The sequence below is a fragment of the Peromyscus leucopus genome, chromosome 11 (assembly GCF_004664715.2).
Source record: "Peromyscus leucopus breed LL Stock chromosome 11, UCI_PerLeu_2.1, whole genome shotgun sequence".
Taxonomy (NCBI): domain Eukaryota; kingdom Metazoa; phylum Chordata; class Mammalia; order Rodentia; family Cricetidae; genus Peromyscus; species Peromyscus leucopus.
In genome coordinates this window covers 47,646,554-47,718,642 of record NC_051072.1, presented here as the reverse complement: position 1 = coordinate 47,718,642, position 72,089 = coordinate 47,646,554, and positions in this window count along the sequence as shown.

Sequence of the window (72,089 nt, the reverse complement as noted above, 5' to 3'; positions counted from 1 at the left end):
GTGACATTTTCATATGTGTATAAAATAGACTTTGATAATATTGATCTCTCCTTCCCCTTGTTGTTCCGTCTTCCCCCCAAATAGTCATTCCTCTAACTTGGCCTTTTTTTTGTGATTTTATTAGTGTGTGTTTGTAATGGATAATAGGTTTCATTACATTTTCAAATACATACTATACTTTGATCATATTTACTTCCTGATACCCTCTCTTCTCTTCCTCCCACTCCATCAGTTGTCTTTTTCTTCCCATGTGTCTTCCTAATTCTTTTATCCCTTTGGGTCTGTGTTTTTATTTAAACTTTTTTCATCCAATATATTTTAATTATATCCTTTTCCTTCTCCCAACTCTTTCCAGCTCCCCAGCCAATTTCATGTTTCTTTCCCCCTCTCCTATCTCTAAAAAAACCCAATACAAAAAACCGACAATCTAAACAGTTGTTTATTTTTATATGACCCAGATAGTTAACTTAGGATTACTTACAGGAGTGTGGGTGAGGCATTGTTCACAGTAGCATAGGAACCTTATCAGTGGCCACACTAGCTGGAGAAGCTATCTCTCCTCTCAGCTTCCAGTAACTGCATATAAATCCTCCTCCTATATGGCAGGGTATTGGAGATGCCCAATATTGTGCAGATGACCACAGTTCAAGAGGGTAACTGGTATGATTTTTCAGCCACAGTTTTACGTCATGCCCTGCCCTCTGCTCCTTCCTTTGGCTATTACATTCTTTCTTTCTCTGTGATGTTCCTTGAGCCTTGGAGTGGGTAATAGAGATATCCAGTTAGTGGCTGAGCATTTGGCTGCCACTTATTCCTATCACATTGACCAGTTATGAGTCTCTACAGTTACCATTGCCCACTGCAAAAAGAAGGTTCACCGATCAAAGCTGATAGTGACAGTAATCTATGGGTATAAATATATTTAGGTAGCAGTGTGATGGATGCATCATATCTACTTAGCAAAATAACAGCTGTATCTTCCCCATGAGGATCCATGACATCCCCAGACATAGGTGTTTGATAACTTTTACAGTACCAGATGAAGATTGCCTCCTATGGAGTGGACCTCAAATCCAATCAGAGTTCAGTTACCCTTATACCTTGTAGCATACTTACCATTATTATATTAGTGGAAACATCTTGCCTAGCTTGTCAGTAGTGTGCTATGGATTATGCTTATTGTTAATAATAAAGCTGATTGGCTGATAGCTGGGCAGGAAGAGATTGAGCACAAGAGCTAGACTAGGAAAATTCTGGGAAGAGGAAGGGTAGTGTCAGAGAGTTGCCATCTAGACACAGAGAGAGCAGGAGATGAATGTGTCCATGCTAATAAGGTACTGCCACATGGCTAAACATAAATAGAAATACGGGTTAATTTAAATGTAAGAGTTAGCTAGTAACAAGCCTGAGCTATTGGTTGAACATTTATAAGTAATGTTAAACCTCTGAGTCTGTTATTTGGGACTGGGGGGTTGGGACAAAAAACATCCAATTACATATGGCACCCAGACATTCGGCAAAAATTTGCACATAAAGACTGAAAAACCTTTAAAAAGGATTTTAAATACATAAAAATGGAGTTAAACTTGACTTCTTGGTAGCTACTTTTTCTTGGGTAGGCTCTGTTTGCTAGTGGCAAGCAGAGGTGCAGCTCCTTTGAGAGAAGGTTTCCTGACTCAGTGCTAGTGGCAAAAACCACACGGCTCCTTTAAGAGGCCCTGATACTAAACACTTAAATAGGGTTTATGAGCAGTGGGTGGGCACTCAGGGAACAAAGGAATGGTGTGGAGCCAGCTGCCAAAGCCTCACATTGGTCCTAGCCAAGCTGCTTAGCAGTTTAAAGACTCATGTGGTCAGAAAAAGATAGAGATATTCAGTAAAGACAGATTCAGATTAAAAAAAAAAAAACAACCTCTCAACAATTTACAGTGTGTTAAAAAATATATATGTGGGCTTGGGAGAGAAAAGAAAAAAGGTAGAAAAAGTCCTTAAAAAAGGAATAGAGTAATAAAAAATATAATAAGCCACATAAAGATGGAAAATACACAGAGTCTGGATTATGTGGAAACTGCTATATTAAACCAACCTATATATTTTAAAAATACTTTGACTCAAAATTTAAGTCAGAAGATATGTTACTTTGGGGGAGAGGTTATGCTTTTGTTTCCGCAGGAAAAGAGAGGCTGTGGATTCATTCTGGGTTAAGAAAAATCAGGTTTGATTGAAGAAGATCCCCTGGAAAATCTCTGATGGGAGCAGATATCCCAGATGAGCCAACATCTCAGAGCATCTCTGCTGCAGTTTCCTCTGGGTTCTGTATCCAGAACAACATCAAGGCAACTAACTGGCTGAGATGATGCAGTCTCACAGAATTCTCCAGTCAGGACTTGACCATAATCCTATATATTCTCAGAGTCCACCAAAGATTACCAGCACCCACCAATCAGCAGGAAGCAATTTAGAAAACTACACCCACATTCCTAAAATATTGGTTATAAATGTTTGTTTTCATTTAAGGGGGGTTGGTTACAAATTGTTACTGGTCATAGTAAAAAAAAAGCTAAACAAGAGACTTACATTCAAAGATCTCTTTCTAAAGGAAAAAAGGGAGATATGATATAGAAATGATAAAATAAAAGGATAGATTATTGAATTTACTTTAATCCAAAAAACAAATATTAATCTTAAATATTTTACATTGGTATTGAATTTGGTATATTGATACAAATTTAAAGCTATTTTTGTTATACTCTATGTATATTTCTACTCTTATTTAAAGTATTGTGTTTATGAAGCTCAATTAAAAATGTAATGTATAATTAAGAAATACAAATTAATAGTTATTTATAATAGTCAAACTTATAGTTATGTTAGTTAGGTTTTCAAGGTATACAAAGATACATTTCAGATAGATAGGTAATCTTCAAACACTTCAAAGACCTACAGAATATAGCATTTAAAATGTTTTAATAAAAGACTTTTCATGACAGTGAGACATGTCTGCTCCTGGCAGTACCAATTTACTTTAAAAAGGATGATGGGCATCTAAGAAACTCCATATGGAGTTTGCTTTCTTTATAACAAATCTAGCCATGTGGGCAAAGAAACTGCCCTTGCCTCAATTGCTGACAGTTACTGTCCAAACTGGACCATCAGGATTCAAGAAAGGCAACTGCCAAACTTGGCCAAGACAAGGTAGGACAGATCTTCAAAATTCCCTGCTTCACAGAAAAGTCTGTCAGACATACTACAGGTCAGAGTTGGATGCCCCAGTGTTACAGAGAAATTTTGGGTGACTGTGTAGGCAGCCTGATGTCCTTGTCAGTAGGTAACATTTCATCCTTCTGGGGTTTTTGATGGAATTAAAGACTAGATAGTTATAATTTTAATTTTCCTTAGTTATGATAAAAGATAAATTAGATACAAAAGTTTGGACTCACAAAGATAAGATAAATGATAGAGTATTTTCTTTAATTTTGCCAAACACAAATAGACATTGTAACTGTAATTCCTACTTGATAACTGTTTTTTGTTGTATATAATTTTACTATGTTAACGTTTAAACCTTCTTTTTTAATTAGACAAAAGGGGAAATGCTATGGTTTATGCTCATTGTTAATAATAAGGCTGATTGACTGATAGCCAGGCAGGAAAAGATTGAGCACAAGAACTGGACTAGGAAAATTCTGGAAAGAGGAAGGGCAGAGTCAGAGAGTTGCCATCCAGATGCAGAGGGAGCAGGAGATGAATGTGTCCATGCTAATAAGGTACTGCCACATGGCTAAACATAAATAGAAATTTGGGTTAATTTAAATGTAAGAGTTAGCTTGTAACAAGCCTGAGCTATTAGCCTAGCATTTATAAGTAATATTAAGCCTTTGAGTCGGTTATTTGGGACTGGCCAGTCAGGACAAAAAATGTCCAATTACAGTAATGCTGTACACAGAATCCACAGTTGGATAAGAGAGTGGAAGACAATTTTCCCTTCATTGTTATTGGTGTTTTTTTGGGGGGGGGCTCTTTTAATAAATTACACACAGAGGCTTATTCTTACTTATAAATGCCCAGTCTTAGCTTGGCTTAGTTCCTAGCCAGCTTTTCTTAAGCTTATTCCATCTACATTTTGCCTCTGGGTTTTTCCTGTTCTCTTGCTTCTGTAAATTTTACTCTTACTCTGTGGCTTGCTGTGTAGCTGTGTAGCTGGCCCCTGATGTCCTCCTCCTTCTCTGGCTCCTTCTTCCCCTCCTCCCAGATTTCTCCTTCTATATTTCTCCTGCCAGCCCCACCTATTCTTTCTCTTGCCTTGCCATTGGCCATTTAGTTCTTTACTAGACCATCAGGTGTTTTAGACAGGCACAGTAACACAGCTTCACAGAGTTAAACAAATGCAGCATAAACAAAAGTAACACACCTTAAAATAATATTCTCCAACACTCCATGTCCTAATAGTACCTTTTGGCAATGGGAGGCTATCCTGCAAGGAGGAAGCCACTAACCCAGTTCCAGCTTTCTGTATATCCTGCAGAGTTGTGTCTTCCACAATGGGATTTTGTTCTGCTGGACAACCAACAGCAATACCAATTGCTAGTATAGATTTGTAAGTGCCAGGAGCCTTCCTGACCAACAAATGTAGGGAAAGAGCCCATGCCTGATACTGGAGTTTTTATTTAATAACATGGTTTCTGAGAGCATGTTTATTCACTTATACAGTGTACCTACATCCAAAATCTTGTGTGTGTGTGTGCACACTTGTGCTTACGCATGCATTCATACATGGGCACATGTATGCCTGGGTACATTAGCCTATCAGTGTACATGTGGAGGCCAGAAATTGACTTCAGGTAGCTTCTTTGTCACTATTATTTTTTCTGAGACAAGACCTTTCACTGAACCCAGAGCTTGCCATTTTAGCTAGACTGGTTGACCAGTAAGCTCCCAGGATCCACTTTTCTCTATCTTTGCAGTTGCAGGCATGCACTGTCAGGCTTGACTTGGACATGGGTGCTAGGAATCCAGATCCAGGGACTTTGCAGGTTCATGTGTTTGCATAGCAAACACTTTCCCCACAGAACCACCCTTAGCCCTTTATAATTAGTTCCTCAGGGATCAGCTTTCCAAGTTTTTTTTCATACATAGTTTACCCTCCCACTCACGTGTCTCTCCTCTCTGTCTACTTTCTCTAATCTTTCCACTCAGCCCTTCCTGTAGCACAAATTGTTAGAAGGTCTTGCCAATTCCTCAGCTGATCTGTTTCCTCAGACTGGAAGCTTTTGAGTTTTCATCCAAATGGATCTCAGCTGAATTGTGCTGCTCAAAGCCTAGAAGCTTAACCAGGGCTAGTTTCTGGTCCTCACATCTTATATACCTTTCTGCTTTCTGCCATCACTTCCTGAAATTAAAGGTGTGAGACCATGTATGGCTGTTTCCAGTGTGGCTTTGAACTCTGGATCCAGACAGATCTCTGCCTCTGGAATGCTAGGATTAAAGGTGTGTGTGCCACCATTTTCTGGCCTCTGTATCTAGTGGCTGTTCTGTTCTCTGATCCCAGATATGTTTATTAGGGTGCACAATATTTTGGGGAACACAATACCACATTTCCCCATTTTTGTTTAAGGTTGTTGTTTACAATTATAAAAGAAGGTTACAGTCAAGAATTACATTAACAATGTGTAGTCCATTATTAACACCTTCCTTTTACACTTTCATATCATTTACTTAACTCTACCTCTCAAAGCTTTTTTCCCTCTCTGATGGGCCCCTCTGTAGTTTCCTAGACTCCACACACACCCGTTCCCACATAAGTACCCATCTATTAAAATCTGAAGCTAGAATGAGAGAAAAATATGCTGTTTGTCTTTCTTAACCTAGGATATCTAACCTAATATAGTATCTTCCAGTTCCATACATTTTCCTGCAAATTTTGTAACTTAATTTTTTCTTTAGCATGAAATAAAATTCCATTGTGTATTTGTACCACATTCCATTACCCTTTGATTAGTTGATGGGTATGTGGGCTGATTCTGTTCCTTTGCTGTCATGAAGAGTGACAATAAAGATGGGTGAGTAACTATCTCTGCAGTAGGATAGGGAGTCCTTTGGGTATATGTCCAGAGGCAGTGTAGCTGGTTATATGATTAATCAAGTCTTAGTTTGTAAGAAGCTTCCACCCTAAAGTCCACAGTGGTTGTACCAGTCTACAGCTTACCTACAGTGAATAAGCGTTCCCTCTATCTCCACATCCTGGCCAGCATTTATTATCATTTGGTTTCTAGCTGAAAGCCATTGTGATTGGGGTGAGCTGGTATCTCAAGGTAGTTGTAATAAGCATTTCTCTGATAAAAACATTGAACACTTGAAATTTAGCCATGTATTTCTTCTTTTAAGAATCCTGTTTGACTCCTTAGCTCCTTTATTTTTATTTATTTTTTTTAAATTACACTCATGATATTCATTAATTGCACTCATGATATTAATCACATTTGTGGTATTCATAGATTACATTTGCAGTATGTATATATTTTTTTATATATATATATATATATAATTTTAAATGCCTAATGTCATTTATTGAAGGAGGGAGGAGGTCTTAAATACAGGCTTACAGCACAATGGGAGAACCCCGGAGGGCAGAAGTTCACTACTGATGTTTTATAATCTTGCATCTAAGCTGTTAACTCTCATTATGCAGGATACATAGACAAGGAACTTCCCTTAAGCATTCAGGAGGGTGGAACCTGGCAGGGAATTAGCATTGGGAGGATATCAAGGTCAAGGTCTGCAAGCAAGGCAACAGTTACCCAAAACGGGGGCCAGGGACCTACAGGTCCCCCTTTTATTAAAAAATGAATTTCTGACTTGAGTTGCGTGGGATGTCAGCAGGTCACCTTACCCGTCATGGAGACACCTGCCCAGGCCACACAGTTGCTCTGTCTTAGGTTGGTGGGTGCCCCTCAGGCATTGCCCGTCTCTGAATACTCATTATCATACAGGCTCAATCGTGTGTGAGCTGCAGAGTTAACTGCTGCCAAAGATCTCAAAGTGGCACTGGGCTTGCAATCTGTGTGTTCAACACAGAAAAGACCCACAGAGGTCCTATCTCACCCATAGCCAGTAGGCTAAAGGCAACTGTCCTTAGCTTATTTTTTGATGGGGTTGTTTTCTTGTTTAGTTTTTTTGTGTATTCTGGTTATTAATCCTCTATCAGATGGCAAAGGTTTTCTCCCATTCTATAGGCTGTTTCTTTACTCACTTAACAGTTTACTTTGTGGTATAGAGGCCTTTAAATTTCATGAGGTCCTGTTTGTCAATTGTTGACCTTATTTCCAGAGTGGCTGGAGTCCTATTCAGAAAGTCCTTATGTATGCCTATACATTGTAGTGCTTTTCTCTGTTTTCTTTTTTCTCTAGCCATTTCAGAGTTTCACAGCTTACATTAAGGTCTTTGATATATGTGGATTTGATTTTTGTTCAGGTAAGAGATACAGTTCTGGAAGATAATGTTTTTCTCCAGCACCACTTGCTGAGGATACTGTCTTTTCTCCGGTGTGTACTTTTGGCATCTTTATAAAAAACCACATAGTTGTACTTATATAGACGTATACCTTGTCTTCTATTCTAGTGCACCAATTGACATGTGCCGATGCCATGTTGCTGTTATTACCATGGCTCTGCAGAGAACCTCAGAGTCAGGTGTAGTCATATCTCTAGCAGTATTCTTTGCTCAGGATTGCTTTGGTTATCTGGACTCTTTTGTGTTTCCACAGACATTTTAAGACTTCAAAATAATTGTATTCCTTGAAGAATGGTGTTAGATTTTTGATGGAAATTTTTCTTTTTGTTAAAAAAGAATTGTTTCAGTAGATTTCCAGTCTTCCTTTAAAAAAATTTTAATGTTTTTAATTGAAATAGAATTACATCATTAAAAAATTTTTTTTGAGATAGTATCTCACTATATAGTCTTGGCTGGCCTGGAACTAGCTATGTAGATCAGGCTGTCCTCAAACTATATATATTCTCCTGCCTCTGCCTCTGAGTGCTGGGATTAAAGGAATGCGCCAATATGCCCAGCCTCAGAATTTATTTAATGGGAATTGGAGTATAATGTCTGCAGTCAGAAGAAAGTCTGGCATGATAAAAGGATTATATGGACATTCTCACTTAGGCAAGACTTGGTGGGGATGTCTGAAATATGAATGTTTCATATTTGTTGTGTAGAAGCTCTTTGTTCTGGGACAAAGACAGTAGGAAGTCAGTGGCCAGATACACACAGTCCCCTTCCACTCTGAGCTTGCCTTTATCTTCTCCAGCCAACCAGATTCTGCTATTTTTTGAGAGAAAAAAAAAATCAGGATTCAATATTAGGATTCAGCATTAGAATTTGTTCTCTTAAGAGCTTTTCTTTGTGTGTGTATTTGAAAACTACTAGACTAGATCAATGAAAGTGATCAATAATGAGAGCCTTCCTCAGAACCAGGAGTAAAAATGTCAAACAGAAATGTGCTCTTTGCCAACTAGAAGGGGGTTAGCATCTTTCCTAGCATCAGGTCCTGCCAAGGCGACAAATTAGAGTTAGCAAATATTGCCTGGGACACACACTAAAGTTTTATTTGATCCTAACCTGAAATTCAAATTTAACTGGATAACCTATTTTTTTTTGGGGGGGGCGGCGGGTTTTGAGACAGGGTTTCTTCATGTTGTTTTGGTGCCTGCCCTGGATCTCACTCTCTAGACCAGGCTGACCTCGAACTCACACAGATCTGCCTGGCTCTGCCTCCTGAGTGCTGTAATTAAAGGCGTGTGCCACTGCTACCCAGCTGTGCTTTTATTTGCTATATCTGAAAACCCCAAACATACATAATTTATAACAAAATTGCCAATGGATTCTCCAATATAGTGATTTTCCCCCCTAAACATTGAGAAAAAATTTTCACATGTTGGTTACATATATTAAACATGTGAATCTTTTTTTTTTTTTTTTAAATCCCTACACAACTTTCACCTCAGCTCACCACCCATTCTTGCTGCCACCTATAACAGGAACAGGCTGGAAGGGCCTGATTCCCCCTCAGGACACTGAGGACAAATCAGTATAACTTCTGTCATTAAGCTAACTTCTCCAGTTCTTTTTGAGACAAGGTCTCATGAGTCTTCTTCTCTTTTGCTTTTTATTATCATGGTGTCAATAGTTCCCAGAGCCTCACAGTGAGATATTGGAGAGAGAGCTGCAGGGACTCGAAATGTGTTGATTTACTGTCATCACTCAGGACATCCAAGAGAGACCTGGAGAGGCTGGACACTCCATGTGTCACCTCTACTCACATATGATCTGCTGCGTCTCCTCACTTCACTGTATTCAGCAGAAAGTGATTTTCTGCACTAAGTGTGAAAAGAAGATAATGAGATGAAAAGATAGTAATGAAATCTTGCTCTAGTATAGTACTTCTTAAAAAAGCCTATTAATCTTTACTTGTTTCTCTATTTTATTTTTCCTCTATTTTGGTGTGTGGTGTATGTGCTTCTCTGTCTCTGTCTCTCTCTCCATGTGTGCAGAGGCCAGAGGTTGACAATGGGTATCTTCCTCAGTGGCTGTCCACCTTATTTTTAAGACAGGGTCTTTTGTTGAATTTGGAGCTAGCTTATCTGGCTAGACTGTGTAGCTGGTAAGCCCCAGAGACCCTCCTTTCTCTCCCTCCTAATGCTGGGGTTACAGGCACACAGTGTTATGCTGGACTTTGTACATGGGTGGTGCAAAGTATGTTACAGACTGAGCCATCCTCCTGGTTCATCCATTACCTATCCAACCAGACAGTAAACTCCATGAAGGCAGGCACTTGTCTGCTCATCTCCTCGTAGTATCTCTTCCACTTAGAATACTGTCAAGTCCTGATAAGTACTGTGTGAATAAATGAGTGAGCGAATACATGAATGAGTCTGGCAAGCAGAACAAGGCTGGTGTCTAGAAGATCATAAGACACGGTACAACCCGAGGAGCAACTGTACAACTTTAAGTCAGCTTTATCCCTGTGTCCTGTGTGGTTTCCAGTGAAGTCTTCCAGTGACCCAACAAAGAAACCCAGCCCCCAGTTAGATTTTGACTGAAGTTTGCACAAAACGCTGTTATCAAATATGTCCTGGAGTGCTTCAGCAGTATTCTGTATGGGGTGAGCATCCATTATCTGAAGTGTTTGAGGCTAAACCAAAATCAACTTAGGGGAGGAAAGGATTTATTTCAGCATATTCTTTCAGGTTAAAGTCCTGTGGGAAGCCAGAGCAGAACTCAAGCGGAAGCTGATGCAGAAACCATGGAGGAACACGGATTTCTGCCTCCCTCCTTTTTTATTCTCAGATAGCAGCTGTCTTCTACAGCAAGAGACTACCTTCTCCAGGAGGATAATCACCAGCACTGGGTTGGACACAGCTGGGCACAACCCTGTTCATCAACAATTGAAATAATTCCTCACAGACTTTGTCCCAGGCCAGTCTGATCCAAGTAATCCTCCAATTGAGACTGCCTTGGATGACTCTGGGCTATGTCAAGGGGACACAGGATACTTGTCTTTACCATTGGAATTCAATAATGATAAATACCATTATGAGAAAGGTTTCTAGACAGTTAAAATTAAATCTGCATCTTGGATAGTTTATTACATGAAAGGTTAAGTTTAGCCAGGTGGTGATGATGCATGCCTTTAATCCCAGCACTCAGAAGGCAGAGCCAAGCGGATCTCTGAGAGTTCAAGGCCAGCCTGGTCTACAGAGTGAGGACAGGCACCAAAGCTACACAGAGAAACTCTGTCTCAAAAAAAAAAAAAAAGGTAGAGGTTAACAATAATAGTCCCCTGCCGGGTGGTGGTGGCGGCGGCGGCGGCGGCGGCGGCGGCGGCGGCGGCGCACGCCTTTAATCCCAGCACTCGGGAGGCAGAGCCAGGTGGATCTCTGTGAGTTCGAGGCCAGCCTGGGCTACCAAGTGAGTTCCAGGAAAGGCGCAAAGCTACACAGAGAAACCCTGTCTCGAAAAACCAAAAAAAAAAAAAAAAAAAAACAAAAACAAAAAAACAAAAAAAAACCAAAACAATAATAGTCCCCTTGAACTATATGCTCAGTGCTGTACATTTATATTCACCACACTCAATCCTCAGAACCCTAATAACATTAGAGCTTCATTTTCTGGAGGATACAACAAACAAGTCAACAAAACACTGAAAAACAGAACAGTAGCAAAAAACAGAAAGGCAAAGTACCTTGCCTAGGGTGACGCAGCTGGAAGTGTGTAGAGCTGGGACAGACAGCTCTCTTGCATTTCACAATGATCACTTACAGTGACCATAGCAACCACATAATCTACAGTGCTCTGGGAGAAAGGCAATTTTGATCAGGTTTCAATCCATTATATACAATAATAAACTGGTATATTCACTCTGTAGCCATCAGTCACTCTAATAATAGAATAAATTGTGTGCTTTTACAATTATGGGCAAGAGTTTTTCTGATAATTTTTTTTATTATACATAGTTTTCCTTCAGTCAGTTAAAAATAATTAGTTAAAATTTGAAATTATAATGTATTTACATCATTTCTCTTCCCCCCAATCTTTCCCATTCACCTTCATTCTCTCTCTCTCTCTCTCTCTCTCTCTCTCTCTCTCTCTCTCTCTCTCTCTCACTCACACACACACACACACACACACACACACACACACACACACACCTACCTTAATATATAAATCTGTTCGGTCTTTATAATGTTACCTGTGTGAATGTTTCAGGGCTGAGCCCTTGGTATATGGTAACCAATTAGGGGAGGCTATTCTCTGGGAAAGATCATGTCTACCACTCCGCATTCCCCAGTTATTCCTAGCTCTTTCTCTAGGGTTGAGGTCCCACATCCTTCAGTAACTCTTATTCTTCAGTTAGAAGAGCTACCACATAAGTTCATGCCATCTCATATTTCAACTACCTAATTTGAAAAAATGAAACAACAAAAACAAAATCAAACACTCTTAGTGAAGGTCCTGCATCCAGTGAGAGGAAGGGGTGATGTATGCATTTACTTATGCATGACCTTTATTTTTTCCTGCTGGGCTTCATTCTTTTTTACTTGCAGACTCATTAAACACAAGCTGGATGTTGGCTTGCATTCTTCCCCAGATCTCCATTTTAAAACGTGGTTTCTAGCTATGTGTTAATTTTAGTACCATTTTTACTTCATTAAAATAATTGGCAACTTCCCTGAGTTCATCATAATGGGAGTTTACCTATTTTTAACTGTCTAAAGCTCAAGGTAGTGGTGCTATTTTTACTTGGAAAATAATTCATCCGTTATTTCTGAACAATTCCCCCTATAAAGGTGGGTACTTACATCACTTCCATTTTATGGTAGAGAAAAGCCAGGGTTCCAAGAAGTTAAGCAACCTGTGAGGGGTTTCCGAACATCAGCCCCAGCTCCTGCCTCAGATCAGTGTCAGGACCTGCTGCCCTTACTCTGTCCTTGGCCACAAAAATGAGTCAACCTTATGATGTCTGTGAACCCTTTGCCCTACCTCCTATTTATAGCCAGCCCTCATCCTCCATAGCATTTAAAAACTTAAAATTCACAGCATTCACTGGTACCTGGGGTTGTGTTCAGACTCTCTCTCATCAAAAAAGAGTTGTGCCTTTCATCAGTGTTTGCGTAAGTATGACTGGGTTGCCTTCTGCTTCGATCATGGCCCATTCTGTTGGAGAGTGGCTTTCAAAGTGATGCCTGGAAAGGGCCCATGAGGTGTTACATCTCTTTTCTCGTGAACATCCAGGAAGGTGCAATATTCCTTATCCCATCTCCCTGCATCCTCAGCACCCCTGGGTCGGGGGCGTGCTGCTTTGGCTCCTTCATGGCTTTCTGTTGGCTTGGCTTTTTTTTGAAAGCTCCCCCTAATGCTTACTAAAGGGCACTAAACAGACCCCAAAGAAGTAGATAGGAAGGCAAGCCTTATTGACACACTAGCAGCCAACTGTCCATCTGATGTTGAAGGAGAGTCAGGAGCACTATTCTTGTGGTTTTCTATTCAGAAAGTCCAAGTTCAAGTGCAAATAGAAAGCTTCTGAGGACAATGCTGTGTGGTATTTGAGCTCAGGCCTGGGCCTCTCCTTTGTTGACCCCCTTATCCTGTCACGTGTCTTGAAATATTTTCTTTGTACAAATTCCTCCTCTTCTGAGGTTCCTTTGTGTGCAGTTTGCATAGGCAGTTCTCCTTAGCATGTTCAATGCACACTTGACCTTCCTCCCCAAACTGCCCTTTTCTCATTCCCCTCTCTCTCTGGGCACCTGCTCCAGCCCTTCAGTTAACTCAGGTTAGATACTCAGGCCTCGCCTGTCACTCCCTCATTTTGCCCACAGCTCACATCTAATCAGTCCTCACATCTGTCAGTGATGTTTTCATAATATGTTCAGAAATCAGACCACTCTCCAAAGTTTCATGCCCATCATCCTCGTCAAAAATGCCTGCCTATCACCTGAGTCTCTCTAAGAGTGCAATTCTTTCTTCCCCACTTACTACAGCTATTCTCTTCTTCATAGACCAGCCAGTGAGATTTAAAGATTGCATAATTATGGTTCTCCTCTGAAGGAAACCATTCATGATTTCTCATTTCATTTGGGGAAGAATCTAAAATCTTACATGGTCTGGCTTAGCTCTCTGACCTTTGATCTTACCTCCAGCCACCCTCTCCTGGCTCCCCTCCAGTCCAGCCATAGTGGCCTTCTCACATGGAACTTGCCAGGCACAATTGCTTTGGTTCTTCATCTCTCCAGGACACCACCCTCCATGGCTCCCTCTCTGCTTTACCTCTTTGCCTCACCTGCTGTGGGATGTCCTGTATGTTGTGAATAAATAAAATGCTGATTGGACAGTGGCCAGGCAGGAAGTATGGGATAGGTGGGACAAAGAGAGAGGAGAGACTGGGAGGTGGAAGTCTGGAGGAGACTCCAGCCTGCCTCTCCAGGGAGCATCATGTAAAGGCAGCAGGTAAAGCCACAGAACACATGGCCACATATAGATTAACAGAAATGGGCTGAGTATAAGAGTAAGAGCTAGACAATGGTAGCCCTGAGCTAATGGCCGAGCAGTTTAAATAATATAAGCATCTGTATGTTTATTTTATAAGTGGGCTACCGGACTGCCTAGGCTTGGCGGGACCTGGAGGGAAAAACCACTAGCTACACTCACCTGCCATGGATACCAAAATCTACAGATGTTCAAATTACTTACATAAAGCTGTTTGGTGTTTGCATATAACTTATACATACCCTCCATACATTTCCAAACACCTACAGATTATTTATAATACATAATATACAGTGTAAGCTGTTATGCTGTATTACTTAGGGATTTACAAAAGAGCAAATCTATACAAGCTCAGTAAAGATGCATTCTTTATAATCTTTGTTCTGAAATAAGTCCTCACCATGTAACTCAGACTAGCCTTGAACTCCTGATCCTCCTGCCTCAGACTCCTGAGTGCTGAGTATAGGCACATAATCCCATGTTTTTTTTTTTCTGAATAATTTTGACCCAAGTTTGATTGAGTCAATGAATATAAAACCTGTACATAAGAGAGAGCCGGCTATAAGTTTTTTCATCAATTTGAAGTTATAATTCTGCCATAGAGGGTAATGAGACTCCTTCTGTTTGCTGGACCTACCTACCTTTTTTTATTCTCTTTGGGGCTCCCATTCTAGGCTGTAGAAAAAAGCCTCATTGTTGTCTTTGACAGTTACTCAATGACAAATGTCAGCTCTAGTACAGTTCAGATGACTAGAGCTCTCACTGCCAGGCTGGGTGGCAAGGTGGGTAGCAACTGGTTATTCCTAGCATTATGCTTGATTAGGAATTAGGGTCACAGGAAAGTCCTTGAGAAGATAATCTCAGTGCCTTCAGAGTCCCTCATTGTCATCCAAAGAATTAAAGCATGGCTAGGCCCCAGGAAGAGACTGTAAAAGTCTAATAGAATCCGAGGGGACGAGGATGATACAGAGCCTTACAGAGAAAGGGCGAGAACCCTTCAGACTGGCCTCGTGAGCAAGGGGCACGGGTGAATCAGGGCAGCAGCTGTTGCACAAAGCAAATGAAAGGTTTGAGCCACATTGCCAGGGCACGCGTGTGTTTGAAAAACTGGATTTACTTAGAGTGCTACATTTTCTTTATAAACCTTTCATCAGCTAAAAATGAGAAGAGATGCTTCAAAGCAGCAGACCACCCCAGCAGCCAGGGCTGTGCCTGGAAACTGCTCCTCCTCATTTGGCTCTGGGTTTTTGGCTTGGATGCAGTGCTTCAGATTAGCTAGCCAATTCCTGAGCTGATACTCTATCTGCCCCCCTAGGGGTTTTCCTTTAGATGCTCATAGAAACATTTTGTTTTCCCTGGAAGAACAGTTTGGTCAGCCTTTGGAGAACCACCTTTGTAGTCTGTGCCAGAGTGTGGTTTGATTTCTACCGCGTGGACAAGCCCGTTTTTCCTTGCTCTCCTAGTACAGGGTGTTCCCGATGGCGATTTATGGGGAACACTTTCATGCCCTCCAACCTGGTGTTCATAATATCTGTTCTGGAAAACAAAGGTGTTTCTCAAAGTGGTTACCTCTTCGTGCACATTCATCAGTGGGTGTATGTGTATTTTTACTTTGTGGAAGAGCAGGGAGCTATTATGGTTTTTTCTTTCTTTTTTGAGAAAACTCTTTTAGGAAGAAGTAATGTTCTTAGGACATTAGAAGCCCCTAGCGTTTGGGGCTTATTTATTACTTCTGATTCAGATTGACACCTTGCTGAGCTGGACTTTCATGTGTGCAGCCGAGACAATGGCAAATTCCATCAGAGATGAATTATGCCTCCCAGTCTGACAGCTGCCGTAGGTGAAAGGTTGTGGTTGAGATCATAGGCCCAGTGCTTGGCCCTTCTTATGAGTGACTGTCTCAGGGGTTAGATAGGTGGGTGCATGATCTCAGTTCAACTCTGCAGGATTTGTGAGGTCTTACCAAGTGAGAGGTAAAGTATGAACCAAGACCACAATGAACCTCTGCTGCCACCTTTGCTGTCCCCACGGCCACCCACTTTCTGTACTGATACTGCCTTGGTGGTGGGGACTGTTGTTGTATTTTCCTTTTGCGTTGCTCTGTGCTTCTGAACCCTTCGTTGAGATGATCCTGCTAACAAACCATGTGGTGTCTTCTTCAAGTCCAGTGAAAGGGTTAGTCATCAAATTCATTCAAGTCCTCAACAGCTTTTTGCTTCCTTCTTGGTCAGGATAGAAACCCTCCCTGACTGGTTTTGTTCAAATAAAAAGAACTCAAAGAGCACTCAACACAGTTCACTTAGGACGATCTTTAGCTTATCAGGAACATGTTCTCTTTAGCCATTACCTATGTTCACCTCCCCTTACTAGATTTGGAAATGTTTGCAGTTGTGACCAAAGCAATGACTAGTGTTCCACAGAAGAGCGGGGATCACAGGAGTAGGAGATGCCGTGATACTAAGAGCTGTATTAGTTGTGTTTTGTTGTAGTGATAAAAAAGTTTTACTCTGGCCAAAAACATCTGGAGGAAGAAAGGGTTTGTTCTGGCTTTCAGTTCCAGAGGGCTAGAGTCTATGATGACAGAGAACGCAATGCAGCGGTGTTGGCCAATCACATACTAACAGTATACAGGAAGCAGAGAGAACAAGCAGGAAGTGGTATGAGCATATAAACCCTGAATCCCACCCCCAGAGACAAACTTCTTCAGCAAGGCTGCAGCTTTCAAGGTTCCATAACCTCCCCAAACAGCACTATCAACTGCAGACCAACAGCAGACCAGCTACATGAGCCTATGGTGGACTTTCTCATCCACACAGTGACAAAGCCCTGATGCTCCATGTGAATGATCTCTGATCCACCTCATTTATTGATCCATCAATTCTGCTGTTCATCCATCCTGACAACATTTATGAAATATCTGCAATATGCTGTTTAGTGCTAGATAATTGTGATGGATGACACTCTCCCGTTTTGGCTAATGATTTAATAGCACAACCAGAAAACCATGGAGACACAAATACAAATTCTTAAGAATAAATTAGTTTTTGTAAGATGGCTGGATCAATAATAATTTAAAGTGAAAAGCTTTTTTTCCCTCTCTATATACTAAAAATTATACCTAGAAATGGAAATGGAGGGCAGTGTTTTATTCAACATAATAACATGATAAACAATTATACAGAACTATGAAATATTTGTTAGTAAGGAAGATTAATCTCCTTATGAGGAGTATGAAATAATTTCAGACACATAGAGGCTCATGCCAAAGTTCTAGCCAGAGAGTCATCTAAACATCTAGAATTGCCTAAAGTCATTTTATAAGTCTATCATAACACCAATAGATTCCAACTATTCTTACTTGGATAAAATCATATGAAATCCATGTAAACATAAATGCCTTCTGGAAACAGTAAGAAAAAGTATGAAGAAAAAAAGATACTTTTATTATTAGATATAAATATACTCTATAAAGCCACTATAAAAAATCTCATAATATGGTATTGACACAGAATAAACAAATCGGAAAAATATATTTTAGCATATATAAGCAATTATTATGTAGCAAAAGTGGTACTTCAGTGTAGTTGGGAATGAGTGAGGTAATTATTAAGCCAGTATACTATCCTTCTGTAAAAAGTTGAAATATTTCATGAAAAATATGACTATAAATGAGAAGATGCTTGAAAATTTAAATATAAACAGTATGTTAATATTATAGAAGAAAATCTAAGTGATTATAAATAACCAAAGGTTAGGAGAGAATGGGCCATTATAACCAGCCCAAGAAAGCCTGAAACCACTATAAATTATAAATGATCTAATTATGACAACCACACAAGTTAGGGGATGGAGGAGCTAGAAAAGAAAATTCCACAGCATGGCAAGGGGTGACTATTTATAATATACAAGCAAGAGTGAGAATTCAAGAGAATAGAATGGCTTGCCCCTCACATGAGGTCGGGAATGGGAAGAGGTGACATACTGAAGAACAAAATCTAGTAGTTAGGGAAATGAAAATCAGGGTCAACAGTCAGGTATTGAGTATACGCTCTAGACCTGAAAGGACTAAGAAGTGCAATAATGTCTTTCCTGTAGAGTAGGCAGGGGCAGTGGTTCCTCATTTCACTTTATTGGTAGAAATGTGAATTATTCTGCGTGCGTGCGTGCGTGCGTGCCTGTGTGTGTGTGTGTGTGTGTGCGCGTGCGCGCCGCGTTCGTGCACGCATGATGCTGGGATTTGAAGTCTGGGCATTGTGTATGCTAGGCAAATGCTTTACCACTGAGCTTTATCCCCCAGTCGCAGTCTTTTGAAAGCTTCTTGGCAGCAGTCATGAAAATTAAACAAATGGTTCCTCCCACTCCATGTTCCCTTTCTACTTTCCTGGCTTCTGTGGTTACCTCAGGTTATATATTCCAATCTAAAGATTCAGAGCTGGGAGCCATAAATAAGCAAGAACATGTGGCATTTGGCATTTGTCTTTCTGGGTCTGGGTTACTTTGCTCAGTATGATATTTTTCAGTTTCATCAATCTTCCCACAAAATTCTTGATTTCATTTTTTTTTTTTTAAAACAGATGAATAGTATTCCATGGTATATGTACCACATTTCCATTACCCATTCATCAGTTGAAGAACATTTACATTGTTTCCATTTCCTGGCTATTGTAAATAGAGCATCAATGAACACAGATGAGCAACATCTGAGTCTTAGGGCAGTAAGATCTTTGGGCATATGCCCAGGCATGCTATAGCTGGGTCATATGGTTGCAGCAGGCTTTCTTGGACTGCCAGCTCCCAAATCATGACACAGAGATACTTGGCCTTTGCTTAGGTATGTTTCTAGCTAGCTCTTTTAACTTCGTATGTGCTGCCCTGAGGATCGTTTACCTCATCTACATACCATCCATCCCGCTTTCCTGCTTCCTCTGTGTCTGTCTGTCTGGGCCCTGGCTGCCTGGCTGGCTCCTCTTTTCTCTCTGCCTGCTACTTATCCTTCTTCTGCCTAGCTATTGGCTGGTGAGCTTTTTATTAGGTCAATCAGGTGCCTTAGGCAGGCAAGGTGAAGCAGCAACACATCTTTACACAGTTGAACAAATTCAGCATAAACAAAAGCAACATACCTTTATGTAATTAAATGCAGCATAAACAAGTACAACACATCTTTACACAGTTAAACAATTATTCTGCAATGCAAATAAATGCAACACATCTTTACATAGTTAAACAAATATTCTATTCCACAACATATGGTAAGTCTATTTCTAGCTTTTTTGAGAAATTCTCCACACTGATTTGCATAGTGGCCTTACCAGTTTGCAGTCCTACCAACAGTGAATTCCCTCTCTCCTCATCCTCACTAACACTTGCCAGCTCTTTTCTTGATCTTATCCATTTCGACGTGAGTAAGATGAAATCTCATAATAGTTTTAATTTTTTTTGTGACAGGGTTTCTCTGTATAACAGCCTTGGCTGTCCTGAAACTTGCTCTGTAGACCAGGCTGGCCTCAAACTCACAGAGATCCGCTTGACTCTCCCTCCCAAGTGCTGGGATTAAAGGGGTGCGCCACCACTGCCCAGCAATAATTTTAATTTATAATTACCTAATTGATAAGGATATTGGGCACTTTTTGAGATTTTTTTTTATTAAGAGATTTCTATTCATTTTACATATCAACCACAGATTCCCCTGTCCTCCCACTGCCCACTCCCAGCCTCCCCCACCCATCCCCATGTCCTCCAAGGCAAGGTCTCCCATGGGGAGTCACCAGAGCTCAGTATACTCTATTGAGGCAGGTCCAAGCCCCTCCTCCCTGCACCAAGGCTGCACAAACAACAACAACAACAACAACAACAGGAGAAAAATAAAGGAAAAGAGAAAAAGGTACATTTGATGAGGCAGTCTTGGGAACTGATGCTTTTTGGAGATGGAATGGTTTCTATACGAAGACAGTAAAGAAATGTCATCATGGTCAAGGGTGCCAGAGGGATCCACAAGTGAAAGCTGTTAGGTCCAGGAGATGAGGAATGCTCAGAGGCCAGGGCATCAGTATGGATGTTAGCAGCACATTCATTCACAGAAGTCCCCTAAAACACAGTATTGAAAACCATAATATATAAGCAATATGTAGGGTTAAAAACTATAATATATTCTTCATACAGAAAATAGATAATTGTTAGTCTATCATGTTTATTATTTTTCATTAGAAATTTTTTTTTAGTATCATGCTTTTTTTGGTTTAAGAATTTAAGAACATACGTGACCTGGGAACACAGAAGAAGGCGCTACCCAGTCACCAAACCAGATCACCAGAATCATAAGTATATAATTCACCGACTGAAATCAGCTGTCCCTGAAGAAACAGCCCAATCGCACCAATTTAACCAAGAACCCCTACTAAACCAAGACTAAAAATTAGAACAAGAGAGGCATTCTCAGACACAGACACCACCTGCACCACACAGAGGAAAAGATGAGTAGACGCCAGTGCAAAAATACAGGCAACAACATAAAGACCTATATGGCAACATCAGAACCTAGTGATTCTACACCTGCAAGACCTAAACATACCATGACAGAAGAAACAGAAGAGATCAACCCTAAAAAATGACTTTAAGAAGATGATAGAGGCCCTTAAAGAAGAAATAAAACATTCCCTCAATGAGGAAATAAAAACTTTCCTTAAAGAGGAAATGAAAAACTCCATTAAAGAGGAAATAAAAAACTCCCTTAAAGAAATGGAAGAAAAAACTAACAAAAAATGGGAAGAAATCAAATCAAGCCAAGAAAAAGCAATTAAACAGATGAAAGAAACATTCCAAGATCTGAAAAATGAATTTGAGACAATAAAGAAAACACATGCTGAGGGAATGCTGGAAATAGAAATCCTGACTAAATGAACAGGAACTACAGAAACAAGCATAACCAACCGATTGCAAAAGATGGAACAGAGAATCTCTGACACTGAAGACACGATAGAGAAAATAGATTCGTCAGTCAAAGAAAACACTAAAGACAAAAAAGTCGTAACACAAAACGTCCAGGAAATTTGGGACACCATGAAAAGACCAAACCTAAGAATAATAGGGATAGAAGAAGGAGAAGAATACCAACTCAAAGGCACAGAAAATATATTCAACAAAATCATAGAAGAAAACTTTCCTAACCTAAAGAAAGAAATACATATGAAGATACAAGAAGCTTACAGAACACCGAATAGGCTGGATCCAAAAAAAAAAGTCCCTCGCCACATAATAATCAAAACACTAAACACACAGAACAAAGAAAAAATATTAAGAGCCGCAAAGGAAAAAGACCAAGTAACATATTAAGGTAAACCCATCAGAATAACACCAAACTACTCAATAGAGACTATGAAAGCTAGAAGATCATGGACAAATCTCATGCAGACACTAAGAGACCACGGATGCCAACCCAGACTATTATACCCAGCAAAACTCTTAATCACCATAGGCGGAGTAAACAAAATATTCCAGGATAAAACCAGATTTAATCAATACCTGTCTACAAACCCAGCCCTACAGAAAGCACTAGAAGGGAAAATTCAACCCAAAGAAGCTAAACACATCCATGAAAAATCAAGCAAAAGATAATCCCACACCAACATACACCACAGAAGAAACAAGCTGGTGTAGCTATCCTAATATCTAGAGAAAAAGGATGTTTCAAAAGAGAAGAAGTCTTGTGGCAATGCCTCAGTGGTCCAGGTAACTACCAGAACTCAGAAAAGTTGGTTGAACTTGGGATTGACTGGGAGGCCAAAGATTTAAAAAGCAGAAGATTCTCTCAAGACACAAGTTGTGTGATAATAGTGTGTTTTGTGTGTGTGAATGAGAATTTGTAAATGTTGAATTCTAGGCTTCAACAATCATTGTCAGTGCAGATTAAGCTGCAAGTATTTATGCTTTAAAACTTAAATTATAAAGCTAGTTACGTCTTTCTAACAACTAGTTTTAATGTTTATGAGCATATTTTACCTACATTACCTTTTCAGGATGTTGAGAAAGATGCATCATAAGCACAGGCTGGAGGCTGGGGGTAGATGGTTTTGAGGAAGAGGTCTTGGTGGACTCTTTCATAGAGCAAAGGGAAGCAATGCCTTCTGGGAAATGAGCTAAGTTTTAATCTAGTCTTTAAGATTAGAAGTCAAAAACAAAAATATTAAGGAAAGGAAAACCTAATTCATCTTTGAAGTATTGTTATGTGGAATTGAGTGGGACTTTTGAGGCCTTTCTACCAGAAAACAAGGACTTGGTTGTCAGGCCTATATTAGGCCTAAACCTTGGTGCCATGTAGTTGTACTTAAATCATTTCAATGGAAAGTGTCTTAGTGATTGGAACTTCTAGTGCAGTTTGGAGTTCTTCCATTTGAAAAATGTGATATTTGCATGGGATTGTTTGAATCTTGTTTTCTAGTCCCTCCCCATCACCACCCTCATAGTCTGAAGGTAGATTTTTCTCTTGATAAAGGAACAAAAAAGGTGAACATCTTGTTTGTAAATAGGTATCTAGTAACTAGTGGTAAACTTGAAATGGTAGAATTCTTTAAAGCCTAATTCTAGATAGCCTTAAGAAAATGTATCTTAATTACTTTTGAACCTGTATTCACCTTGTTTTTTTCAAATATCTTAAATTATATTTTCTTTTTCAGAGCTGCTTCTTATTTGGGGCTACTTTTTTTTTTTTTTTTTAAATTGAGGCGTAATTCATAAAAGGGCATATTGTTTTGATGAGACTTTTTACAACTGTGGCTGGATGTCTTTCTTTAGTCTTCCAAGAAGGGCCATTTTACTTTTTTAGAGTTACTTTTAAAAGTCATGAGGTCAACAACTTGGACTACTATGCATGTAAGTGCTAATGCAAATTAAAGCCCAAGTTGACCTCCAGCAGCAGTTCATTCTATGTTGACAGTGAGAGAACACTTTGTCTGTTAGGATACTGTTACTCGTGGACTGAAATGCTGAAGAAACCCCTCCCCCTATTTTGTTTTTTTTGCAAAAATCAAGGTATATTCTAGGGTTTCCTGGTTGACCTCAACAGATAAACTGAGATGATAGTCTTAGTTGAGAAATGATCTGAATGTAGATTTACAGTCTACGTGTACAGCTGGCTAAGTGAGATCGCTTTCACAGTTCTGCATGTATCCCATCGGCTCCCCATTAGTCACTTAACTTTTAAAACTGGTATTGTAACATTATCACAATGTTTTGCGCCAATTTTATAAACTTTACAGTGCAATATGTGTTCCTTTTCTGAGGCAAACCAAAGGTATATTTCTCAAGGTTCTGCTGCTATCAGCAGCGTTGATGAAGGATTTTTTATACATTTGTAATAGATAGAAATAAACCAGAAAAAAAAAGAAGAAAAAAAAAGTGGTGGAGGAAAAGGTGAACACTGCAAGAATACTCAAAAGGGCTGAGAGTTGCAAACACCAAGATTGGCTTTGCATAGTAAATGGAATAGAACAGCTCTGAACTATAGCTTACTTTTCCTGGTTTGGTCTGACAGAATGATTGAATGCTTTTGTACAAAAATCAGCGCCTTAAAAACAAGGATTTGGTGAGATTGTAAAATGGTGTGCCACTTTGGCAAAACAGTTTGGTGGTTGGTCAAAATGCAAAACATTGTTACTCTGTTACTCAACAATTCTACCCTTAGGAATATAACCTCAAACTACTGAAAATGTGCACCTATGAAACATGTACATGAAGGTTTAAAGCAGTGTGTTGCTAATAGTAAAAAAGTTAAAACAACTCAAATAGCTATCAAATACTGGAGAGAAATAAAATGTGGCTTATTCATACAATAGAATATTATTAAGACATAAAAATGAATGAGAAACTGACAGATTAAATGACTTTGGTGAACCTTCATAATTTCATTTGTAGATCTTTCCATTTCTAATTTATAAATACATTTGGGGTTATAAATTATAAATGTACTGCCTCCTGTCAACATTGTATACTTCTATTTGATGATTTCTGTGTCAAACATTATATGGAAATGTTTCCAAGTATTTTCTGTATTAACTGTGAATGAATAGAACAAAATAAATTGCCTGTGATTGGGAAAAAAAAAGAATTTAAGAACATTTAAGAATTTTGTCAAAGTTGCGAAAATTTCTACTTGGGAGAAAGCATTCAGTTTGTCAAAGCACTGATAATCTCAAAATCCCTTGTTTTAGTAGATCTCTTGACTACAAGACTGTAGTCCAAAGTTTTCCGGTGTCCTGCCTGGTCCCGCAGCCACTCAGACCCAAATAAACACACAGAGGCTTATATTAATTATAAACAGTATGGCCATGGCCTATTGCTCAAGCTTCTTGCTAGCTCGCTCTTATCACTAAACTCAGCCCATATCTATTAATCTATATGTCACCACATGTTTTGTGGCTTTACCTGTGTGCCATTAGATACTCCTCCCTGGATGGCGTCTTCTGCCTCTCCTTTCTCCTTTCACTATCTCCCTTGGATTTTCCCCCCTGGCTCCATCTTGCTCTGCCATAGGCCAATGCAGCTTTATTTATCAACCAGTCAGAGCAACATATATTCACAGCATATTGAAAGATATCCTACAGCACAAGACTTGTCTATAGATTAGTTCCTGGCTTTGTACCTTCCAAGCCTGTCCTTTGGCCTCCACTGGTGCCTGCCACTAAGTTCAAGGACATTGCAAAGCAGTGTGTGCCCTTGCTGTGGCCCGCTACGCTGCCTGGGAGCCACAGGAGTGCTCTTGGAAGCCTTTGTTCCACTGGGGTACTAGCAACACTGAGACAGACACAGAGTGGCAGAGAACCACATATGCCACTTTCTTACTAACCATAAGGGACTTACATCCTCAGCTCAACTGTCTCCTAGTCGGGTACTCCAAAAATCTATGGGCTGTTTAATGCCACCCAGTACGGAAAGGAAATCAGAGTACCAAAAGACAGCAATCTTAAAGCATTTGGCTAAATAAAACTTGCCCTTATGAAAGCCCCTGTGATTAAGGTACTAGGTTTTTCTCTCAGGCTCTTCCCGGGGCTTCAGAACCTTGGCTTCATTAGTTGCCTGTAATACTATATTCTCTCCTTCTTTAGCAACCTGCTTGGTATTCTAATGAACAGAGTATAAAGCTCACTGTAAGTCTATGCCCCACTCCAGCCCCATCCCCCACCTCCACATTCTCTCAGCATTTATTTCCTTGCTTTTGTTTTTTTTTTTTTTTTTTTTGTCACACTACAGCACAGGTCCAAATAAGTCAGCCTTGCTTTTTCTGGCTTCAAATAATTTTTTTTTTTTGTAAACCCCCGGAATCCTAACACAGAGGCATTAAACACAGTGACTGCAGTGATTTTAGAGTCAATGTCCTGAAAATGAGAAATTCCACCCAAATGATGAACTGCACAGCCCCATCTCCAGCCCCCACACCGTCGTTGGAGCCCTGCATATATTTTCCTTCTTCATTTTCATATATATTATATTTACCATCAATCTTGTGGCAGGCTGCAGAGCAGAGAGATTGGGTGACATGGTTCTTTGATGAGGAGATCAATCTGTGAACGGCCCTTTCCTGCTCAGGCTGAAAACAGGGGAGCATAGCATTGCTACTTATTGCTACTTTTAACTTGGGTACAAACTTCAGTTGTGATAACGGTAGCAAGTCAGCCAAAGGTCTGAAGAGAAAACTCATCCCAAGGAAGGAAGAGGAAAGCCACAAGGAGTGATTGTGTGGTCACTTGAGGACAATTTTTTTTTTTTATGATTTTGAATATAAATGCAAGAATCCCAGAAATGTCAAAAGAAGTCCAACCAATTTATCTGAGGGAAATATTTTTATTTATTAATGGCCTATTTAAAAACTTTTTCATGCTTCTCATAAGATTAGTTCCCTGCAGATAAAGGTTTAGTGCAGCCATTTTAGAAATATTTTTCATTTTGAAATTAAAAGGCTTAGAACTCAGGCTGAGGTCTTTAACTCTTTTTCCAAAAGATGAAAAGATGCAGTCATATCGCTGTCCAAACATGGCACAACTATATGAAGTGTGTCTTAAGCCTTTTCTTACCAGACTCTGTAGGAGACTGCATCACACACACACACACACACACACACACACACACACACACACACACACCACACATACCACAAACACATACTCTCTGTCACACACACACACACACACTCACACACTCTCACACTGTCACACACACCACACATAAATACACCATAGACAAACACACAATACTCTGTCTCTCACACACACAAACATCTCTCTCACACACAAACACACCATAGATAAACGCATAGTCTCATACATACAACACACACACACACACACACACTTTTAGCATTATTGGCTTAACTACACTGCAATTTTCAGTAATGAAAAGCAGAGCAGTCAGAAGCCCACAGGCACTGGGTGTGTTTTCCAGAATAGGTTACAGAAATTAGCAAGAAAGAAACAGCTCTGTGTACATAAAAGTTTGGGAACAAATACAAACCAGATGGAGGAGCCCAGAATGGAGGAGAATGAAGGACGGAGAGAGGAAGTGCTGGGGGAAGGGTGAATTCACCATTGCCTAGTTGTCAAGATAAGAGCATGGAAGGAAGTGAGGTGCGGTACCAGCTACCAGATTTCAAATTATAGGGCCTCAGTTAACCTGCTTCGGCGGACTGTCGAGCTCCATCTGCCTCTGGGTCCTGCCCACTGGCTCGGTGGAGAACCCTCAGCCATCCTTCCCTTCAGCTCTTATCACTGCCCGCTGTCCCAGACCCTTCAGGGAGACAGCTCTGCTTTTGCATGTTCTCTCTCGGCCCCTTGGGTGGGAACTCCGGCAATGCCACCCTGTGATCTTTCTGGCCTGTCCAGGCTCAGATGTGAGGTGGTAGCGTGAGGTCTGACTTCCCAGCAGCTGGTTGTAGAGGATGGTAATACTAACACATTACTGTAGTGGAATCAACCATCTAGAGGCAAAGGACATCCTTTGACCAGTGCGGGGCTGATTGGAAAGACCCCAGCAAGTAAAATCTGTTCCTCCCTTCCCTGCAGCAGGCTGTTGCAAGGTGCTGGTGTCCCATGTGCCTTGTCCAGATGTCCTGAATGAGGACAAAAGCAGGTGTGCTTTCTCACGGTGCTGAGGCCAGCTCACCAGTGCCTTACCTTGTGCTTGCTCTCTCATGTTCTTCAGACTCTTACTTTCCTCTCTTGCTGTCCAGGGACTAGACTTCAAGATGAGCATTGGCACACATCTTTACTTCAGTGATCTGTTTTCTAGGAAACCTGTCTATGGCGGTAATATGTAGCTCATAGTAAAGCCATTAGCCCTGTTTTTATTTTGATTTGCTCTGTTACGTTGTGTTTTGTTTTTGAGGCCAGGTCTCCCTGTGTAGTTAAGGCTGGCTTTGAACTCATAATCTTCCTACTTCTGCCTCCAGGGTGTGGTATTATAGGCATATGCCACCATACTTGGCTCATCTTGTTTTCTACTTGTGGGAGCAGGCATACCTCAAAAGAGCAATGCTTTGTAATATTAACATCTCACCATGCCATGATACTGATAGAAGGTGTAGATTTAACAGTGTGGAAATAGTTGTTTCTTCTAAGAATTATGCTCCTAATCCAGGCACAGCACCTATATGGTAGTTTAAAAACAACATCATAGGAAATTACCAAGTTGGCCATAAACAGCTGTGATTTAAGGAAAGAGGCTGTTATGAAATGTAAGTGATTACTTTGCATACTATTTGATGTAATTTGTGAAACTCTTGAATGTATTCATCTAGTGATATGATATGAGATGGACTGATAAGGAAGCTTTTGCAGTTAGTTTACTAGGCCTTCTGAATTGGATGGAGGTAAAAGTTGGTTTACTTTCCTCTGGTTATTGCTATGAAACATGCACTGCTAAATATCCTCTGATTAATTCCCCATTGTGGCTTTGCCGATCGCTGGGCATTTACTGCCCTAAAAAGCACCTTTTTGTGGTCTAGAGAGATGGCTCAGCAAGCCAGAGTACTTGTTTTTTTGCAGAGGACCCCGGTTTGATTCCCTGAACCAGTGTATCAGCTCACAACTATCTGTAACTCCAATTCTAGGGAAGCTGACACCCTCTTCAGACCTCTGTGGGCATCAGGAATGCATGTGGTGCCCATACATACATGCAGGCAAAACACTCATACATATAAAATAATAACATAAATAAACCTAAAAAGATATCATTTTGCTTTAATGCAGTTGGTGTTAGGTCAGGAGTGTGGCCTGACTGAATTGTTCCTTAAAAGTCTCATAGTCAAGGAGTCAGCTAACTGTACATTCACCCTAATCTTTTGAATGGTGTTGTATAGCAGTTTCCTTTGAGATTGAAACATTCTAGACCAACCATCCAGAGGAGCCTCAAGACTAATGAAGCTTATTCCTGATAGCTTTAACAGAACTTAAACTCCTTAAGACAGAAGGTAAACAACTCACATAGCTTCAGGAAATCCCTGAAACTGACAAAATTTACTAGGCTCCTCCTTCCCAGAATAAGCAATAAAGATTGCCGAGAGTCATCCACAGACAAGCCAAGCTGCAAAATCAGACTCTAAGACCACACCAGCTGTGTGCAAAAAGCAGAAAGCATTGGCGCTCTCTAGAAGAGGTTTAGACCAACTGAGTCACTTGGAAAGGACATTCTCCAGCCTTTTGAGCTACTTGCAGGTTGTGTAGTGTGCACCAGGTTTTCAGCTTTTAAGAAGGATTACCTATGCTGGGGTGGACTTTGGTAATGTAGCTGCCAGTGAGTCATTTCTGCTCCTGTAAGTAGCCCTTCACTCATATTCCTCTAAGTACCCACAATAAAACTCATTGGTTCACCAGTTGGACTTTGGTGGTATCCACACTTTGGTCTGTGGTTGACTCTTTGGGTTGAAGAGACGTACGTGTTGTATCTCCCCAGGGAAGTTCTTGTCACACAAGTGGTTGAATTGTCTGATAACTGGGTTCTGTAGGTAGGTGAACGGAATGTCTTTATCCTCAGGAAAGCAGATGCCAGAATGAGAACTGATGTGCAAGGAATTTATTGGTAGGGGTGGGGATGCTTGTAAAGAAAAAGAGTGCTGGGACAAGGATCAAGAGAAGGAAGGCACTGGAATACAGTAACACAGTTCTATCAAGGTTATCCGGAGTAAGCCTTGTAACTGCTACACAAGTCTTTAGTGTTTAGGCTACTCCAGGTGATTGGTCTGAAAGCAGCCAATAGAAAGCATGTTCTGGGCTTAAGTGTGTGTTTTGCTTGCAGTTATGTGTACCATGTATGTGCCATACCAGGGGAGGCCAGAAGAGGGCACCAGAACCCCCAGAACTGGAGTTACAGGTTGTTCTGGGTTGCTGTGCTGGTGCTAGGAACCAAATCCCAGGCCTTCTGCAAAAGCAGCAGGTGCTCTTAACAGCTGAGCCATCTCTCGAGTGTGCATAAATATGCTCGTGCACATGAATGGTGTGTGTATGTGTGTGTGTGTGTGTGTGTGTGTGTGTGTGTGTGTAGCTCATATGCTTTAAATTTCCTTTGCAAAGTAACTTTTTGGTGATTATAAAAGTAATTCCAATTCACTAGTGAATTTGGTAGTATGAATTAATTGAACTGCCTCACAATAACGTTAGTCATTAGTATTCTGTTTCCTTCCAAATAACTCTATTTGTGTTCTTTTTTTTTTTAAACTGACATAATGTGAGCCTGTTCTTATATTTAAGACAGGTCTTAAAGGTAGCAGTCGAAATAACCACTCTAGATCATGGATTCTCCTGTATCTGTCCAGATGACTGTTTTCATCTTTGTAGATACTTCCATCGCTTGCACGATTTTCCACTTGCCATATTTTCTTGGTTTAGATGCCCCCAAATGCAGACACTGTGCCAAAGGTAGTGCACATTTTGAAGGATTTTTTTTTTTTTTTTTAGAAGATTGCCAAGCTGCTTTCCGGAAATGTAACAATTTCCAGTCCCACCAGCACTGAGTGAGATAATTTTCTATTACAGTGTTCCTTCCTCCTCTCGGTTTCAATTCCCAGGTAGTTTCACTCAGCTTTTCATTTCTTTATCCGTGCGAGCTGGTCCTGAGCTTGTTGCAAGAGTGATGTTCTCAGCAGGGCAGAGAGGATCTGGTTTCTCTGGTTGGTGTTCACTGTTGGTATCATTCTAATTCATTTTTCATCCCTAAATTTAGAGATACAAGGACATACACCTTCCCTCTGTCTATAGGACAGTAATTTGACTCTATTTTCTTCTGGGTTGCCTTAATCGTAGGGTTCCTTTTTTTCTGATTCTGTTGCTTTTAATTTCTCTGCTTTCCCAGAGGGCATCCTTTTCCACCTTGTTCTCCACCTGGGGCCCCTGACTACTTTGCTCTAGAAACTGACTCCTTTCAAGACTGCTTCTGACACACACTTTCAAGTGACAGTGTCCTTTCTAAAGCAGTAGGAAATGAAACAGAAAACATTAACTGGCTTCACATGTTCCTGGTTACAAAATGTCTGGCCAGGCTTACAGGTTTAGCCTCTAATTATGGGGCAGGATTTTCCCTTGTGGGAAACTGTCTGATGCACTGCTCCAGGGTTGGCCTTCCTGGCATCTGCCGTAACCAACAGGAAGCCTGAGCTTTGCTTGGAAGAGACAGAGGGACCTGCTCAGGGTTTTCTCTGAGCTTTAGTTCTGTACCTGGGATTTCCAGACTCTGGCCAGTGAATCATGGTAGGGGTGATGATGTGACTAGGAGACGGACTGGGCAACAATTTAATCCAATTTTTACTAATGTCTGGTGCCCACATAGACAGGAAAACACATTTTTCGATCAAGTTTCTGTCAGGCACACATCACAAGAGCTCTTTAGTCAGGACCCAACTTCTCTCCAATGTCAAGTTTCTCTTTTTCCAGTGGCCTTCATATGCTTTTCACAATACACGAGGAATGGATTTTTTGGGAATTTTAATCCCAAATTTGCTATTAGTCTGATTGATGAGACAGAGAATGCATATTATTGCATTCACATTTGGGGTGCAACACTTCTGTCCTTATAACTGAGGCACACATCTTAGTTTTGGAGGTGAAGTCATTTCACTGTGGCTGTAGTTACAGGAGCATCGTGTTTGGTGTGTGGCCTGGAGAGAACAATGGTGGGCATGGCCACTAATGAAACATCCATCCCTGATGATATTCCACGGATGGACTCTCATGCTCATCCACACTCCTTATAAACAGAGAATCTGGTGCTGATCGCAGACACGGTCACCTCCACAATGACATGAGAATGTGTTCAAATAAGCACCGAGAGATTGAATTATTCTCCCGAAACACATTTTCTTTGCTCTCTGCGCCGTTTATTTTATGAATTAAATATGTCCTGGACCTGATAACATACAAGTCATGTTATTAAAAAAATATATTAAGGGTTCAGCTAAATATCAGTGACCTGATGTTTTCTTACAGCAATTAGGCCATGGAAGAAGAAAGTGAAGGGTACATCTCTTTTATTTTTATTCTTTTTCCCATTCCTAAAGGATTAGATTTGGAGCTCGAGTTTGCTAAATGAAAGTTAAGGAAAAGGATTAGGATGGGACCAGAATCCTTGAGTCAGGATTATCTGTTAGGGTTTTCTGTGCCTATTTTGAGCCTACAGTGTGAACAAGTAAATATAGGCAAAGCAATGGTGTAGCACAGAGGGACCAGAGAGCCTGGCTCTGTACGTAGACTGTACACAGCCAGTGAGGAGCATTAGCTTCCAAGACTGAAACAGTGATTATTTTCAATTTCTCTAGAACTGCTGTCCCTTTCCTACTAAATTTGGGATAAAGCTCATTTCAAAATTACCAGAATAAACACCAATGTTATGGCCTTGGTCTGTGGATAGATAACTGGTTTGTGAATCTAATAGGAAGGAACAACAACAACAAAAAACAGCTTAAAATTTGAAACAAGGCATCATTTGGATGAGAGTGTGATGGTTTTCTGGATACCAGATTGACTAATACAGAGAAGTGGACAGAGGTCAAGAAAGAACATGTTTTAAAATAAATTAATTACAGCTGCTTCAGCAAAATTAGCAGCAGTTTTAACAAACAGAATACAATTCTAAATTAAAAGACCGTGCTCATCTTAACAGCCAATCAAGTCAGGAAGCAACAGAAGAGCAAACCATTTAAAACGAGTGTGTGTGTGTGTGTGTGTGTGTGTGACCAAGAAAGGAGAACAAAGGGTTGAAATACTAAAATGAACACAAACAGCTTAAATATGTGTATTGAGTGGCACCAAGAGACTAGAAACATTCCAAAACCAGACAGGATGAATAGCGAGTGAAAAATGAGAAGATTGCCTTTTATACAGAATTTTTAAAATGTATTTTAAGCATCTGAAAGGAATGTTAAGAGACAAATTCTAGGAAAGGATGTGGTTCTGGAAACAACACGACCCAGGTGAAAACAAGATCCAGAACATTTTTTTGAGAAGTACCTTTATATCATGCCTGGGGAACCTGCAGAGAGACGAAAATGGGTAAGTCACTTAGAACATGTACTTAGGCAGTGATAATTTAGTTCAAAATTTACGATGATCCTATGGATACATTTTTCCTTTAAGACAACTAAAATGATACAGACAAGGAAAAGGTTTTTTTTTTTTTTCCCCAACTGTATTCTGTTTCTGTTCACAGAATTTACCAGGAAGTATGATTAGAAATAATAAACTCAAATGGACATGATTTTCTCAGTTAAGACATCGGTACCGGCTATTGCTTCCTATGACGGTGTTTACTTTTGATCATCAGGCAGCTTTGCTTTGCATATAAAATTTCGAGTATTTGAGGCCGTTGTCATTGCTCTCATGTGCCTGTCATGTGAGCCTGAGGCAGCAGGACCACATTGCTAAAGACACAACGTAGTTTCATCCCAGGACTTGGGGGGAATCAAACTAGTAGTGACCTGGAAGCTTCCTCCCCGACAACTGACAAATAGCTCTCACAGTGGTGCCATGTAGGCTGCCAATGCAAAGAAGTTATCAATAAACCTATCTAGCTGTAAATACTGCAAACTACAGTAATGACCAGCCAGGCAAGATATTTCCAATGGTTCAATAGTGGCGCTCATGTCTTAGGGGTAACCAACAGCTGTCTGGTTGGGCTTAAGGCTCATTCATTAGGAGGGAACTCATGCCTAGAACTATAAACCTAGCCAAAAGCCTGTAGCCAGAGTGGCCATGGACCCTAGAGGAGAACCTATGTAGTAGTTTGAATGAGAATGGACCCCATAGGCTAATACATTCTAGTGCTTGGTCCCCAGTTGGTGCAACTACTTGGGAAGGATTAGGAGGTGTGGCCTTGTTGGAGGAGGCGTGGCATGGGGGCAACTTCGGCATTTCAAAAGACTCACAGCATTCCTAGTGTGCTCTCTGCCTCTTGTTTGCAGATTTAGATGTGCATTCTTGCCCCCCCCCCCCCCCCCCGCCGCCACTCACTGTGCCTTTGCTCTGCCATCATGGACGCTTAATTTTGAAACTGTCAGCCTTCACTTTCTTTTATAAAGTTGACTTAATTAACCCTTTATAACTTTTATTATAGTTATTATAATGTAGTTTATTATAGTTATAATAATAACTTTTATAAAGTTGTGTTTTGTCACAGCAATTAGGAAAAAAAACCCTAATATATCCTACCACTATCAATGTGTTAAAATACAGTTTTCTACCTATGTGGATATTATCCTTATACTCATAGATAAGGCCAGCTCTCACCCCTAGTTAAAGAAACTTCCTTTGCCGTAAGACAAAGGCTGCTACAGAGAATCACAATTGGTCAGGATGCAGAGAGTAAATGACTAAGGAGGGCCTAGTCCCCAATAGGACATGTATAATACAATCTCTGCTCCTACGGTTCAGGGGACATTTTGGAAGAGAGGACAGAAAGGACGGCTGTGAGAGTACTCTGAACAGTCGGAGACGTTGTACCTGTGAACTCTGAATAACATGAATCCCTGCACAAGACCACACCGATTAACATGCCGAATGGATAAGAGAGCCATTCCCAAGGCCCCACTCCTAGCTGAAGATCTAGCTACAGTCAGCCAATAGCTACTGAGGGAGAGAGAATCAACTCTCTTTCAGGGAAAAGCTCTGTGGTAGGTTACATAAGCCTGGGTGGCCAGCCCTAAACCGGTGTACGTATGGGCAATGCTAACTGGGCTCAGCTCTTGTGTACATGTGTATGTAAACAATAATAATTATTTTACAAAAGGTCATGAATTTCAGACTGCGATGTGTATATAGGGACACAGGAAGAGTTGGTTGGAGTATGGAGAGGAGGAGTGGAGGGTAGAAATGTCATAAGTACAATATACTTACATATAAAAAACAAAATAAAATTTCTAGTGTTGCTGTTTCTCTTCTAATTTTTATGGTGCTAAAATGTTCTTGAAATTAAACAGTTCCACTCTTCCCACCCTCCAAATTTCCATCTGTTCTCTTGTGAGTATAAGACCTACACAGCTGGTCTCAGATGTGGCCACATCCATGTTGGTGTAAGACTGTGTTCAAATATGCAATCTATAAATGGAGACCTCATTATACAGAACATCTCAAAAGTGCCCGGTAGTTTTTCAAGGAGCTAGAGGGATACAGACAAACACAGTAGGTTCTCAGCCTTCAAGGAAATCATGACATGACAATGAAGAAAAATTATAATATGTTAATCCAGTAGGAGCTGGAATTGAAGTGGTTAGTGGCTAGGCTTTGGGATCTTGAAGATCTGGGTTTGAATCCCAGGTCTACCCCTTCTTATTTTCAGGGTCATTAATGCTCCCCAATGTTTTGCCATCTGACCTTGTCGTACCCATTGATGGCACCCCATGCTTTATAGAAACAGATTCTATCCCTCTGGTCACAGAGCTGGACACAGATAGACTGAAATTTGGGATTATTACCTCTGATCACAGCAATTGGCACAGGGGTGGACTCAGGATTTCATCAGGCCAATTCTTCCCTCAGAGTTTTTTTTCCCTATATATGGAGCTATAAAAGGATGCTATTTGCTTTTTTTTTCTTTTAAATGATGAAGCTGTAAGACTTTATTGTTTCAGTGTTATGGGTGGGAATAAGTCAACCAAACACATTATCTGAAATAACATAATCTATAAATATATATGCATAAAGACAAACAACTTTTGTTGAGTGTTCTTTTTTTCAAACTTCACAAAAAATAATTGACTATATGTTTTCTTCATCTCATGTGATGGGCAAAAATTAAGAATTTTGGTAATCTCAAATTATTGCTGGGCATTCTCACTGGTACACTGGAAAGCAGTTTAAACTGTTTCCTTTTTAGACCTTAGATTCCTTTTTAGCTGTTGTACAAAGGTAAGTCTACAATTTATTTATTTTTGTATATGATATCTTGTTGAGAATTATATTGTATTATATTCTATTATCTCTAAAACATAAGGATGTATCTTATAATTGAAATCTCCCTAACAATAATCAAATGAAGGACTTTGTTCTTCCTTGATGATCTAATAGAAGTGTTGTTATTTCCCCCATCAACAGTGTTTTAGTATTTCTTAAATAGGGTCTATTGATGTAGTACGAATGATCTGCTTTTCCTCTCGGTCAATAATTATTAAAATGAGATAATTGGCACATCTAAACAATATTTACTGAATGCCATGGGATAGAAGTTGAATCCTGTGGTTTCATAGTGGCTGGTGGGTGTGGGTATGGGAAATTCTGCACAACTCTTTTCCCTCTACCACCCAACCACCAGGCAGAAGTTTTGTTGAAAGAACTGAGAGCTCAGAGCAGGAGGGGCTAAGGAGAGGGCCAGGAGGGAAGAGAGAGGGGGATTGTAACCGCTCTTCCTTGAAGCTTGTTACTTCTTTCCCTAGTTTCCTTGAGTTGCAATAATAGAGCCCTCTTATTGCATCCCAGGAAGTTTCTATTTCCCACAACTAAAGAATCTCTAATTAAAACAAGCACTTGGTACCCTATCCAACATTTAGCAATACTCTGTAAATGTTTGTATTTTATTAGTGCGCTAAGGGATGTTGATTCATATAATAGACAGAGAAAGAGAAAGAGGTTAAGGATTGAGGAGAGTGGGAAAGGGTGGTTGATATTTAGACAGGTGGAGGTGGGACGTCAAAGACGGCACTGAAGAGATGCTCATCAAAGACAGAGTATGACGGGTGTCCATGAGATGGACTTAGCTCATGGGGAGAGAGCTAAGAGAGAGAACTTAGCTGTAGCAATATGTATATAGTTAAGCAGTTTGGAAGGGACCTCACATTCCCTAGGATGGAGTCTAGACTGTATTCCAAAAGGCATGTATTTTAGAAACAGAAAAGTGATAATGAAAGCTTCCTTGCAGCATCTTATTCTGACACTGATGTGTAAGGTGTAGTGGAGAGGAATACAGCTATATTGCGAGCCTATGGCACTTTGAGATGGGAAGCAAGGGAGGGAGAAGTGAGGTATCAGTATTCTTTCTTGTGTGACAGTCAGTGGCACATGCCGGAATGAGCACATAAGTGGTCTGGGTGGATGGCCTCAGAACGAGAGCCACAGATGTACAGTTACCTTCTCCATACAGAAACGGTTTTGACCACTCGATTAGCTGATGAGTTGTGTCCTAGCAATCCGTTTCCCATGCTCCCCACATATCTGTCTTTTCTCTTCCTCATTCTGGGCTCCTTTACCTAGACACAAACAGCAGATTTCCTATTTCCTCCTGGTAATGCTGCATATCTTATTAGATCCTTTAAGATGTGTGTGTGTGTGTGTGTGTGTGTGTGTGTGTGTGTGTGTGTGTGTGTGTGTGTATACAGAGAGCAATATGGAAAGAGCTTAAAACTAACAATTTATATAGGCTGAGTTGGGACCTTTCCTCCCTTTATCATGATGCTTTGGCAGCAAGAAAAATGATGAGAGGATAACATTTATTGATCACAGAAGGTCTTCCTTGTGGATTTGGATACAGATCAATCTGCACTCTAGTCAAATCTATGTATGTTTGGGAGGTAAAGTCTGTAGCTTTGTAGATATTGTCATAGAAATTGACCTGATGGAGAGAGATCTCTTTCCCAATGGATAGCATAAAAGTAATCTACAGACATAACTAGCTCAGTAAATGTGCTTATAACTAACACTGTGGATGGCTTTTTACACTTGAGGGAATGATTCTTACACACTAGAAGTGAGGGGAAAATAACGTGGGAGTATGCCACTCAATTCTGGCCATGCGGTCATTTTAACGACACTGTAAAAAGTAGAGATGGAACAAACAAGAGCTTCTTGATGAAGATCGGCTGACTGCTCAGTGCTCTAAACCTGGGATGATAAAGGCAGAGTGGGGTGTGCTAAAATTTTCACCATACAGGGAGTAAATTGAGTAGCAACTCAGAAAAATAAGGGCAAGGGAAGCACACTGAATGGAGTTTCAAGATACATAAAAGGATGCTGTTATACACTGATAACAAAATCATGACAGTCATTATTCCAGGAACTAGGTCAAAGTGTGGTGGCTTCTGAATGGACTTACAAAGACCGAAGGGCATTAAGTCCACAGTGTTCATGGTGAGGAATTGTGCCCATGTTTTTTGTTTAAATCACAAAATAACATATACTCCTTGTAGAAGAACTAGATAAAACCATATAAACAACACTTAAAAAGAACTCAAGTCTATAACCTTTTAGAGAAAATTTGGTACTTTTGTGTATAACTTCAATTTTTCTATTTATATATTTAATTTACCCAACTGGACTTAAACATAGTTTTGCAATTTTTAAAATTAATCTAACACTTTGTGACCATTTTTCCATGTAACTTATAGCTGTGTGCACACCTCAAATGTTTGCAAAGTGTTGATGTCTCCTGAATCAATTCTGTATTGCTATTCTGGAATCTGTACAATTTATCTTTTAGGTCAACAGTGTTGTCAACTTAAAATTGTCTCATAGGATTTTAAATGCAATTTCATTAACTTTATAGATTAATTTGGAGGAGATATCTGCAATATTAGTAATTTTATCTTGAAACAATGTATGTTTTCATTTATCCACATCTTTATTGTTCAGCAAAACTTTGCCACTTTCTTTATCCTTGTGCTTTAGATTCTTATTAACTTGACTTTCAGGTCCATAGCATTAGCATCTCAGCATCATCAGCAGCAGTATCTCAGCATCTCAGCATTAGCAGCATCAGCACCAGCATCCATATCTCAGCATAATCATCTCTGCATCAGCATTGGCATCTCAGCACCAGCACCATCTACTCTTTTTTATGAATGGTTTTCCTTCATTATTCTGCTAATTTAGAGCCTATAAGAAAATTATTGCTTTTGAATCATTTTATTGTTTAAAGTACCCCCTTAACAAGTGATCTAACTGGTTCTTGATGTTGTTTTCAGTTGCTTCTAGTTTTCTATATTGATAATCAAGTTATTCACCAACAAATAATATTTTTGTCTCTTCTAATGCTTATAGTTTCCACATACATTTTAGCTGCCATGTAGTTCTAGAAGGATGCTAAACAGTAGATGTATGTTGTGGAATATTACTTTAGCTGTGTAAAGGTATGTTACATTTGTTTCTGTTGCATTTGTTTAATGATGCATGGATGTGTGTTTAATTAGGTAAAGATGTATGGCATTTGTTTCACCTTGCCTTCCTAAGGCACCCAATTGGTCTAATAGAAAGCTGAATGGCTAATAGATAGGCAGAGGAAGGATAGGCAGGGCTCTCAGGCAGAGAGAATAAATAAGAGGAGAAATGTAGGCTGGAGAAGAAGAAAAGAGAAGAAAGAGGAGCGAACACAGGAGAAGAAGAGGGAGGCATCAGGGGCCAGGCAGGCAGCCACCAGCCAGCCAGACACAAGAACAATGAAAGTAAAATATACAGAAGGAAAGAAAAGGTAAAAAGCCCCAAGGCAAAACATAGATGAAGAGAAACAGGATCATTTAAGTTATAAAAGCTAGCCAGAAATAAACATAGACTAAGGCTGAGCATTTAGAACTAATAATAAGTCTCTGTGTTATGATTTGGGAGCTGGTTGGTGGCCCAAAAGAAAAAGCCTAGTACATGTATGCCTTGTTTCTCTTTATCATGTATGCTTGATACTTAGCCTGTGTGTTACGTGGAGGTTACTGGTAGAGTCTTTTTTTTTTTGGTGGGGGTGTGGGGGTGTGGGTGTGGGGGGTGGGGTGGGGTGGTTTCAAGACAGGATTTCTCTGTATAGCTTTGTGCCTTTCCTGGAACTCCTCTGTAGCCCAGGCGGGCCTCGAACTCACAGAGATCCGCCTGCCTCTGCCTCCCGAGTGCTGGGATTAAATGTGTGCGCAACCACCGCCCAGCTTGGTAGAGTCTTTTAAGATGTAGGAGCTGGTGGAAAGAAGTTAGGTCATTGGGGCATGCCTTTGAAGGGGATGTTGTGGCCTCAGTCCCCTCTTTTTCTATTTGCTCTTTGGCTGTTGTAGATGAACAGTTGTCTCTACCACACAATGTCAGCACAATGCCTAACTTTGCCACAGCCCTTAAATCAGAAAGCCAACCGAGCATAGACTGAAACTTTCATGACTGTATAAAAATAATGCTTTCCTCTATATAACTTAATAATTTAGATATTTTATTTTAGTAATAGAAAACTGACAGCATATATAGCAACAGTGACTGAATTGAAAGTTTCATTAATACTGGATTTTATATTTTTTCTACTAAAAATGGCCCATAAGTATTTCTTTTAGATAGGTTTTTTTTGATGTAGCCCAGGATAACCTTGAAATTGTAATCCTTTTTCCATTTGCCTAGTTAGTCTATGCCATAATACCTGGCTGAAAAGGTCAGGCTGTCAAGATTTCAAGTGAAATCACTTACAGTTATTTAATATATTGAGTTTTCAAATATCCCGATTTTAGTGCTTAACTCATTAATTTTTACTCTTTTTTGTTTCATAATACAATGTTGAGTTTGTAGAATTTTCCCACTAACTGTACCTTTGGCCTGACAGTGTACACGTTGGGTGGCTGAGCTCTGCTGCTCGCCACATTCTCTTTATCTGTATCATTTTGCTTTGACAATAGAGACTAGAGGAATACTTTCTAGTTTAAGTATTTTGTTTTTTTGTTTATTGTTTAAAAATTTTTTTTAATATTATAGGTACATTATTTAACTTTAAAATATTCCCATTTCTCTTCCACTATTTGATGTGCCAGTGGAATATGCAATCTACTGTAATAATAATAATAATAATAATAATAATCTTCATTTCTTCTTGCATTTTTAAGCAGCTTTAGAATACCATGTCAGTGCATGTTTCATCTTTATATCTTTGTTGTGGATTTTCTTTTTTGGATGATGATGCATTTGTCTAATTTAGTTGCTTTTCTTGCTGTTAGTGCTGTTTTGTCCCTTAATATTATCCTTCCCCTTCTCCGCCTGCATTTCTCTGGCATAGCCTTGCTGACCTATGTCACTCTTAACCAAATCCTTTTCTATCATTTTTCTTCAAATACATGCCTTATAAATAGTATGCCCTTAGAATTGGCTGATGGTCTAATGCTTCTTTATTTTATTAGAGGTGCTTTATTCTAGTCACATGTACTGATCATATATCTATCATTTTAGTTTATTCAGTTCCCCCCCCCAGTCTCTGGTTCTCCAACATTATTCTATTTAACTGTATCCTTTTCCCCCTTTTTAAGAAGCTATTTTTAGTCTCCTAATGATTTTATTTGCTTTTAACACATTTATTTATTTGTTTGTTTATGGTGGGAGAAATCCTATAGAATGCACGTGGGGGTCAGAGGACCGACTTCCAGGAGCTGGTTCTATGGCATGAGTCCTGGAGGTTATCAGCTTTGGCCACAAGTGCTTTTATCCACTAAATCCATCTCAGGAGCCCATGGTTGGATTTTCAACTTATTTACCAGGAAAACATTCTCAGTGGTATCCTCTATTAACAGTGATACAACACACCTTCATTCCTTCTTTCACCTTGCCAATTTTTAAAGATCAATATCACATTTATGTAATGGTTTATGTTGGTTTTCAACTTGATAGGACCTAGAGTCACTAAGGAAAGGAGCTAGAGGACTTCTCTGCCCTATGGACAGTATCCCCTCAAACTACAAGCTGGAAGAAACCCTTTCTCCTTTATGTTGTCCTTATCAGGGTATGTTATCACAGAAATGAGAAAAATAATATAGTTGAAACTTATTTTCTACATTGGAAAATATTTCGATCAAGTCATTTCAGACTTTTGTATTTGTATTGTTACTTTTCTGCCACTGTGATAAAACGTCATGATCAAGAATGGCAAATGGAAGCAAAAGTGTCTTCTGACTTAGCATTCCAGCTTGGGGGAGAGTCCACAATGGTAGCAGAGACCGACAGCAGGCAGTGGGAACAGGAAGCTGAGAGGTAGTGTCTCCACCACACAGGGAGCAGACAGTGAGCTGGAAGTTGTGAACTGGTGGTGATGTAACTCTCAAAGCCCGCCCCGCCCCAGTAACCTTCCTGAACAGCACCACTAATAGGGTGTGTACATATATGAGCCCATGGAGGTGCTTCTCATTGAGACCTCCACAGTATTGTTTCAAAATCTTTTGCAAAGTAGGTTTAAATGATAAATGAGCAGAATTTGGTTTCATATCTGCAATCACAGGCTTTTATTTTATTTTACTTTTTTTTTTTTTGAGACAGGGTTTCTCTGTGTAGCTTTGGTGCCTGTCTTGGATCTCACTCTGTAGACCAGGCTGGCCTCGAACTCACAGAGATCTGCCTGGCTCTGCCTCCTGAGTGCTGGGATTAAAGGTGTGCACCACCACTGCCCGGCCAATCACAGGCTTTTATGTGGCCATAGTTATATCTGAGTTTTGTTGATGAGTTTCAATATTTATAAATTTTCAGTGTACTGGAGTGGTCTTTCAGATAGTTTTCAAGACAGGCACAAGGTTGACTTTCTTCCTGAGTCCATGTGTGTTTGTTTACCTAGCTGCTTGTATAGTATTAGGATTTTGACATTTAAATTATCTTCAAAGTTACATAGCTATTTTTTAATTTTCTATTTGTGACAATACTCAGAAGTCATATAAATATTTTTTCCTCTTGTATGTTACTTTATCTAGATTGGCATATTAGTAGCATTGTTTCTAACTCTTACTAACTCTTTGATTTTATTTGGAGAGATAGTATGTATGTGTTAGTTTTGATGGTCAATCATGTCTATATATTACCACGGCAGTTTTTGTTGTTATTGTTGATTGAATCACAAAATATCAGCAATTTTCTCTTTTTTTTTTTTTTTTTTTTTTTTTGGTTTTTTGAGACAGGGTTTCTCTGTGTAGCTTTGCGCCTTTCCTGGAACTCACTTGGTAGCCCAGGCTGGCCTCAAACTCACAAAGATCTGCCTGCCTCTGCCTCCCGAGTGCTGGGATTAAAGGTGTGCACCACCACCGCCCGGCCCAATTTTCTCATTTTTTACAATCCAACTTTTTAATGATGACAAATTTTAAATGTAAATGATGTGATCAGTGTTTCTCAGAAAGGTACAGGTGCTGTCTCTCTTTGTCCAGAAGTAAATTTGATGTAAGAAGCAGAACAGTGACCTCAAACCATAAAGTTATTTTCGTCACTACTTCATAACTGCAGTTTTGTTACTGTTATGAATCATAATGTAAACATCCGTGTTTTCTGATGGTCTTAGGTGACCCCCGTGAAAGGGCTGCTCGACCCCCAAAAGAGTTGTAACCCACAGGCTGAGAATGGCTGCTCTGTAGCTCTCTTCTTATTTTTGAGACAGGGTCTCCCGCTGAACTTGGATCTCATCTTTTTAAGGGTTCCTGGGATCCTCTTGTCTCTGCTACCCAGAGCGGATGCATGCTATCATGCCCCATTTTTATGTGGGTGCTGGGATCTGAACTGGGGTCCTCATGCCTGTGCAGCAAGCCCTGTACCCCCTGAGCCGTGCCCCCAGCACCAAGAACATTGTTTTTCCTTCTTTCAAATTCCTACCTCTTTTTTTAATTGAAAATAATTTTTTTTCATATAGTATCTTCTGATTATGGTTTTCCCTTCCCCCTACTCCTCCCAATTCTTCCCCCCCTCCCCTCCCATCTGGGTCCATACTCTTTCTGTCTCTCACTAGAAAACAAATAGGCATCTAAGGGATAATAATAAAATAAAACAGTAAGATAAAACCAAAAGAAAAAAGTCAGAATAGGACAAAGAAAACAAACAAACAAAAAGACAAAAAAGTAAGAAAAAGAGCCAAAGAAAATGCATGAGAAATGTATACAGACATGGAGACACACATTCACATACATAAGAATTCCATAAAACCACAAAATTGGAAACCATACACACACACACACACACACACACACACACACACACACACACACACACACACAAAGGACTGCAAGATCAAGTAAAATAAAAGCTTTGACACAACATTAAGAGACAAAGAACCTCCAACGATAGCGTTGAGTTCATTTTGTGTTGGCCATCTATTGCTTAAGAGTGAATTGTTGCCGGGCAGTGGTGGTGCATGCCTTTAATCCCAGCACTTGGGAGGCAGAGGCAGGTGGATCTCTGTGAGTTTGAGGTCTGCCTGGGCTATAGAGTGAGTTCCAGGAAAGGCGTAAAGCTACACAGAGAAACCTTGTCTTGAAACCCCCCCCCCAAAAAAAAAGAGTGAATTGTTTCCCCCAGTGAGGTGCCTTTGGAGAAAACTAGTTTTTCATTTATAAGTGGCTATCAGTTAGAGATTGCTTCTGGGTTTGGGATGGTGGCATGTGTCCCTTTCTCCTCTCAGCTCTGGGACCCTACCTGGTCCAGACCCATGCAAGCTCTGCATGCTCCCATAGTCTCTGGGAATTCATATGTATGTCAGTCCTGCTGTGTTTAGAGGGCCTTGTTTCCTTGGTGTCCTCCATCCTCTCTGGCTTTTATACTCACTCTCTGCCTCCTCTTCCACAGAGTTCCATGAGACTTTAGGGGAGGGATTTGATGGAGACCCTGTTTAGGGCTCCAAGTGTTCCAAGGTCTCTCACTCTGCACATTGTCTGGCTGTAGGTCTCTGTATTTGTTCCCATCTGTTACAGGAGGAAGCTTCTCTGATGATGGCTGAGCAAGGCACTGACCTATGACTGTAGCAGAATGTCATTAGGAGTCATTTATTGCTATGTTCCTTTAGCAGAAGAGGAGTATTTGGTTTTCCCCTAGGTCTCTGGCCTATCTGGTCTCAGGTTCTTGGCCACCTAAGCAGTGTTGGGCATGGGTTCCATCTCATGGAGTGGGTCTTAAGTCAGAAAGTGGTTGGTGACTCCCACAAGCTTTGTGCTGCCCTTGCACCAGCATATATTACAGGTTGCCACTGTAGATCAAAGGATTTGTAGCTGGGTTGATGTCTACCTTTTCCCTTGGTAGTATGCAGAGTACCTTTCGGCATCATGAACATTAATTAGTCCAGAGGGGTGAAGGATCTAGGTTGACTTCTCTATGTTCAATGCGTTGCATAGATGATGTCTTCAGCAACAGTGTCCTGTCAGTTTGTGGAAAGCAACCAACAGCCTTGGCAATAGCCTGGGTTCTTTGGGGGGGGGGGTTTCAGTGGGACCCCTTTGGACATCAACTCAATTAAATGTAACCCATTCCCAGCACTGGGGTCTTCATTTGATGATGAGAGGTGTCTGGTTGGGGCTCTCTCCCCGCTGTTATTTACTGGTTTCATTTACAGTGGCTTCATGTATGTATACATTTTAGGAAGGTTCTGCTGTTTTACGTTCCCATATGACCCCTCCAATGGCTTGTAGTTGTAGCTATCCCTCCCCGTCTTCCCTTCCTTGCCTCCTCTTTCTTCCCTCCCCCTTTTGATCCACCAGTTCCTTACTCTATATTTCTGTGGTTATATGGATTATAGCTTGCTTATCAATGACTTAACAGCTAACACCCATATATAAGTGAATACATACAGTACTTGTCTTTCTGGGTCTGGGTTACCTCACTCAGGATGATTTTTCCCCCCTAGCTCCACCCATTTACTTGAGAATTTCATGAATTCATTTTTTTTTTTAACAGCTGAGGAATGTCCCATTGTGCAAATGTGACACATTTTATTTATCCATTCTGTTGAGGTACATCTAGGTTGTTCCCAATTTCTGGCTACTATGAATAGAGTAGCAATGAACGTGGTTGAGCAAGGGTCTTTGTAGTAGGATGAAATATATTTCTGTGGTATAGCAGGATCTTGTGGTAGATCAATTCCTAAATTCCCGAGCAACTGCCATACTGATTTCCAGTGGTTGTACAAGTTTGCACTCCCACCAGCAGTGGAGGAGTGTTCTTACTCCACATCCTTGTCAGCATGAGCTGTCATTTGTCTTATTGATCTTGGCCATTCTGACTAGTGTAAGATGGAATTTCAAAGCAGTTTTGATTTGCAATTCCCTGATGGCTAAGGATGTTGAACATTTCTTTAAGGGTTTCTCAGCCATTTGAGTTTGGTCTTTTAAGTTCTGTTTAGATATGTATCCAATTTTTAAATTGGGTTATTTGTTTTCTTGACGTCTAGTTTTTGAATTCTTTTACATTTTGGATTTTAGCCCACTGTCAGATGCATAGTTTGTAGCAATCTTTTCCCATTCTGTAGGCTGATGCTTTGTCCAAATGTTGGTGTCCTTTGCCATGTAGAAGATTTTTCAGTTTCATGAGATCCCATTTTTTTAAATTGTTGATCTTAGTGCCTGTGCTATTGGTGTTCTGTTCAGGAAGTCTTTCCCTGTGGCAATGAGTTCAAAACTGTCCCTCACTTTCTCTTCTATCAGATGCAGTGTATCTGGCCTTCAGTTGAAGTCTTTGATCCACTTGTAATTGAGTTTTGTGCAGGGTGATAAACATGGATGTATTTGCATTCTTCTAGATGTAGCTATCCGGTCTGACCAGCACCATTTATCAAAGATACTGTTATGGTGATATATTATGTCCCCCAATATATTGTGCATCCTAATAAACTTATCTGGGGTCAGAGGACAGAACAGCCACTAGATAGACATAGAGGCCAGAAAATGGTCTCTTTAATCCTATCACTTGGAAGGCAGAGATCCATCCAGATCTCTGTGAGTTCAAAGCCACACTGGAAACAGCCAAGCATGGGGACTCACACCTTTAATCCCAGGAAGCGATGGCAGAAAGCAGAAAGGTATATAAGGTGTGAAAACCGAGAACCAGGAAATAGAGCTGGTTAAGCTTTTAGGCTTTTAGCAGCAGTTCAGCTGAGATCCATTTGGATGAGGACACAGAGGTTTCCAGTCTGAGGAAACCGGATCAGCTAAAGAACTGGTGAGGTGAGGTGGCTGTGGCTTGTTCTGCTTCTCCGATCTTCCAGCGTTGACCCCAATACCTGGCCCCGGGTTTGATTTTATTAATAAGTCCTTTTAAGATTCGTACTACATGCTGTCATTTTCCCAGTGTGTATTTTTGTTTCTTTAAAAAAATTACATGTCCATAGCTGTGTGGATTCATTTCTGGGTCTTCAGTTCTATTCCTTTGATCAACATGTCTGTTTCTGTGTCAATATCATGTTGTTTTTTATTACTATAGCTCAGTATGAGATTGGGGATAGTGATACCTCCAGTGGTTCTTTTATGATTCAGGAGTATTTTAGTTATCCTGGATTTTTTTGTGTTTCCATATGAAGCTGAAAACTGTTCTTCCACATTCTGTAAAGAATTGTGTTAGAATTTTGATGGGGATTTCGCTGCATCTGTGGATTTCTTTGGGTAGGATGGCCATTTTTACTATGCGAATCCTACTGATCCATAAGCGTGGGAGATCCTTCCATCTCCTGATATCTTCTTCAATATCTTAAAGTTTTTATCATACAAGTGTGTACCTGCTTGGTTAGAGTTACCCCATGATATTTTGTATTTTTTGAGACTATTATGAAAAGTGTCGTTGCCCTGAATTCTTTCTTAGCCCATTTGTCATTTACATATAGGAAGGTTACTGATTTTTATATGTTTATTTTGAACCCTGCTACATTGCTGAAAGTTGATCAGCAATAGGAGTGTGGTAGTTTGAATGTAATTTGAATGTAATTGGCCCCCATAAGCTCATAGGCACTATTGGGAGGTGTGGCCTTGTTGAAGGGAGTGTGTCACTGTTGGGGCAGGCTTTGAGGTCTCTTTTGCTCAAACTTCCCTCAGTGTTAGACAGTCGACTTCTTGGTGCCTACAAGATGTAGGACTTTCAGCTACTTCTCCAACACCATGTCTGCCTGCTCATCACCATGTCCGACCATGATGATAATGGACTGAACCTCTGAACTGTAAGGGAGCTACCCCAATTAAATGTTTTTCTTATAAGAGTTCCCATGGTCATGGTGTCTTTCCACAGCAATCAAAAACCTAACTAAGACAAGGAATTTCCTGTTGGACATTTTAAGGTTGTTTATATGTGCTATCGTATCATCTGCAAATAACGATACTTGGACTTCTTCCCTTCCAATTTGTATCCCCTTGATCTCCTTGAATTTTATTATTGTTCTAGCTAAGACTTCCAGTACTATATTAGATAGATATGGAGAGAGCAGACATCCTTGTCTTGTTCCTAACTTTAATAGAATTGCTTTGAGTTCCTCTCCATTTAGGATGATGCTGGCTATGAATTTGTTGTAAATCACCTTTATTATGTTTAGGTACATCCCTTGTATCCCTAATCTAGCACTCCTACCTCATCTTTCTTCTTTCTTTTCTCCTCTTTCCCATTCTTCTCTCCTCTCCCTCCCTCCCTCCCTCCTTTCTTTCCTGTGTGGTCCTATATATTGAACCCAGAGCCTCACACATGGTAGCTAGGCACTTTACCATGCAGCTACAACCTCAGCTTTCAATATTATTCATTATCTCCTAGAGACTTGTATGTACTTTCTAGATGAAAAAATTACTAAAAAAAAATCTGCATTTAAAGTATGAGTCCCAAGTTACAGATGTTCTTTTTCCTTTGGTTTATTTGATTCTCTTATCAGGTTAAGTAGTGGGTTTTACTATATTCTATGTTAAAAAAAAATTCCACTAGCAAAAAGAGGATGTACAGGAAGCAAGAAGGGATCTATTTATCTATGTATCTATCTACTAGATATATAATATATATATCTGAATATATATATTCATTCTAACACCACTGGGAAAGTCTACAAACATTGTATATGGCTACAATTGGGATCTCTTCAGTGATACTTTGTACCCCTTGAATAGAACGAAAATTTTCTGAGGAAGGCATTATGCCCCTGTAGCTTTTGTAACATTACTAACAAAGTCAAAACACCAAATCCCAAAGACTCTTACTAATTCTTATTCTCGTTAACATCTCTGCAACATCCACTGTGTTGAAAGACTGTTATAACCTGTCTTTATGTTCAAGCTATCTGTGTGTTATTTCTCCTGCAGTTGTACATAAAATGTTTTTACATTCAAAAAATGGGACAAATACTATAGAATTGTATTACATGAAATGTGTAGAATATACAAATTCATAGAGACAGAAAGTTATCTTTCATAGAGACAGATGTTATCTCAAGATGGAGAGGAAAGGAATATAGAGCAATGATTTCCTAAGCACAGAATCTCTGTTTTGTGTGATGGAAAAACCCCACAAATGGACAGTAATATCAGGACATAATATCATGAATGTAATAAATCAATACAATTAATGTAATTAATGAATATCATAAATATAGTTATTGAATAAAAAAAGAAAAGAGGAAACACATGGAGAACCACCCACACACCCAAATCTATATTGGGGGAACTGTCTGCTCTGGGAGAGTGGTAGCAGAGAGACTGGGAAGGGGCTGGAGTACTCTCTGGAGTTGGGGTTCACAGGCACATATATTTGTCTAAACTTAGCTAATGTATAGTTAATACTTATGTGTTGTATGTAAATTTTATTTTAAAATTACACCATAATTGTATTGAATTTTAGAAGGATAGGTACAGATTAAGCAGTTCAAAACGTGTCTAAATTAAATGGATTGATGAATAAGTTAAATAAAAAAAAGGAAGACTCTAGAGACCCTGTTTCCATCTTATTCACTACTTCCACTGCTTTACCCAGGCCTGAATGACATCTCTGTCAACTCATGTCCCTCCCTTCACTTTTATCTTCTGCCCCCTCCCCATTGTATCGTTCACATCGCCATCAAAGGTATCTTTGATTAGTTCACATCCATTTAAAAGATCTACGCAATCTGTACCTAGTCCTGAGCCCAGTGGATGGGGGATGCTCAATTCACACCTTCCTGATGGGACCCAATCTTATGTTTCCTGCCTGAAACCTACCGCTACAGCCTCAGGAGACAGCAGGTGGTTGTCAGGCCCCTACTGTGGCTGACTTGGAGCTTTGAAGAACTCGGTAGCTCTGGCTTTGGAGGTCGTCATATCAGCTGCAGTGGAGAACACAGATGAATAGGGGTGGGGGGGCGATGAGGGCCTTTCTGAACAATTGTGCTCTCAGCTGTCTGGGCAAAGTGTTCATGACTACTTGCAAACAATACTGCTGTTTGTGTCCAGTGACCTGGAGGAGAGATTCCATGGGTTGGGGACAGAGGGGCGCGTACTGGCTCAGAGTCCTCAGCTTGGTTGTGGTGTTTGGGGATGGGAGAGGGCAGTTGTTAGCTCTGGGGAGGCCAAGGGGCGAAAGTGCAGGGGAGTACACATGCCTCCATTTGTCTGAACTGACTCTAAAGTCACGAGAATCAAGTTTCCTGGAGAACAGGTTCATGGGGGAAAGAAAGGCTTTAGAGAGGCTATTTTTGACTGTAGTTTTGATGCTGTTACCACTGGTTTGCCTCTGTATGTATCATAGCCATGGTGACCATATGCTTTCCAGGTTAGCATGGGTCAAGGTGGTAAACTTTAATGTTTATTTAGGAAAATATTTGGTATTTACTTTAGACAATATTTACACAGTCACCATAGCTATGGATTACGGAGAGGAGATTCTCAGATGACCAGCCCATGGACTGCCTTAATAAGCAAACAGGAAAAAACAGAATCTTCTGAAGGGGGAGAAAAAAGGGCAGAGTATGAAATGTAGAGGAATGCCCGAACAAACGTATTACTAGTCTTGAGTCATCGCCAGTGTTTAAGGGTCACCCCTCTGTCCCCTAGGTTGACATCTTTGTAGGAAGGCCAGCCTCAGTGGAAACAGCAGTGGGCTCCTGTACCTGTCTGGGTGTGGCGGTGGAGCACAGTGGCAGCGGATGGAAAGCTCAGAGGAGAATGGTGTCTGGGGATTCGTTTCCACTTTCCTTGATGTGCTTGCTGCCTCCTTCCGCTGGAGGTCCAGTGCCTGCCTGTCAGCTCCCCCAAACTTTGTTTCTGAATTCTGCCTAGGCTGGCAAGTGTTTTCTGCTATTACTAGCTCTGAAAGAATGCACTGTACCCTGCCCATATCTTTGTAAAGAATATCGCAAACTCTCAGTCACCAGGCTTGAGAGCATCATCTGTTTCCTGTGGGAACCCTAACTGATGGGGGTGTTATTCTTGAGTAAATAAAGGGTAGGAAGGGTGCTTGAGGGCTCTGATGGTGACCCCAGCGCAGACAATGCAATGGATATTGTGTAAGTTGCGTCTAGGTCTTGTGCTGAGAAGCAAAACTCTGGCTGCCTGTGGTTTATGTTGCTGCATTTTGAGATGTCCTCTGGGTCACTAGCCCATGGCCTAGGCGACATTGCTCCACAGCACTGGCTTTTACTTGGAACCTGGGAGAGAGGAGGAAACACATCTTCTCCATGAGCACTGCTGGCCCAGAAAGAGGCTTCAGAGTCAGCAGATGAGAGCAGGCAGTTCCTCTCCAGTGACATTTGTCTCTCCTGCAGCACTGGTAGCCCAGATCCATCCTGGCATCAGGCCACCGCAAGGAGAGCTTCCCCAAGCTTCCGCCTGGTGCCTCCCGCAGTCTTCTCTGGCGTTCCTCTCTCCTTGTAAAGCACAGTTCCATTAGCAAGTGAAATGTCATATTTTCAAACCAACTCACCCACCCACCAACCATCCGACCAACCCTCACTAGTCGGCCAAGTCATCTGGGTGAGATCACAAAGAAACCTCAGTGTCCTGGATCTCCCTCTGGCCATCCCTTGGGGGACACAGGGATCCTTTCATGGTTAGAGCAGGACTTGCTTTCTTCCTGCTAGTTCGTGGGTGTCCGTCTCCAAAGCTGTGATGTCTTTCTAACTAGTGATGCTGCCTGATCCATCCTGGCGAGATGCTAGGTGTTTGTCTAGTTACGCATTGTCTGTTACCGATAGAGGTGAACTGGCCATAGTTTGAAATTTGATCAATATCCCTGGCATCCTTTTCTGACCAAATGTTCCCTCAGGGAAGCCGCCTTCTTCACTTGGCTTTTCTCGGCCAGTTCATCAGAAAAAACAAAACCCCAGACACTGCTCAGATTGAAAAAGTGATCAAGGACAATTTGCCCCAAACCAACGGCGCTGCCCTGATCAGATTCGGAGAGGACAGGACTGAGGCAGAGGCAGCTGGAGTTGAGTTCCCTGGCAAAGAAATAGTAAATAGCAAAACAGTTATTTCAGAGGGCAAACTGTTTGCCTCACCAATAAAGCAGGGCTCATGATGGAAAATAACTCAGAAGAAAGTGGGAAGCAAATGGATTGAGTTGCTATGGGAACGCAGTTGGGGGAAAAAAACATGAGATATGTAAATACTGTAATTTGGTATTTTAATGTACTTCTTTTCCATGAAGAAAATTCCCTGACAACTAAAAACTAACAGCTCATTCCTCTGCTGCACGGCTGTGATTGACAGAGGCTGGGCAAGTAGGTGTCTGAATTCAGTTTTGCCCCTAGGAGCCAATACAGCCATATTTTCAAGCACAAAAGTCACGCATCTGTAGCAGTGACTCTCCATGTGGGGTGTGTATTAGACACACTCATTCAGGGAACTTTGAGAACACCAGCCACACCGCAGGTCAATGAAACCAGCTTCTTTGGGGGTGGGGGCCTGAGATTTTGGTTTGTCATTTGTTTGATGGTTTGAGACAGCATCTTGCTTTGGCCTTGAATTTGTGAGCCTCTTAGCCTCCAAAGGGCTGTGATTACAGGAGTGAGCCTGTGCTTGAAAAAACAAACAAACAAACAAACAAAAAACCAAGACAAAACACTCCCTGTCATTTCTACTCTAGACGCAATCTGTGAACAATGAAGGGAACCACTGGCCCCAGATCCTCATCTGATAAATTCCTGGCTATCGATTGCTTATTTTGCTGGATGGCTTTTCTAGGTTTTATTGTACCCACTTCTAGCTGATTTGAACATTTAAACACTGATAATGGGAAATGATTAGCGATCATTATTCTTCCATTATTAGTGCTATTATCTTCACTATAATAGATTAGTGTTTCTCTGAGTTGGAGAAAACATGTGATACTCTATAACAAATCATTATCATTTAGCCCCAATAATAATAATGATTAAGTGCTGTTATTTTTAAAGTTATGGATTGATAATCATAATTTGGGAAGTTTGGATGTTGCTCTAAATGTTGATATCAATCTATATTTTTTAATTACCATCGTTAATTAGCATTAGTTATGTGGTAAATCAATAAGCATACATACAGACATAGTTATTCAACCTGCTTAATAACAGTCTACATCAGAATTAGTAAATGGTACAATTTCTATTTTCCTAATGACAAAAGTGTTACACACAGGACCATGCAACTTTCATTAGTTTTTATATTAAAATTCTGACATATCTGGGTGTGGAACGTCTAAATCCTGATTTCTTCCTTTCTGCCCAGCGCCCGCCTCTTGAACTCTGCCCATTGTGATGTCCTAGTCCTCTCCCTATGGTGTCACTCTAGGAAAAAAACAAACAAACTATAATTTAGTCTACAGTTTACTGCTATCCGGGAGAATTGGAATGAGTGAGGGAGATGGGTTCATGGTAAAGTTCCATATTATAGCAAGCATGAATGCATGGTGAAAATCGCATTTGGTGTCTAATCTAAATTCAGGCGTTCTCTTACGAGGTGACTGGAGAGTTCACCCCGTGGAAAGCTTGCTTCCTTAAGAAATATCCTCATTCTTCTTAGCTGCAAATGCCAGTGCTATACTGTGCAGCTTTGGAGTCAGCCCCTAGGTGCGGCTGACTACGTTCAGACTCTTAGCCTGAGCTGTGGGTCACCTGGGTTCTTTGTCTTCTCCTCTGGTGTGTCTGAGATGACCTCTTCAGCTCCCCAGGCAAGGTTAGCCCCACCCCATTATTATCTGTTTCTACAATACCACTGTAATCCTTACCGTAAGTGATTAAGTAAAAGTTTTTATTTAATGTGAATCCTTCCCCACACACAGATAGCTCCATGAGGATGGGAAATAGTGATATTCAGCCTTCTGTCCAAATGAGGCTGGTGCCCTCCTATTCAGATTAGATAACAGATATGGTTGATGAGTTTTTTCTCTTTGTGACTTATTATTTGAAACTTTGCTGCATCAGATCCTTAATAACAACTTAAAAAAACCAAAACAGACTTTTCAGTTAGAGAAAATTTCAAATATGCTCCAAAGTAGAAATTTTATAAGAGCTCCTATGAATCTATCATTTAATTTTAATGATCACCATATTTTGTCAATGTTGCCTTAATTTTTTTTCATTGAAGGGACTGACTTGAACTGATTTTTGGACTTCTGTTTTCAGGTCTTAAATCTCCTTAGATTGGAAGTCATTACTCATTCTTTTAAAAATACTTTTAAGTTTATATTGTTATTTGTTTGTTTAGAATTTCATAATGCATACAATGTACTTTGATCATATCACCTCACATTCTTCCTTCTAACTCCCCCCAGATCCATTCCAAGGCCCATCACTCCCGATGTTGCATTCCCCTCCCCCGCAAAGAGCCTACTAATTCTAATTTGTGCTGCTCATATTCTCCTTGGTGTGGGGCCATCCACTGTAGTGTGGTCAACCTCCCAATGGCCACGCCCTCCAAGAAAACTGACTCCCTCATCCTCCGATACCATCAACTGTCAACAGCTTCTCAGCCAGGGGGTGGGGCTTGTGAACCTGTTTGTGTTTCATGCTAGCGTGTTGATTGTCTTAGTATTGTCTAGGTCTTGTGCAGGAAACCACAGCTCCTGGGAGTTGGAGGGTCGCAGTTCCGTCCTGTCTAGAAGACACTGTGTTAGCCTAATCTTGCCTCACCTCGGGCTCTTAAAATCATTTTGCCCTGCTCTACCACTATGGGCTCTGAGCCTGGGGCGACCAAGAGTAGTGATACGAGCCCGTGTTGTGTGATGCAGATGTTCCATTTGTGGACGGGCACTTTACTCTGACCTTTCTCTGCACTTGGAACAGTTGGGAGTTTCTGTGTTAACCATCGTGCACCGCACAAAGGAACATCTGTAAGTAATACGAGAGCGCCGCGCTAATTTGTGAGTAGAGAGATACAAACTTAGAGGAGAGTTTGTTCCTATGGGGCTTAAATCCATTTAGAGAGAGGTTGGTCACCACTCTAACACTCACACCACTTCTTTACCCAGAGCATATCTTGCCAGGCTGGTTGTTATTGCAGCCTACCCAGCTGTGTAAGATTGTTGATGACTTCTACCCATCCTCAGGAGCCTCGATGGCACCTTCCAGTATAGGAAAGTTTGCCAGCAGCTAACTAGAAGCTTCTTGGTCACGACCAACTTGATTCCCCCATGTCCCTTCACAAAAGTCTGGTGTTTTCAACAATAGGGTCTTACCATCAAGTTCTGGTGGACAGCCACAGCAATGACAACAGCATGCATTGTTTCGGTGCTCTTGGGGACAGCCAGCCCTGACCAAATAACTTGAGGTGAGGTATCCCACATCTGGCACTGGGTATTTTATTGGCAATCTATGGCTTCTGGGAAGAGCATTGTCCCCTGTGCAGGATAATTCCAATTAAATGCTTACATATGGAAAAAATGTATTTAGGAAGCTTATAAAGTAGTATGTTTCCATACAGTCCCTTTAAGCATCTTTAGTGTTAGTTATCCTTCTCCACATCCCCCTCCTCTCCCATACCCTCCATCCCTCTCCTTACTTAACCCTCCTCCTCCACTCGTCTCTCGTTTTCCTTCAATCAACCGCGTTCTGCTACCCCCACTCCATTATGACTTTTCTTCCCTCTCTCCACCGTTGGCCTCTTTCTGGTCTCTTGACTTTTACAGATACTCCAAGTTAAAAACACAAATCCAAAGATTTTATATTAAGATCCCCTTAGGAGTGAGAACACGGGCTGTCTGTCCTTTGGGGTTTAGGTTACCTCACTCAGAATGATTATTTCCAGTTCTGTCCATTTCTCTGAGTTTTTCACAATTTCATTTTTCTTTACAGCGGGGGGGGAAAATTCCATTGTAGAGAGGCGCCACATTTTCTTTATCCACTCATCCTTTAATCGACATCTCGGCTGTTTCCATGTCCTAGCTGTTGTGAACAGAATAGGTATGAGCATGAGTGAGCATGCGTGTTTGCAGTAGGGAACAGAGTCCTTTGACTACAAGCTCGGGAGTGGTGGAACTGGGTCACGTGGTAGATCTCTTCCTAGTTTCCTGAGGAACTGGCACACATGGTGGCTGTACCGCATTGCATTTTATTCCCACAAACAGTGCAGGGAGCTTCTCTTCTCCCCTCACCAGAGTTTACTATCTTTTGTTTTCTTAATCTTCGCCTTTCTGGAGGGGGTCAATTAATCACAAAGTGGCTTTTATTTGCATTCCCCAGATGGCTAAGGATGATGAACACTTAAACTGTTTCTTAGCCTTTTGTATTTTCATCTTCCGAGAGTTCTCTGTTTAGTTCCATCTCCCATTTTTAATTGGCTTATTTGTTTTCTTGGTGTTTAGTTTTTTTTTTAAATCACTCACGTTTTTAAATGAGATAAAACTATAAGGAGGTAACAGGGCTAGGAAGTGGCAAGAGAGGGGTGAATATAATCCAACTACATTATATTTTGTATGGAAATGTCAGAGTGAACCTTCTTCATATAATTACAGCAAAATTTAAAACAACAATACAACAATAAACAACTGAAATTAAATTTAAAATTCCCTGAAAATCAATGATTTTTCTCTGGCTTATTAAAGAAAGAAAGTTGCAGAAAGGATCATTAATACTGAAGTCTGGAGAGATGTGCAAACCCAAAGCGCTTCAACAGAGATCTGCTTACCCAGAGAAGCCACTGATAATCTGGCAATTAAATGATAATTCTGATGAATCAATGAAGGTGGAGTGTGGGCTGGTCAGAGAAAGAGAAACTTCTGGTCCAATGTACCCTTCCCATTTCTTTGCATTTCATCTCCAGGCATTGCATCCCTTTCCTCAAGTGAATATCTATGAAAGATCCTCCAAGGCCTTTTAGAGGCCGAGAGAAGGAGGCGCAACCACTGAAGGTGACGTGTGCCTGGAGCAGTCTCCCCAACAAAGACCTACAGTCCAGGGAAAGGACTGTCCAGAGCTTATCTCATCAAAGAGGGCGCGTTATCTGCTCCAGTCTCCTTTAGACTTGCATTCTTACTTAAGAGGCAGGGAAATTGTATCACTCTGGAGGTACACATTAAAACCACAGTATTAATATAGGTGTAGCAAAGACAGGTTTAGTCATAGAATTAGTTTCCTTCCATACCTTCCCACCACACTAACAGGAACCAAGTACAAGAGTGATAACAGCTGAAACAGTTACATGACCCAAGCCCTCTCTGGGTAAATAAATAAGAAGCTCTAGGCCTAGAGTGGAAACCAAAACAAGAATCTGAAGCCTCAGGCTCTCACAGTGATACAAAACATTAAGCACCAATCTCAGTCGTATTAACAGATTTCTTCATACTAAAGACCTCTTCCCCAATACACATGCCTATAAACAAAACAACAAAACAAAATAAAATAAAATTGCAAGGCTTGTTGAAAGCAAGAATAAAACTAGGCTGAGGAATGAAGTGACCATTGGGACACAGATGCTAGGGTTATCAATTGTAGACTCTGAAAGAACACTTTTCAAGTGAAATGCTACCGTGGGAAAATTAGACAGCACACAGAAACAGAGTTGTGTCCAGAATGAATGGTGAGTCTAAGGAAGAATCACAGAAAATGCTATTGATCAAAAAAGTCCTGGGCATCATTACTTATTCAGCTCCGTTTTTCTTTCCCTGGCACTCCAGTCATACATACGACACACCTTTTGGTGTGTGATACCTACAGGTCCTGGCTATTGTGGAATATTAGTTTAAGATGTGTTATACTCTTTTATCCTGTGGAATATTTGTTTAATGATGCAAAGATTTGTTGTATTCTTTTATGTTGCATTTGTTTAACTCTGTGAAGCTGTGTTACTGTGCCTGTCTAAAATACATGATTGGTCTAATAAAGAGATGAATGGCCAATAACTAAGTAGAAGAGAGATAGGCAGAGCTACCAGGCAGAGAGAATAAGTAGGAGGAGAAATCGAGGCTAGAGAAAAGAGAAGAGGAGGACTGAGAAAAGGAGAGGAGGACACCAGGAGCCAGCCACCCAGCCAGCCATGGAGTAAGAAGGAAAGAAAGGTATATACAATAAAGAAAGGTAAAAAGCCCAGAGGCAAAATGTAGTTAAAGAGAAACAGATAATTTAAATTAGAAAAGCTGGCTAGAAACAAGCCAAGCTAAGGCTGGGCATTCATATGTAAGAATAAGTCTTTGTGTATTTATCTGGGAGCTGAGTGGCAGGCCCCCAAAGAGTAAGAGTAAAAAAAAAAAAACACAAAGACAAAAAACCAAAAAACCCAACTATACCTGGGTGATCAGTTCTGGGCTAGGGAAATGGGTCTTTACTTAGCATTGCAGTATGGGAAGTTTTTATTTACCTGTCTTCAAACTCAAGGATTCTTCTTTTGGTGATGTACACCCAAGGATAAGCTGCCAAAGACATTCTTTAACTCTGTTGCAGGGTTCCTAATTTCCAGCATTTATCAAAATAAAGACAGAAGCACATATTAAGAAAATTACAAAACTCTGGTTAAAAAACACCATATTTATGCAAATGGATAGAGTTTCTGTCTTCATAGATTAGAAGACTTATGGTTTTGTTTTCTTCAAGTTGACCTGTAGACTCAAAAAATACAGTATTTAAAATCCCAGGAAGCCGTTTTGTAGATATTGACAACTTGCTTATGAAGTCTATAAGGCATAGATAGCAGAGTATGAATAGTTACAGAAGCCAGTGGGACTGATTAGAGCACAGAAATAGATGAACACAAATATAAAAATGTAGTCAACCAATCTTCAACAAAGGAGCAAAGGAAGTTTAATGGGGAAAGCATCAACTTTCATTATGTGCTGCTGGGATCATTGGGTACCTATGTGTAAAAACACAAACATAGAAAGATACCTTAACTCTTTCACAAAATTAATTCAAAGTGGATTATATACCCAATTTTAAAGTGAAAAACCATTAAATTTCTCAAAGAAAAATAAGAGGAAGTTCATATATTCTTATGTTTGACCACGAAACTTTAGCTATCAAACCCAAAGTTAAAATCCATGAAAGAAAATTTGATCATTTGAATTTTTGAAAAACCAAGAATTCTGTTCTATGGAATATACTATTAAGAGGACAGAAAGAGAAAACAAATGTGGGAAGAATATATATTTGATGAAAATATGTTGAAAAGTAAATATCAGATAAACGACATATCCAAAATGTACAATAGATTGTAAAACTCCATAGTAAGAAAACAGCCAGTTAAAATTCATCAGGAGGTCCGAAATGGCATCTCACCAAATGGCACACAGACCTCCAAATAAGCTAGAGAGGTGCAGGCATCACTGGCAGATAGCAAATTCTAAATTAAAACAGTAGATATTGTTAGGATAGACACAGTCTGGAAACCTTGACACCACCAACTGCTGGTAAGGATGCACAAAGAGATGAATTCCCATCAATACCATTTGATATGATCACTTTGAAAAGAAAAATGACACACAATGAAGCAGATCCTTTGGAAGATAGAAAAATATTTGAAAGTTTATACATATTCCTAACAATCAGTAAGAATGCTTCTAGGTATTTACCTAGTTAGTTGGAAAACAGAAAAACCTACACAAGAGTGTTTTGAATACCTCTATTTATATTACCCTAAACCAGAAATGGTCAAGGTATGCTTAACTTGGTGAATGGATAACACATGATAGTATAATCCATACAATGGAGTATTCATGGATTAAAAAGAAAAGAGCATGAAGACACAAATCACACATCAGTTCTTGTTTTTCAAGACAGGGTCTCTTGTAGCCCAGGCTAGCCTCATACTTGCTATCTAGACAAAGCTGGCCTTGAACTCCTGATCTTCTTGCCTCTCCCTTTGGAGAAATGGTTCTCAACCTGTGGGTTGTGACCCCTTTGGGGGTTGAATGACCCTTTTGTAGGGGTCACATATCAGATAGCCTACATTTATAACAGTAGCAAAATTACAGTTATGAAGTCGCAGGAAAAATAATTTTATGGTTGAGGGGTCATCACAACATGAGGAACTGTATTCAAGGGCTGCCACAGCATTAGGATGGTTGAGAACCACTCCTTTAGAGTGATAGGATTACAGGCATGCGTAACCACTCTTGGCTTCATGCATGAGATTTAAATGTATATTGAGTCAGACTTTATGACATTTTGGAAAGGTAAAGTTATAGAAATGATAAGATCAGTGTTTGTTAGCAATTCAGGGGTGGGAACAGAGAGTTGAATAGATGAAGAGTTTTTTTTCCTGAGAGATCAGATTGACGTAAGACGATGTAATGGTGAAAAAATATATTTCTTAAGTTCCATAGGATTTTAAAATACAAGGAGTGAGCCTGAATATCTTCAGATTAAAAGCTCATTAAGGATATTGCTATACAAACAGATATTTGCTTTTTGTGTCATCTGAGGGGTCTGAGCAAGAGTACTGCTGGAGCAGCAAGTGTGCATCACACTCGGATCTTATTGGACATTATTCTAAATTTAAAAAAATGAAGAAAGGGCTGGGCTGGGCTTTAGGGAAGGATATGGTGGAGATGACCCTGGAATACCTTGTACCAGAAAGTTCTCAAAATAGCAGCAGCAGCAGCAGCAGTAGCAACATCAATACCCCCCCATAAAACCAAACCCAAGCCCAGTGAACCAACCAACCAACCAACCAACCAACCAACCAACCAACCAACCAAAGAAACCACAACAAAACCAAAGTGCAGATTTGATCAAGCCTACAGGATGAAGGGAGTGTGTCAGATGAGATGCAGATTTGATCAAGCCCACAGGATGATAGGAATGAGTCAGATGAGATACAGATTCAGTCAAGCCCACAGGATGATGGGAGAGTGTCAGGTGATACGCCCCTGGTAACTGACAGCTGCTCAGATCTTATTGGACATTATTCTAAATTTAAAAAAATGAAGAAAGGGCTGGGATGGGCTAGGGTCATCTCCAACTGACAGTGGATAAACCTGGAACGATATGAGAAATATAAAACCATACTGGATTACAACTCAAAATATACAGTGAGCAACAGTGAACTCAAGTACGTAGACATCTAAATAAATAACCGAATAAGCAGATAAATGGGAAAGCCGCTATAGGTTAAAAAGCACACAGTGTGGAAAGGGGAACCTGAAAAATGCTACCTCAGTTAGGATACATCAAGCTGAAGTAGATGTTCTTGACATGATAACATAGTGGTGGAATTCTCTGAGAACACACAGTCCAGCTTAGCCATAAAGAAATTCTTACTGAGGGATTCAGTATAAAAATACCTGACCAGGTTTGCAAAATAATCAAGGCCATTGGACACTAGCTGGGCATGGTAGTGCACACATGTAATCCCTAACGACTCAGGAGGCAGAGGCAGGGGGATTGAGAATTAGATTCTTGAGCAATGTAGGAGACCCTATCTAAATAAAGCATAATGGCAGGCAAGAAGAGGCCGAGAAACAATCATTAAATGTAATGTGGAATCCTGGAGGAGGGGCTGGGTTAGAAAAATGGACATTCAGTAAAAGTAAGGAAATAAATGATGGCTGATTGTTTTAAAGATCTCTTTGTTCTTGATGTTCTGCAGCTTTAACATAATCTATTAGTGTTTTTCTCTTTCTCCCTTCTCTTCTTTTTCTTTCTCCTTAATTTGTGGGTTTCTCCCTATAAAAACTCCCAGCCTGGCAGTGGTGGCGCACACCTTTAATCCCAGCACTCGGGAGGCAGAGGCAGGCGGATCTCTATGAGTTTGAGGCCAGCCTGGTCTCCAAAGCGAGTTCCAGGAAAGGCACAAAGCTACACAGAGAAACTCTGTCTCAAAAAACCAAACCAAAACCAAAACCAAAACCAAAACAAAAAAACCTCCTGGCCTTTACTGATTCTACCTCATCATTTCTGCTACCTCTCTATAGATCCAGATTGAACATAGGGCAGACCTTTTATCCATCTCTTGGTTTCTTTTGCAATTTTAATTCTATACATTTCTGTGCTACATTTTATGTATTTTTTTCAAACCAGCCTTTCAGCTTAGCTATTCTATCTCTAGTTTTATGCTCTAATTAATCAACTGAGTTTATAATTTCTTTAAAAACTTTTATCTAAAAATTTTCCATACAATGAGGTTTGATCATATTTTTCCCTTCCAGATCCTCACCAACTCTTCCTCCAACTTCCTGGCCTTTCTGTCTTTCAAAAAAAAATCCAAGAAAATAGCAAAAATAAGATTATAATTCAATTTACACCTTTTTGTTTCTAGAGTTTCTATTTTGTTATTTCTCCAATCTGAAATAATTTTTGTAAGCTTTCTTTTTTTCCTTTGTCATGCTATCAAAATTTAACATCCTTAAACATATTGAACACATTTATTTATATTCTGTTCTAGTAATTATATAATCTGAAATGGATGTTCTAATTTGTAGTATCCTTTTCTTCTGACTCCTCGATATGGCAGCTTGCTCTGTATGTTTGGTAGATTTTGGTATTGAGTTGATGATAGTTGAAACTAATAATTTTTTTTGAGGCTTGGGTGTGTTCATCAAAGTATGTTCCATCAGAAAGGATTTGATTTGAGTTGCATGGCTAATTTGGGGCCATTTTAAAGGAACTTTTTCAGATCCTATAGGTTTTGTACATTTCTTGCTGTAAAGAATGTGAACTTGTGTTTAGGTAAGTTTTAGACACACACACACACACACACACACACACACACACTCAAAAACCTCACTTGATCCAGAATCTAGATTGCATTGCACAGTATCTTTATTGACTTTTTTTTTTTTTTTCTTCACGGAGCTGTTTCCTGTTTTCTTTGAGGACTCTCCTTTTGCTTCCTGGCTTTCCTCAGTCTTTTCAGATCTGACCTCCAGTCCTGTTTAAGCCTGGGACTTGTTGAAAGCCAGGTGTAAGCTTCCGAGACTTGGCCAACTCCCTCATGGTTCCTATGCTCATTTACCATTGGGATCTGTTTTGTATGCCTAGCACGGAAACATATGTTGAACTGAGTTGCATAAGGCAGATGTGAGAATTATTCTATGTAGCTTTCAGAGTGAAAAGGCAAGGGTTTTAGCTTGTCTAAGGAAGACTGCTTCCAAATAAATTGAGCTGGTGATGAGCTGGTAAGCTTCCTGGCTCCTTGAAGGACTCAGTAGCAGGCTAGAAACACATACACACACACACACACACACACACACACACACACACACACACACACACACACACACTGGGGATGTGGTAAAGGAGACTTGGTTATGTCTAGAGGGTTTGGTTGATCAGAATGCTTCCATAGTTTCTTTCATACTTGTTTTTAGCTGGTCTGTGGGGCAGAATCAAAGCCGCGATACCCTCAGGCAGAGGTCTCCTTTTATTGGCCGCACTGAAAGTTCACCGTATTGCCTTGCCAGCTCTGCTCTCTGTTCACACATGGCTCCTTGACTCCCGGCATTGGAGCCTTCAGGGGACCCCAGGCTGTGCCAGAGCAGGGGAAGCCTGGATCTGCTATTCACATGGCCGTGTCTCTAGGCTCAGTCAGGTGGCCATGGTTTGTCTTGGCTGCATTGCTGTTTAGGGGGGAAGCGGACTGCGGCATGAAGACTGAGCAACAGGTGTTACCAGGAGTCCAGACAGAAGAAGGATCCTACACTCACAGGAACACACACTTGTTTAAAATAGCTTGTACCCCAAGTGCTCTTCTGACGGCACTCGTCCGTCCCGGCTGTGGTTTAAGATTATCTGGCAACTCAGAGAATGGCTTCTGGGGCTGTAAAATCATCAGCGAGCTAAGCCAATTCACTCAGGCAGGAAGGATTATGTGCCTCAGCGTTGGTTTCAGGAAATTCACGCAAACTGATTTCCCAAGTTTCTGTGTTCCCGCGTACCCAGCTTCCCTCCAGGGCAGCCGCAGCTTAGCCAGGACAAGGCTCTGGCTGGTGACGTCTTTGGTGCTTTTTCAATTGCCCATGAAGAAACTGGGTGAAAAGTATTCACACTGTCATGCTTGGTGAAATGAGGAGAGGAATCCAACGGCAGACATGGACAATCTGTTTCTGTGCAGAGACTAGTGGAAGGTCCCTTTCCTCTTGGGGAGTGGAGATTGGATGCTTTTGTAAAACTCAGTAATTAGCTCTGGGAGGGAACCCAGGCGAATTACAGTGTCAAAGCCAGAGGTTAACCAGACACAGGCCAGAGGGACTCTGTACGGTGCTGACACAGATTAGTGCTTTGTGCTGCATGTAGGATTAGAGACATAATTTCATGTTAATGTAGCACACAAAGGCTAGACAATTCATAGGTGACCTGGGAAGCTACCACTCAGCTTATAATGGGATATTTTCTCTGTAATAATTTCTTTTGTGTTTTGGTCCTTGTTTAATAATGCTTTATGCTTCTCACAGAAAAAGAAAGATATGTAAAAAGGAAATAGAAAGAGTGAGAGTGAGAGAGAGGAGAGAGAGAGGAGAGAGAGAGAGAGAGAGAGAGAGAGAGAGAGAGAGAGAGAGAGAGAGAGAGAAACCAAAACAAATAAAAAAATACTATGGTCACCCACCCAGAGAAAACTACTCAGCGTAGTTTTCTAGAACTCTCTCTCTCTCTCTCTCTCTCTCTCTCTCTCTCTCTCTCTCTCTCTCTCTCTCTCTCTCCTGCAATATAGCACTATAATCCTTTGTCATTACTTTTCCTACTTGTTACCTGACCCAATGAAGAGGTGTTTAGTGACCACCTTCTGTGTGCCTGGTCCTGCTCTGACACTGGGGTGTGTTCTGCGGGACAAAGCAGGGCCTCTGTCCTCATGGGACTCTGTCTCATTGAGAATCTGTAGTCAGTATATTTTCATATCCACAGATGCACTTATGAAACAAAATTTTTGGTGTCTCTTGTTTGCCTGTGATATAGGTGGGGTTTAATTGTCCCACTGCTGGACATTCAGATCTGCTGCAACTTTTTGCTATCAAAATGATTTGATGTACAGTGATGTTCATGTACAGCCAGAGATAAAGGCTGTAATGAAAAAAGAAAGAACCTCAGGAAATGGAAAGTTTCCTAAGGTAGGGAGAATAAATGGGCTCTCTTTGTTTGTGACCTGCAGGCAATTAGTCCCAAAGACACTTAGACAAGAGAGTATCGCTGATGGCCTTGGCTGACTGCGTGGCTAGGGTTGGAGTGTGCGTGCGATCTGTGTGGCTGTGTTTCAGATGACCCAGGTAGATTCCTGCTAGCTCTTGACCTTGAGCTCAGTTGGGGACATTTATGGGTTTCAAGAGTCTTAGAGGCCCAGCTGTTCTTATTGTGCTGCTCCGTGAGGGCAAGCTGCTTGAAATGACATTCGAGCAACAAATCAAAGTCCCCCCTCCCCCCAAGCACATATGCAGCAATCGGGCACAGCCTGCCTTGGAGCAGTGAGGGTGGATGAAGATTGCAGTTTGTGCATAAGGGCTGTGTGCCGAGGCCTTGTGAACAGGAAGGAGGATGCAGCAGGCGGGGAGCAACTGCAGGGACTAAGGGTTGATTGCTGTGGCGTCCTGACCTTATAGATTCCTGTGTGTTACCATGCTGTTCCTTTTTGCTCCCAAGAGGAAGTGCATCCTTCCTTTGGTGTCCAGGCATCTAGCATGTGAGCCCTCGATGCTGAGATCACTTTCAATGCTTTCCTCTTCTGTTCTTATTCCCAATGCTGTCAGCATTCCTGACAAAGCATCTGGCATCTGCTGTTCAAACACCATTCTCTCTTTTGACCAACTGTAGACACTTGGATGAGTCTTTTGTTTGCGCTTCTTTCTGGTCCAGTTTCTACACAACATCGGTCTATATTGTCTTTAGGACATTTGGGGCACGTCCATGTTGCTGCTGGGTTAAAATCCTTCACTGACTTCCTATTGCCCACGAGGTAAAACACACTCTTTAGACAGTGACAGGGATTCTTGTGTGGCCCTGGCCCCCTGCTGTTTCCCAGCTGGGAACCACTGGGTGAGTCCTGCAGTGACACATTTATTCAGGCTTCTGTGTCCTTGAACATGTTCTTCCTTTCTGCTTGGAATGTCTCTTGGTGTGAGGCACACCCTTCTTTGTGACCTCATCGCCTTGTGTCCATCCATCCCTGCACTGTGACTGCACAGGTTACCCATATGCTTGTCTACTGGACCATAACCTTTACAGGACTGGGAGCCGCTTGAGCACTGAAGACTGAATTCTATTAAGTTTTGTGTCTCCATTCTCATTGCAGTGCCTAACCTATATTTATTGTTGAATGGGTGTTTACTGAATCATAAATATTGGGAGGATAGATACAGTTGGGATTCCAAAAATATTTTCTTTGATTTTGACCTAACTAGCAGGCATTCACAGCTCTTAGTACAGATTTACATTTTTGGACAACTTTAAAATTTTGATTCTAATGGCAGTTAATTTTGCTATATTAGAGATAGTTATTAGATAATATTTGTTGTCACATAAGTGTAAGACTTGAAGTTGTAAACACATACATACATGCACACGCACACATGTGCATACACATTTACACATGTGCACTGTTCCAACTCTAAGTGGTGGTTTCCAACACTCCACTTTCTGGCTCTTAAATTTTAGACTTTTTGGGGCACCTGGGGATCCTGATCTTTTGGATTCAAAAGAGAAAATTAAAAATGTAAAGAGAGCAACCTGAAAATGTAAAACAAAAGCGAAATCCACCAAAATTACCCTAAAAATGAAAACAGGAACCAGCAGGGTCAGGATTATCATGCATTTATAAAGACATTGAAAACCAAACAATTGTTTTCTCTTTCAAGCAGATATGTGTTCTCATATTTTCCAAACATGAGTAGTAATATTCTTCTTTATAAGGCAGTTGTAAAGATTAGATGAGAATTTTATAGTCTCTATAGCAAATACCAGAAAGTAGCCATTCTATTTGTTGTCTGGCAACGATAAGTGGGTTCCGGGACTTTTTACAGAAGGAAGGCCCGACTCGGCGCTAGACGAGAAGACTATTAAACACATGTTCTGGACTTTCAGCTCCTGCTCTACCACCTACCTATTTACCCATGAATCCCACATGCAGCTTTTTTCTCAGGCCACGCTCTAGATAAGATCTGTGGGTTAATATCCCTGCTGGAGCTGGCGAATTAGAACATTAGCATTGCACCTCTGTGGGAGTGTGATTTGGACATTTCCCTTAAAATACAAAGTTTTTCCTTGTCAGGAGACCTGAGGACAAATTTGGGGAAGAGCCGTTTGGTAAAGAAAAGATTGAATAAAGTGAGAGGTATAGAAAGCACCATTGATGTTCCACTTGGGGTTGCCTACTCTGCCTCCTCTCATACTGTTCAGGATTGCCCCCTGAATGATTTATTTTATACTTTGGTTCAGTGTTGCAATGTGAGTCTAGTGGCCAGTCACTTTTTCAATAGGTGGGTGGTGAGGAGTTACATTGGAAGGGTAGAGAAAAGCCCATTTGGTTCAAATGTTCATTTTGAAGGAATTCAAGCTAACCTGCTGGTGGATCCAGGTGAGGACATAGTGGACTTGCTGGAGGACAAGGTGATTTCACAGCATGGAGAGGGGAATGATTGGGAATGTTACTTCCCATAGCTACTTTAAATATAGTAAAGCATATTTTCAACCATTTTTAGTCATAAAGTTCAGTGACATTAAGAATGCTCACACTGTATTTATTAGCATAGGTGGAAAAATAAACCTATATGTATCTTCATAATTTATAAGAGTGGTACCATGAAGGTTAAATCATAGTGCAATTTATTTTCTCATGCCCACACCTATGTTGTCTATAGTTGGTCATCAGGTATATTGTTATTATAATTTCTGCAAGCATTAACCTTAAAACTATAAGTCGTAGAACAGTTATGAGGTTAATGTCATCATCCATTGATGGGGAAGGTATAGTATATCACATCCTTCAAAGATACTCAGTCTAGTGATACAAGGATTCTGGACTGCACATGGAAGATTGGGAAAGTGTGTATGTTATGTCATAGCATAGTTATCACCTTGGAGTCTATTCATTGTACACTTTGATGTGCCATAAAAGTTTGTTGCTCTTGTTGAAGTCTGATTATGTAAAATGAGTAGACATCAAAAACATGGAAAAACCACACAACATGGGGAAAATGAAAATAGCCATTTCTTTTTCAGCTTTGGGCCAAACTTAGTATTTGTTGCATTTAGTTTGTTACTCAATAAATATTAAAAAAAGGATGTTCACAGTGTTGCACAACCATCACCACCATCTATCTCTGGGATCTCTTTCATCTTCCCAAACGGAAATCCCATTGATTAAAAACTTTCCACTGCACCCGCCACCATTCTTATTCTTAGTCTTTGGCAACCACCGTTCTGTCTCTATATTTGACCACTCTAGGCAACTCATGAAAATAGACTTTTACAGTATTTGCCCTCTGTTCATTTCATTTAACATCTTCAAGGATCATCCATGTTGTAGCCTTTACCTGCCTTGGGAAATTGTGTTGGAAGTAGAGCCATGAGCAAGTTGTCTGCTAGCTTGCTGGTTTAGAAAATGGGTGCCAGGTCATTTCCCTTCTAAGAAGTCTGATGACAGCATTGTTAGTGTTCCCTGATACCCAAGGGAAATAGCATCTGCTGGCCATTCTCTATGCCTATTGCCTTCCCCCTGTTGTGGGCCACAGAAACCCAAAGCATCAGGTACTTCTTACTGAAGGTCTCTGTAAACAGGGCACTGTTGAAGCCAGGAAGGATTCTGCTCCCATATAGGAACTAGGACATAGTCTGCCTCGTTTGATCCCAGTTCACATTCTGAGATAGTGTTTTAGTACTTCCAGCGGCTCCTGCCCTACCATATGATGCATGCATCTGGCTGTGGGCTTTAGGTGGTGTTGGGCTGGTCATGCTGACAGTTGTCAGTGCTGGCGTGGCTGCTCCTGGATGCTTGTCTTCCATACTTCTTGGAAGCCTTGTCATGTCCCATAGGCAGGGTCTGGTTTCCAGAGGAAAGGTTCTTTGGGATTTGGATGAAATCTGGCTTGTGCTGTCCTAGTCCCAGAAAAACCTGAGCAAGCAGCAGTTGTAATTAACATTTGGCAAACCACGTCCAGTGGAGGGTGTGGGATATTTTATTTGTGCTGAAATGTGGTGATATTTTATTTGTGTTTTAATAAATAAAGCTTCCTTGGAGATCAGAGGAAAAAGGCCAGCCATTATAAGTCAACAAAGAAGTCAGGCAGTGGTAGCACACGTCCTTAATCCTATCACTTAGCGGGCAGGATCTCAGTGTGTTCAAGGCCACACTGGAAACAGAGCCAGGTGTGGTGGCACATGCCTTAATTCCAGCACTAATTAACCATGGAGGTCTGTAGGTCTGTACAGACAGACAGAAAGTGACAGAGCTGTGTAGGAAGAGGAAGTGATGTAGCCGAACAGAGAGAACAAATCAGATGCAGAACAGCAAGGCATATGTGCGTGGGTAAACAGGAAGTAACTCGCATTTGAAGCTGCAGAGTTGGTGAGGTAGGGTTGGCTGTGGCTTTCCCTATTTCCCTGATCTCTCTAAGGCTTTCACCCCTATATTTTGCTCCATGTTTTTTATTATTTAATAAGACCATTTGGAAATTCATCTACAGGAGGTATTGCTCCTGACAGCCCAATGTTCTGAACGGGTGCAACACATGGTATTGGCTGGGGGCTAGCCATGCTTCCTAATGGAGAGTTCGCTTGACTTATTTTGGCCTTGGGGTTAGTCAAGGACAGAAACCTTGAAATAAAGTAGTACCCTAAATATTGCCTCACATAGCTCTGATCATATTTCTTCTTGTTATTCTAGGTGACTTATCTTAAAAAGTTTCTTCTATAGATCTTAGCTTCTGTAAGGCAGCATTTTAAAAAATTATCAAAATGTTGCACTATGTAAGTATGTGAATAATGAAGAACAGGTGGATGGAGCCAACAAAGCCCATGCCATATCTGCATTAAGAAATGGAATGTTCTGAGAGTTCTGGAACCCACCTCATGCTGCTTGAGACAGTATTCTAAATTCTCCTTTCCTGTATTAGCATTGACTACCTTGGAAATTGATATAAATGGAATTGCCAGCGTCTACACCTTGAGTTTGGCCCCGTGTACTTAATATCCTATGTATGTAACTTGTAATTCATTCTCATTGCTGTAGCTCATCCCATGGTGCATGATCTTTGACTTATTTATTCTATCAGTTCCATGCTGAGCCATCTTGGAACCTGAGACAGGAAGAAAAATTAGTAATGCTGATTCTGCCATTATTTTAAAAACTGATATATGTACTACTCATGGACTTTTAGTATATTTTACTTTAAAAATATTTCATTAAATTATTATTTATCTTGACTACATGTTTTATTCCGTGCTTCAATTTTCCCCCCTGAGGCTTTAAGTACTAGTCATGTCTTCCACAGATAGAGATGGGAGTTGCATATAGATTTTTTTTTGTTGTTGTTTCTTTTGGGTCATGTCATCATCATCATCATCATTTTATTTTTGTTAACCTGACACACACTAGAGTCATTTGGGAAGAGAGAACCTCAAGTGAGAAAATGTACTCACCAAGTTGTCCTGTAGGCAAGCTTGTGGAGCAATTTCGTTAATGATTGATTGTTATGGGATGTTCTGTATGTTAAATGTGTTACTCTGATTGGTTAATAAATAAAACACTGATTGGCCAGTAGACAGGCAGGAAGTATAGGTGGGACAAGGAGAGAAGAGAATTCTGGGAAGTGGAAGGCTGAGTCAGGGAGACACTGCCAGCCGCCGCCATGAAAAGCGAGATGTAAGGTACTGATAAGCCACGAGCCATGTGGCAACTTATAGACTAATAGATATGGGTTAATTTAAGGTATAAGAACTAGATATCAAGAAGCCTGCCATGGCCATACAGTTTATAAGTAATATAAGTCTCTGTGTGTTTATTTGGTTGGGTCTGAGTGACTGTGGCGGGTGAGAGAGATTTGTCCTGACTGTGGGCAAGGCAGGAAAACTCTAACTACAATTGATATGAGAGGGCCTAGTCCATTATGGGTGGTGCCACCCCTGGGCAACAACAGAAGCCCTAAATAAGACAGGTCATTTATGAACAGTGTTGCTATAAGCATTTGTGAGTGTGTCCTGTGTTGAACATATGCGTGCATTTTTGTTAACTATTTACTGACAGGTGATCTATCTACTAGGAACTTCTTGATGAAAGGACTGAATGCAGAGGAAGACAGTATTTATTTTCCTTTCTAAGTGCTAGCCTTTTTCTTTAAAGTGTTTTGAGGCTGTACCTGATTATATAAAGCTAAGTATGTATTTCTGTAAACAAGAGAAGCCTGAGGAAGTCAAAGCAATGGGTTTATGGACATTGTCTATCAGAACCTGGGGCAAGTGTGGGCTTCAGTGATATGCTCAGTACAGCATAACACTCTTACTAGAGAGCCTTTTAGAGTCTATGAGGTAGACTGAGACCATTATATTTGGCCAGTATATTATAAAATACTTACATATTTGATACATGTTTGTATATATGGATAGATATTATTTAAATTATTATACTCAGATTCTCTAAAATGCCTTTCCAACTTTATCTGCTAGAGACAAAGGAAGATGTGTTCAAGTTTCTTACTCTAATAATGATATTGTAAGTACTCCTTTAATTAACCAAACATTTTGGTCTTAGTAACATATGATTATGAAGTAAAATCACACTCAAAACTGTTTCCTTCTATGATATTAGCAAGAAAGAAAACAGGCTTTTTCTTATCACTTTTACTCAGAAGTGCTAACTAGTGCAATAAGGCAAGAAAAGAAGGCATGCAGTTTGTAAGGGCAGAAATAAAACTGTTTCTGTTTGGAGGTTATGTGATTTTTCCCCCCCAGAAAATCCCCACAAATCATATAAAGATCCCAGAACTCTTAGTGAGCTTAGTGCTATCATGGGATGCAAGGTCAGTGATCAAAAGCCAATTATATTCTATAGGTTAACAGTGACATTTGGACTTGGAGAATTTAAAGATGATAATCTTTTGATCAGCACCAAAATATTTATATATAAAATCGGCAAAATATATGCAGCATCTGTATGTTGAAAACTGAAAAGACAAATAGTGAAAGAAAAAACATCTAAGACCCAATAAGCAGACAGATCTGCCATGCTCATGACTTAGAAGATTGTTGAATACATTAACACAATCCTAATTGAAATGCTTGTCAGATTTTCTAATTGACATTGTAAACTGGTTCTAAAAGTTGTGTGGGACAACGACTAACATGACATGATAACCCTGTGGGTTCAGTAGTGGCACACATACCTTGGCAGTAACCAGCAGCTCTCTAATTGGACTTAGGCCTGCTCAACAAGAGGGAAATCGTACCTGGTACTGGAAACTTAGTCAATTATCCAAGGCTAGTGAAGTCATTAATTTTTTTTAGGAGAACCTAAAATTGCCAGTTTACTAAATCAGCATAATTCCTAACTCCATTATAAAGATTTAGCCTTATGCCTACAGACAGGTGAAGTTCTCATCAAACATCACAGA